Genomic DNA, 69,657 nt, shown 5'->3' with positions numbered 1-69,657 from the left:
CTACGATCGGCTGCCTTCATAAACAAACCTCTACACAAGCGTTCTATCGATAGTACGAAAACCGAGTGACTGTCACTAAGCAAACGTCTATTTTAAGCTGATGGAAAGACGTAGACTTCGCTTTGTTGAAAGAAATATTTCCATATGCCATCCATTCAATACTCTGCTGCATCAACTGAAGGTACTTCTTCGGTTTTGACGTCATTTTACATCTTAAGACTTTTACAACTAATTCGTAATCTATTAAGGGTTTAACGGTTAAAGTATGGAATTGCCGATTTGTACTGAGAAATTGAAATTCGTTTTTTTTTTTCATTTAATATATTTATTTAATCAAAATATCTAGGTACCATTATTATCTCCATTGCTGCCATCTAATAGAAATGTCATTATTGCCTTTACGATAGAACTCTGGTGATCTAGATTCTACAAACTGTGTGAAAGCATGTTGTACTGCCTCCTGGGAAGAAAACTTTTTATCACGTAGAAAATTGTCCAAATCACGAAAAAAAATGGTAGTCCGTTGGAGAAAGGTCTGGCGAATACGGAGGGTGACGAATGGTTTCTAATTGTACTTAGTTCCTGTAGAGTTAAAACGGTTTCTTGTGCTGTATGAGGTCTCGCGTTATCATGGAGCAATAGTGGTGAAGATCAATTCATGAGTCGGAGCTGTTTCACTGCAAGTTTTGCTATCATTGTTCGGAGTTCGGCACAGTAGACATCTGCCGTTACCATTACCTTTTTATTGGTGGCCTTTGCTTTAGGACACTGTTGCGGCGTTTAACTTGGGGTCAGCCAATGCATTTTTCGCCTACGGATATCGTAAAGAATCCACTTTTCAGCACATGTCACAATTCGATACACTATTCCTTCATTTCTGTATCGAATCAACAAGGCAACACAAGTTTCAACACGCGTTTCTTTCTGCAGATCAGTCAAATCATGAGGCACACATTTTTTATATTTTTTTGTTTTATTGATTTGACGTAAATGAGTCAATATTGTTAGTAAGGTAACGTTCAACCATGCTGCTAATTCCTGAGTAGTTTGGCTCGGATCGGTTCCCACCATTTCTTTCAAGTCATTGTTAATCACATGCGAGGGCGGTGATCCACGTGGTTTGTTCTTCAAATCAAAATTTCCATCACAAAAGCGTTTAACCCAAAATCGCACGGTGCGTTCATTAGCAGTCCCCTCTCCAAACGCAACATTGATATTGCGAGCTGTTTCTGCAGCGTTAGTTTCGCGTCGGAACTCGAATTCAAAAATCACTCAAGTTTTCAAAATATCTACATAAAATATCTTTATTGTCTAAGCTGAATAAAAAAAAACAACTGAAAGTCGATAAACGAATGTTGAACCTTTTTTAAAAGAAGAACCTCATAGGTGGCATTTGAAAAAAGTTTCATTCAAAAATCTCAAACCATGAAGGTTCTATGTTAAATTGGAAGTACCTATTACAATAAAACTGCAATTTCATACTTTAACCCCTATTATATTTATAAATGTCGATGTGTGATTAAGAGTGATGCGTGAAGTTTGGTAGCCATCGAATCAAATCACGTCATCATCAGTCACATCAAAGAAAGGCCAGAAAAGCGGGCTGGGTACGAATAGTTGTTTACAGAAATAATATTTTCTGCAAGTCGTAGACATAAAAGTAATAAAAGTTTTCGGGATCACGGACCACTGACCACTGTCAGTACTGATTTAACAGAATAAACCGTAAAAGCAGTTTTAGTTATGTTTATAGATATCTAAACTCTACCTACCAAAACCTGCATTGTCTTTGTTACCTTTTTTTTTTTTTTTTTTCGGGTAGAGGGCCGAACCTCCTACGAGGTCCCCGCGCAAAAGGGGCGCGCGGGGTATGTGAGACTCAACGATCTGCATGGTGTTGTGAGCAGACCGCGGGCCCAAGGATTTTAGAGCCCACCCACTAAACGACTCCCCTGCACTCTTACACCCGACGTCCGATCCCCTCCGAGGTCAGAACCCGGATGAGGTAGGGGGGCTACCGCGGTCAACACTACAACCAGACGGCGCGGCTCACCCCAAGGACGCCCAGCCGACGGAGCCTTCGAGGCGAATCGAAGGCTCTGAAACGTCGGCCGTCTCGGTACGGCAGCCCGTCGGGCCGCCCAGACGGTGCCGCTGGTGTCCCGGAATACCCCGCTGGACCAGAACCAGCCTGCCGGGTCGGGACGCGATACACCGTCGACCGGTCGCTCTAATCACTCCACGGCAGCGCGCTAGAGTGCTGGTAGCGCGCCGCGCGGCCTCACCCCCTCAGGTCGCCCCTTGACCTTCACCGGGGGGAGGCCGCCACCTACAGGGGCCGGGACGTACGGGCGTATTCCCGCCTCCGGCCCCCGGCTCGACGGCGACGGATCGGTGCGGAAAGGGAAGAGCTCTCCCTCTCTCGCTCCGCCGCCTCCTTCTGCGATATGGTGGACTCGCAGAAGTCGAGCATCGCCTTCCAGGACGCGTCGCTGCCGAGCATCGTAGCCACGACGCGCGGCAGCGAGAGGTCCTCTCCAATGACCGCGACGAGGGCGGCGCGTTGCTCGTCGAATCCAGAGCAACGCGCCAGCGTGTGTTCCGCTGTATCTTCCTCATCGCGGTCCGCGCAGTGGTGGCACTGCGCCGTCGGTTCCCTTCCGGCTATCTTGTGCAAGTACCGGCCGAAACAACCATGGCCGGTAAGCATCTGCGTTAGCCGGAAGGTGAGGCATCCGCGGTCGCGGCCCACCCAGTCCGCGAGAACCGGGCGGACTGCCTCGACGGTTCGGAGGCCGGCCGACGGGTCCGCCAAGCGGCGAGACCACGCCTCCAGCACGGACCGCCGAGATTGGAGCCTCCGCGCTCGAACTACTCCTTCGCCGGGGCGCCCTTCCCCCCTAGAGCGGAGGTCGCTACGCCACCGGTAATCGGCAGCGAGCGCCTCCGCCTCCAGGTCCCAGGGTGGCGTCCCGGCGAGCAAGCACGCCGCCTCGAATGAGACGGTGCGGTATCCTCGGATCGCCCTGACCGCAATCGCGCGCTGCGGACGTCGCAGCGCCGCGACGTTCTTGCGGGTCAGGGCGTGGCACCATACGGGAGCCCCGTATAGTGCCATCGACCGCACCACCCCCATGTAGAGGCGGCGCGCCACCTGATCGGGACCCCCGACGTTTGGAAGCAGCCGGCTCAAAGAGCCGGCCGTCGCCATCAGTCGAGGGCCCAACTTCTCAAAGTGAGCGCGGAAGTTCCACCGACCGTCCAGTTCGAGGCCGAGGTACCGAAGACCGGTCACCCCGACCCCGACGCGGACGCCTCCGATCACGAGGTGGGCACCCAGTGGTGGCGCTCATCCCGGCCCGTGAAATAACAGGGCCTGGGTTTTGTCGAGCGCCACCTCGAGCCCCAACCGTCGGATCCTAGTGACGACGTGTGCCACGCCTGCGCACGCCAGACGGGCAGACTCCCGGTAGTCCCTCCCCGGAGCCACGACCAACGTGTCGTCGGCGTAACAAATTACGCTCAGCCCGGGGAGGGGATTGTCTTTGTTACCTAACCGACCCTCTTTTTTTTCCTACCTAAGCTGATAACCTAGGGGGCTATGCCAGCGTAACTGGACTAGTAGGTGTGCTCACGGGAATCTAGCCTGATGACGTTGCTAACACTAGCACCGATTCTCAGTAAATCCTCCAACTTAAGCACACAATTTAGTTGCCGTTGTGTTTTCCAGTAAATTTGTATTTTCTATCACTGTGTTCGAAGACATACTACCACACGGCATACCTGATCGTGTCGTTAAAACAACTACAAATGGACCATAATATTTATCTTTCCATCTGAATCTCGAGCGCCCAGTAGACCTATAAAAACATACTTTTATAAAAACAGATTTTCAGTATGCGGTACACCTAAAATAGCTATTCTCCTTTCCTACATTACATGTACCTATTCATTTCCCGCGAAACAATTAACTCGGGGTATGACAATGGGATTGTTTCACGGTCGAAAAACTTTTACATGTAAAATAAAGGCGCTAGCTGAGAGCATCCGCTTAGAATGTTCTCGTTTTATCCCTCGCACAGAAAATATTCAAAGCTGTTTAAAGTTTCCAGTGCTGTTTGAAATAAAATCTTTGTTTGATTTTTAGTTAGAGATTTTATTTTGAAAGGGCTAAGCCAGAATATAAAATATTTGATATTAATTAGCAATACAATATAAACAGTATGTTGTCGATCACAATTTATGTTCAGTAAGGTTCTAAATTATAATTACATCATTCAAGGCCTATAAATTAAATTTTTACCACCTGATTAATATAAAATAAAGTACATTTTTAAACAACCTTCTATTTTAAAATAAGCCATTTTGCGAAAGATATTTTGATTTCAATGGGAATTGCGATTGAATGCCCACGAATCGAGGCAGACCAAGCTGATTTTCATAATCTCCGAGGTATTCAGCAACATTTATAAATCTGAATTTTTATAAATTATTTATAATTATTGAAGGCAGCCTCGCTCCATTACAACTACCTGAAATTTTGTGTAATTAAATTATACGGTATGCGTATATTTGCAGTGGTGTGAGAGAATTCTTCTGTATACGGTAGTGCCTACAAAACTGTTTGTTCATTGTTTCGGTCGAATATCTAAGAACACATAAAATACGAATATACTAGGAAACTTATTTTAATTTTATAATTAGTCGTAATCGCGAAATCTTATCACCAATTGAAGTGCGTGATGATTTGTTCGTGAATTATTGTAATTTTGGCTTTTAATAATAATAGGTTTATTACGCAATCTCTTTAGCCCAATCGAAGGGAACACAAGACAAGTTTTGACCCCCTCGCCAGTCGAGTGATTTAAATTAGGTCGACAGCCGCTCGAGCCAGAAAGTTAACGGTTTTGTTATGTATGATTTATGTTGGGCTAAACAACTTATAACACTATCGGGTCCTTTGATTAAGTCGTTTGACTTTTGGGAATTAGATAAATTAAATCTTGTTTTGTGAACTTAATTGTTGGAAATATCAGCCCAGAAACGAGAATAGTTCTTGTTAGGGCCAACATGTTTTTAACAAAGCAAGACTCATTAAGGAAGTTCAGCCGAAAAGGATAAGTATTATGACAGTTGAATGTTTGATTATTTTGGCTAATATAATAACGAGAAATGTAAATGGATAAAAAAAGAACACTGAAACGTTTAAGATTATTGCTTATTATTTTTATACATGATCAGAAATACGTATTATACAAGAGGTAAGCAGAGTTTAACGATATAGTTCAGAGTGAAGAGCTGACTTTCGAATAAACAGTTTACAATACATTACTAGGCGGAAACACTCGGGAAGTCGCACTACATCACACCTTAATGTATTTAAGAGTGTTTAATCTAAAAATAAATAATTTCCATTCAACTCGACAAGTTGTTTTTATTCAATCAATCTACTCGGATGATATCACAAGTTTACTGAACCCTATAGACAGCCTAAAGTGAAAAATGTCACTCATCGTGAAACACAAGGTCAAATATTCGATTGGTATAACTTTTACAGCTGTTCCACGCCTCATACCGGAACTCTTGACCCGCAAGTTCAGACTCACATCAAGTTCAACCTGGGCGGGTGAAATTTATTTTTCAAGCCGCTTTTAGCTTGGTATGTGTATATCTTTATTTCTATGTAGCGGAGTCTTCGAACGTGATTGTCACTTAAAAGCATTGGGTGAATTGAAATTTCGCAGTTTACGCCACACTTTTACGAGAAACTGATTTTTTAGATATTTTTTTTAATTAAGAAGTGGCAATTTTTTTTAAATATTCTAATAAAAAAAATTCAATACTAGATGTTATATGAAATCAATCAATTCAAATTTTTAACATACTGAAAAATTTGAATATAACCAAAAGATTCGTTTATCGTACCATCAAACGATACAATGAAGACTCTAGTGTAGATGACAGGTCAAGAAGTGGTCGCCCTCGGTCTGTTAGGACTCCAGCAGTGATAAAAGCTGTGAAGGCGCGAATTCAAAGAAATCCCAAACGTAAGCAGAAACTGTTGGCCCTTCAGATGGGGTTAAGCAGAACCACGGTGAAAAGGGTGTTAAATGAAGACTTAGGGCTTCGGGAATATCGAAGAAAAACAGGACATCGTTTGAATGCTCGTCTAATGGACCTGAGACTGAAGAGATGCCGCGCTTTGTTGAAGCGGTACGCGGGAAAAAAATATCGGGAAATTCTTTTTTCGGATGAAAAAATTTTTACCGTAGAAGAGAGCTACAACAAACAAAATGATAAGGTGTACGCACACAGTAGTGAAGAAGCGAGCAACCGTATTCCGCGTGTCCAACGAGGTCATTTTCCATCCTCGCTCATGGTATTGTGGTTTTAGTTAGCGTAGGGTGTTAAAACTGAATGATAGTTCCCAAAGGTTTATACAGTTTATTTGTTATTTTAACACAATAATAGTCAACACCACAAGAAGGAGTATAAGCACACGAGAAAGCAATAAAGCTGAAGTTACAAGGAAATTATAGCTAATCGGAAGCAGCGTTCATTAGAGACATATACGTCGCGCGTGTCCGTAGTGGCGAGCCAACTGATCGAACTGCACGGCCGGCAGCGGAGCCGCTCCATCGGGCCGCGGGCGCCAAGGATGCGTAGCCACCACTATATATATATAAAATTTAACTGCTTGTCCGGAAATAATATTATTTAATTTAACATAAAATATATTTTAGACTAAATACAATAACACTATACAATAAAATAAACTTAAAGCTACACAAAATATATACACGCCACAGTATGGTTGGGAGTTTCTTATTGGGGCTTAACAGAGGTACATTTTTGTGAGAAAGGTGTAAAAACGAATGCAGTTGTGTATCAAAATACAGTCCTGACGAACCTTGTGCAACCTGTTTCTCATACCATGTTCAATAACAGGCACTGGGTATTCCAACAAGATTCGGCGCCAGCTCATAGAGCGAAGAGCACACAAGACTGGCTGGCGGCGCGTGAAATCGACTTCATCCGGCACGAAGACTGGCCCTCCTCCAGTCCAGATTTGAATCCGTTAGATTACAAAGTATGGCAACACTTGGAGGAAAAGGCGTGCTCAAAGCCTCATCCCAATTTGGAGTCACTCAAGACATCCTTGATTAAGGCAGCCGCCGATATTGACATGGACCTCGTTCGTGCTGCGATAGACGACTGGCCGCGCAGATTGAAGGCCTGTATTCAAAATAACGGAGGTCATTTTGAACAAACTTTAGTGTCATAAGAATCTATATTTTGTTAAGTTCATTTTGGTATATGAATGGTTACATAATGAATAAACTTGTTTCAATTATTTTACATTAAACATGTGACAGAATTTATGACCTGACTAGGTATTTTTTACCGTTTTAAGGACACGTTGAATGCTTCTAATAAAATATATTTTCCTTCACAAATTTTGTATAGAATATTTAATAAGCACTGCGTGTAATGAAGACAAAGCCGTTTCAAACTTGATTCGAGTAATTAAGACATTTGACTGCAAAAAAAGCTCAAATAAATCACTTTAAATTTTATTAAAAGCTACCGAAAACGGACATCTGGTTCGTTATTAAAACAAGAGTTAATTATTCCTGAATTAAAGGTAAAAAAACAAGTCGGACGACAACGAGCTTCCCTTTAAATAATTCAAAATGTTTCCTCTGTAAGCTTTGCTCGTATTTTGATCTTTTTACTTTGATCTTGACAATAATGTTTTATTTGGTCCATCACAATTCTGTGCCTGTTTCGTCCATAAGAAATTGTTATTAGCCAATAATTTGTATCGGTCTTTAACACTGTTTAGATGATGGACGTGCTTCTATTACGCTTAACACGTAGTATGTAACACGTAGGCTACAAACTCTCCGTGTTTTAATATCAGTGCAACTAATATTAGAAGTTAACCCACATGATTTTAACTACGTATCTTCGCTCGTGCTTACAGAACCGGAAAACCGGCCTATCCATAGTCTCACCCATAGAGAACAGATGGCCTTGTAAATATTATTTCTGCGCGTATTTTTTTTGCCTACGAAGCAGTATAAAAGTAAATTCCAACCTCATTATCTCCATACTAACTATGATAAGCTTAGGACACTTTTGCGCTGACTGTCTCATATAGCCAAAAGATTTTAAAGGTCTCCTGTAAAAGACAATATAGTTTCGGGTAACAATCTCGAATAGAGTTCATTTCTTAAACTTAGGTGTAAACTCTTGGTGTGACAATTTTATTTCCGCTATTTTCGACTTTCACATTTTATTTTCACTTTCACTACCACCAATAATTGTTATTATACTAAAAAAAAAACACCAAGTATTTAATTTTATTAACACATTTATTTAATTTTGTACATATTTTCCGGTTATATGATTTCTTTTAAATCCATAGGAAGAGTTTTAATGTACATTATGTACAAAATTTGGCAACAACCTTGAGCGTTTCTACTTTATAATATATTATTCACATTTATTCCGATGTAAATTGACTTACAATTAATTTCATACAATATTTATTGTTGGCTAACTTTTAAATATTATACATATTTTATTGGCTTCAAAGTCAGTAACCAAACTTGTAACCAAAGAGACAAAGGACAATAGCATCGTCTAGTAAAGCGTTGGCTTTGACATTTTAAGGTATTGTAGATTTAAATCTTTTTAATTTTCACGAAATCCTCAGAGCAGTAAATTGCATTATAATCATATAAAAGGTCTCACATAGCGTTAAATATAATATTTGTTTTAAGAACACATACTTAATATCTGATGCCAATAAAACTAAATTAAATTATAACTCCGACCTTTTGGCTTTATAATTAACGACTAATCGAAACTACTCAAACACCATAATTGACTTTACAAAACATTGGCACAAATATAATTGCGTTAACTTGTCACCTTAAATTATCAATCCTATTCAGTAAATATTGGTATAATTATCTCTTACAACAACAAATTTACAACTTTTACGACATAAATTGGATTTAATAGGTACATACTAAACTTGTTATATTGAAAAATAAGAGGAATTAAAATTGGATTTAATAGGTACATTAATACTTGTTCTATTGAAAAATAAGATGAAATATCGAATACAAAAAAAATATCCAACAACTAATAAATGTCAAATACACTTCTTCAATGAAAAAAAAACATTTACAGGTAGGTACTGCAAATTCGTTGCTATAGTAATATGCCTTAAAAGCTATTTCGTCTAAATAGGTGGTTTGAGAGGTGTGTTGCCGACGTGTAGGTTGTTCAACTGTGGGAGCAAGATGGCCGCCGTAGCTATAGTTGTGACTAGAACAAATACTGCCAGCAGGGCTCGATCTGCTACCACTGCCACCTGTATTTTAATATTTATTAGACAACGTTATTCTTTTTTTGTTGTTGCCAAAGACTTGATATTACAATCTACGTTATGCTGATGTCTATGAAGGATAGTAACTGTTCAACATCTTTTTTTCATTGCTTAGGTGGGTGGACGAGCTCACAATCCACCTGGTGTGACGTGGTTACTGGAGTCCATAGACATCTACAACGTAAATGCGCCACTCACCTTGAAATATAAGTTCTAAGGTCTCAATATAGTTACAACGGCTGCCCCACCCTTAAAACCGAAACGCATCACTGCTTCACTGCAGAAATAGGCAGGGCGGTGGTACCGACCCGTGCGGACTCACAAGAGGTCCTACCACCAGTAATTACGCAAATTATAATTTTGCGGGTTTCATTTTTATTACACGATGTTATTCCTTCACCGTAGAAGTCAATCGTGAACATTTGTTGAGTACGTATTTCATTAGAAAAATAGGTACCCGCCTGGAATTCGAATACTGATGCATCGCTCAACACGAATGCACCGGACGACTTATCCTTTAGGAACCAGTGAAAGATGCTTGTCTGTCGTCGCCTGTAAATAAATGAGAAATACCTGTTTCCATTCTAAATTGGCTCGCTCGAGTCTTTCATTGGCGGCGACTCGTTGTTCATGTCTTGCTGCGGCCTCTCGCAGCGTGCAACCGCAGCAAACGCACCGGGCGCAGGAGGCGACACAGACCGGCTCACTGCTTGTTGTGCTAGCCCCCCCAACGGTGCTAGCTGCCCCAGCTTGTTGATATAATAGCAAAACAATTGTTTTACTCAAACAAATACATCGCGCTGACGATCTCGCTGAAGATGAGCGTAACCTTCCAAGAATCTTTATGTTTGTCGATCAATCGGCTTTTTTAGTTTCGACGCTTTAAGAATTTATTTAGTTCCACACTGATAAGATAACATTTTCACGACCGCATTTTCATTCTCCATTTTATTGTAAACACATTCAGAGAGATCACACCATATTGATCATTATTTTTAATTTTGTTGCTTCGACGGGCGTCCGAGTTTATGGTCCAAACCCACCACCCTCCTTGAGACATGAGTTCTAAGTTCGACTTCAAACTGGAACGAAATACTGCTTCACGGCTGAAATCGGCAGGATCGTGTTACGTACCCGTGCGGACTTACAAGACGTCCTACCACCGGTATATACGGAAATAAAAATTTTGGCGTCCTTGATTTGTATAACACGCTGTTATCCCTACAGCAGCGCAATGTAGACAACTGATATTAATTGTGAGATATAATTGAGATTTTTCATCATTCATGCCGTGTGTTTATCTGGGGTATATCTGTGTGTCTATCTTCATTTGGGGTATTTAAAAGCTTACCTAGATGATTTTGATTGTGGCGCACAAATCTGGGCGAGGCTGGAGTCAGTGGTACTCCATCGCAACGAACTTCTGCCTTCAACCGCGAACCTGTGCGAGGGTTCACTGGCACACTGCTCTGTGCCCTGCTTTCACCCTAAAAAATGAAATAATATACAATTGACCAAAACTGCGACCAAATCCTACGACTTTTTTTTATATTTTTTTATTTTTCGGCAGACGGGCATATGGCCCACCTGATGGTGAGTGGTTACCGTCGCCTATGGACTTCGGCAATGCCAGGGGCAGAGCCAAGCCGCTGCCTACCAAACTGCGACTAATGGTCTTACGACACTGTGATACAGCAATTTATGATACTCGTCGTACCAATATAAAAAAAGTTGAAAAGAACTCTAGCGATACAGGAATAATGTCTTTTTACTGCAGCTAAAAAAATAGAGTAGTTTGAAATTACATATATGTTTTATCAATTTCACAAAAGATTTTTGTTACAATAAAATTGTTAAAAATTATTTTAGTCACCATTTCAGGTTAGTTAAATCGGTAGAGTGAAAATTAATTTAATTAAAAATCCTACTGATAATTGAAGACCAATATTGTTAAATAAATACAAAACGATTTTTTTAACACGAAAGTCAAATGAAAGGAAACGTATTTGTATTCATAAAAAAGATTATTTTTACTCTGGAAGCACTTTCTAACATTTTAGTAATAAATCATTCTCACTGCGAACTCTTATAACATCGTATTTCGTTGTACCACAGAATTATTCCCTAAATGTGTTACGAGTGACATATGTCGCACTGTCACACATATGAAAATCCTTATGAAAACACAAATTTACATGTTGTCTTGATTGACGACCGTACTAAAGTTATGACAACGATAAGATTAGCTTAATTTAATATATTAACTTTATTTTATAATTAATTAAATATAGTAGTTACAATATACATATGTATACATGTGTATATTCCATAAATAAAAAAATATATAATAGTATTATTATATTATATTTATATGAAATATATAAAAATGAATTGCTGTTCGTTAGTCTCGCTAAAACTCGAGAATGGCTGGATCGATTTGGCAAATTTTGGTCTTGAATTATTTGTAGAAGTCCAGAGAAGGTTTAAAAGTTAGATAAATATGAAAATGCTCGGAATTAAATAAAAATAACAATTTTGTTTTTCCTTTGATGTGTCCCCCGTCGGACGGATTCCTTTTGTTTGTTTTAAGTTTATTTTATACAAAATTTTAGGTCTTTTATTTATCTATTGAGGCACTACGAAGTCTGCCGGGTCAGCTAGTATGAAATAAAAGTTTAGTTAATCGCAAATAAACATTTCAATGACGTTATTATTACAATAGTGGCTGGGCGACCTAAGAATGAATTTGCTCTCCGTACTTCACCTCACTTTTGGACTTCAAGAGCCGTTTTTTTTTTTTTTTTTTTTTTTTTTCCTACCTATGCTGATAGCCTTGAGAGGCTATTTCAGCTTCGCCCTAACGTTAGTAGGTGAGCTCGCGGGGCTCAACCGGAGAGTTGCTAACACTGACCCTAGCAAGAGCAGTGCTTCGCAGAATCTACCACCGGATCGGAAACGCGACCCACTGAGAAGATCCGGCGAGAAACTCAGTGGGCTGTGTCTATGGGTTAGTTCACTCGTCGAACCCTTCGTCGCAAGCGACGGGTTCGACGAGGACGGTGACCGGTGCTTGTGGTGCCTAAAAGCACCGTTAATGGATCAGGAGGATCCGTAATGACGTGCTTTGGGCGACGTCGACGGTTTACCATTCGGTCTACTGGGTCGGGTATGTAATTTCCAGCGGCTACGATGAGAGGGTTCTCATGTCGTGCCGCCTTCTCAAAATGGCGCAGCGATGCCGACTGTAGATACTTACTAAGGGAGTCGAGCTCCAGGTCGTCGTGGAGATCCACATTCCTAAGGAACCAAGGCGCTCCGACGGCTATCCTGCAGAATCGTGATTGAATAACCTGAAGGGATTTCAAGTTGGTGCGGGCTGCGTGAGCGAACACTACGCTTGCATACGTCATGACGGGGCGTATACAAGTTTTGTAGAGAGTTACCTTATTACGGAGGGACAGTTTGCTTCGACTACAAAGCATTGGATAGAGTCGTCCTAGAATAAACGCGGCGCGGTCGCGTACCGTTTTTATATGGGGACGGAATGTCATCCCTCTGTCGAGGGTGACGCCTAGATATTTGACCTTCGAGACCCACGGAATGGGCTGGCCAAAGAGAGTGATGGGACTAACGGCTGAGGTGTTTGCGCGCCTACTACGGAGTGGGATGCTCGAAGTGATGTTCGGAGGGCGACCCCTTTTGAAGAGCACCGCTGCGCTTTTCGTGGGGTTGATGTCTATTCGCCACTTCCGGAACCACTGTCCCAGGGTGGCTACTGCGATCTGGAGTCGCCGATGAAGCAGCGACATCTTCCTACACGAGTAGTAGATAGCCGTGTCATCGGCGAAGAGCGCTAGATGGGTCTCCGGAGACCGGGGTATATCATTGATATACAAACTAAATAATAACGGGGAGAGCGCGGAGCCTTGCGGGACTCCGGCGGTCAGTTGACGGGGACGAGAACGAGTTCCCTCTATTCGATATCGAAACGAACGGTTCGACAAGAAGTCTCGTATGATGAGCACGAGTCTGTCTGGCACTCCCATGTTGTACAGTTTATAAATTAAACCGTTGTGCCAGACTTTGTCGAACGCCTTCGCGATGTCGAAGAAGAGGGCGCCGGTCGGGATTTGTTTACGCCTATTTAGTCCTATCAGAATGTGCTCCGTGAGGCGGTGCACTTGTTGTACGCACGAGTGTTTTGAGCGGAATCCGAACTGTTCGTCAATGAGAATTTTGTTCGCGGTAACAAAATCCCAGAGGCGTTTCCTAAGGAGCCGTTCGTAAATTTTTCCTATCGTCGAGAGGAGACTAATCGGACGGTAACTAGAAGTTTCGTTTGTCGGTTTGCCCGGCTTATGTATACCGATAACGTCCGCTTCTTTCCACACCGCGGGAAAGATGCAGTGCGTCATAGCGGCATTTAAAATTGTAGCCAACATTGCTATCAGTTGGACTGGCAAAAATTTTAGCGCGCGGTTGTGGATGCCGTCGGAGCCGGGTGCCTTCCTAGGTTGTAGGTTGTGGATCGCGTCTCTAACTTCGTCAGTGGTAATGGGGGGTAACGCGTCCGAGGGCGGCAGGGAAGCTCTGCGCTCGACCTCCCTGTCGACTAACTCGGTGTGTTCGGGGTCCGCGTGTTGAGTGCTGGTGGTGCACTGCTCTTGCAGTGCATCGGCCAGCAGCTCAGCCTTGTCATCGTCATCGAATGCCGGTGGTTGGCCTGAAGGGCGTACGAGGGGAGGCATAGTAGCGGTAGTTTCGGATTTGAGAGTCCTAGCTAGTCGCCAGTATGCTTGGTGGGAGGGCGCGAGTTGTTCTAAATAACTATGCCAATTATCGTTACGCGCGTCGCTTAAGCGGGAGTGGACTTCGCGTTGTAGACGACGCATCCGAATCCGGTTTGAATGCGTGGGAAGACGATCGTAGGCCCGGATTGCCGCGTTCCTAACTCTTAAGAGATTCCTAAGATCGGGGGACAGTCTGATGCGGTGGAAGCTGTCCTCCACATCGACTTCTTTAGAAGATCTAATAATCGCGGAAGATATGTGATCGGTAATGATGTTTATGGATTCGACGGTGTCCTCGGGGGATAGATTCGAATCCGGGCCGTAAGGGAGGATTGGCGGAGCGGTGTCGGCTAGGCACGTGCCCAGCTTATTCCAATCCACCATGGTCCTCGTAACAGTGACTGGGTTGTGGGGGCGACCGAGCTGCATAACGACAGGTCGGTGGTCTGAGTCGAGCTCTGACATTGCTTCGATGGAACGCAAGCGCAGAGTTACGTTCCTAAGCAATGCCAGGTCTATAGTGCTCGGACGGAGCGCGATGTTATACGGATAACATGTTGGAGTTGGGGGACCGACTATTTCAAAGGTGAGGTCGTCTATAAACGCGTCGAGACGCCTACCGTTAACGTTAGTACGATGGCAGTTCCACCTAGTGTGGTGGCAATTTAAATCGCCTGCCAGGATGACGGAGTCTCCCATGCCGAACAGTGACTCGATGTCACTGCTCAGAAGGGGCTTGTCCGGGGGGAGATAAACGGATGCGATGACGATCGGCTGGTGTCCCGTCAGCGAGATACGGCACACTGACGCCTCGATATGTGAGAGCGAGGGAGTATCGAGAGGGACAACGTGCAGGGCCCGCCTATAGTAAATGGCAGTCCCGCCTTTGGAGGCGGTGAGTCTGTCATTCCTAACCGTGACGTAATTCGCGACTTTCGGGTCGCGACGCGAGGGCTTCAGACAGGTTTCCTGCACTAGTAGAATATCTACAAGATTATCGCGGAGGAATTCGAAAATTTGATCGCGTTGCCGCGCGAGTCCGTTAGCATTGTAGAATGCTAACGTAAGGGAATACGGTTTTTCTCTACCTTTTTGCGCCATTGATTACCGGTAAAGATTTTTATAAAGTGCGGGACACGGACTCGTATACGTCCATGTGATCGAACGCGGCCGCGAGTCTCTGTTCGGGGGTTACCGACCTACGTATCGCGTCTGCGAACGATCGCAGACGGTCGAAGTTAACAGCGGTGACGAAGTCGCGCACGAGCGCGAAGTCGTTGACGGCAGAGGGTTGCGGGGGGCGGAACGCGGGCGCGGGGCGAGGTGCGAGCAGGGGCTGGGGCGCGGGGCGTGTCGCGAGCGGGGGCGGGGGTGCGGTTTGCGTTCCCGCCTTCGTATACGGCAGCGGCTTTTTCCACGCTGAAACCGTGGGAACTGCAGCCGGCACGAAGGCAGGTTTCGGCACTGAGGGTGCCGAAGTCTTTGGGCCGACGGTTCGCGGAGCTGGGAGGGTTGAACGCTTGCGCGGAGCCCTAGGACATCCACGGTAGTTCGCGGGGTGCCCTTGCTTAAGGCATAGGACACAGCTTGGAGGTTCGGTCGCGGTTTCCCTAACACGCGAGCAATCTAGTGTGGCGTGGTCGCCGAGGCACTTTACGCAGCGGGGGCGCGCGTGGCAATTACGAGCCGAGTGGCCGTAAAGCTGACATCGGTAGCACTGCCCGGGAGTGCCACGCTTATGGGGGGCTTCGATCGAGATCCCGGATAGGCCGCAAATTGTCGTGAGACATGCGATCTTCTTTTTGGCCTCCGGGGTGGGTTCTAACGCCACGAGTATCATATTATAGGGCTGTTTGCCCCGCCCGCTGTGCATCCGGTGCACACTAACTAGCGGGAGGGACTGAGCGGTCAGATCCTCCTTAATGTACTCGATATCTAGCTCTTTTGGGACTCCGCGTATTACTACGCGGAGCTCGCGGTCCTCCTGAAGAGCATAGGTGTGGAAACCTATGTTCTCCTTTCGGAGGTATGCTGAGAGGGCCCTATGGTCGCCCGGCGTTGCGACCTTAATCTGAATCCCATGCGCGACGTTACGCGCATGGGTGTAGTTAATTTTATTTGCCTGAAGGGCCTGGGACACGCGATTCCACGCTGTCTTCTCTTGAAGTATCAGCGGGGGCGGGGCAGCTACTTTGGGAGCGGGCGCGGGCTTGGGACGCGGCGGCGGGGTTACGCGGCGAGCGGAGTCCGACTCCGGTGTCACGACTACCTGCGGGCGGGAGGCGGTCGCGGATTTAGTTTGCTTCGTCGTGGAGCTCCGGGACTCCACGGCGCGAGTACGCTTTTTTCCGCGCGTTACGGTTTGGAACCCATCCGAAGTTCCAGGCTGAGGGCTTGACGCGGATTCGAAATCCATCTCCGATTCGGTATCGGAGCCTGAACTCGAAACGATCGAGGTCGCGACGGAAGAAGCGCGCGATGACGTAAACGACGCGGGCGCGGGGGTGGGGGTAGCGTTAGGCGCTACGTGAGCCGCATCGTGGGAACGTGCGCTCGAACTTGACGCGGCGGCGGGGGGCGCGCGGCGTGCCTCCGAGGCACGTTTGAGATACGCGGCGACGGACGCGGGGGGGAGGGATTGCCACGGGCGGCCCTAAACTCTAGGTACTCGGCCCTAATTGACGGGTACCTATCCCGGAGGAACCCGACAATATCACTAGCGTCTTCTTTCTCCATTCTTCGGTCTTCTTGCCCGGGGGGGGCGGCCCCGGGACTTTTGTTGAACTCGCCGAAAGGCGAGGCCCCGGATAGGATTTGTAACCCCCCTGTGCTGCAGGACAGCAAGGAGCAGGGGGGGGGAATGCCTATGCCGTGAAAACGGCAATCGGCGGGGAAAAGGAAAGGAACCCGCTCGGGCTGTATAGTGCTACAGCAGGCAGAATCGCGAGCGGGGGTCTAGTCTTGAAAAAGACTGTTGTTTTTGGGAAGGGTTAGGAAATCGCTAGCCTGTGAGTGCCACAGGAAGCTGAACGTAGCGATTGGTTTTGCCTTGAAAAAGGCAGTTGGTAAGGGTGGGTTCGCGGTTACAAAACTTTAGCGCACAAAAATGGACCTCGATACGCAGATCGCAAGCGACCAACGGATCGGCACGTCCGCACTACTGAATTGTACGCACGATGTATTCACGGTCACTACACTGTCGAGCACAACTGTGAGTTCAGAGACGCAGCTCGCAAGCGGGCCACGGATCGGAAAGCACGTCCGCGCACGACCGAGTCGTGAGCGAGAATGTTTTGCTGCAAGAGCCGTGAAATCTTTTTCAAAACCATTGAAACGGCAGTATGTTTCCACTCGATTGAAACAAGAAAAAACTTCCTTCATCGCACGCTCATCTTCCAATTCCAGATGACCGAGTCAGCGCAAGAAAGAACACATCATCCCATTTTTATTCGGCTCTAACAAAAGCTCCCAAAGGACGCAATTACTTTCATCAAATTACTGAAAGTAAGATTAACGATGTACGTTCACAATCTATACTCGAGAGCAATGAATGCGGGTCACCTAAAGGAAACTATAAATCTTGGAAATTAAGAATGCTAGCTTCATAAAATAAACGGTGTTTAATAGACAATTTAAATACCCCTTAAATAAAAGTAATAAATTTTATATTATAAGTCATTACATTTTATTTATAAAAAATTTTACTGGTTTTTTACTGGTGGTAGGACCTCTTGTGAGTCCGCGCGGGTAGGTACCACCACCCTGCCTATTTCTGCCGTGAATCAGTAATGCGTTTCGGTTCGAAGGGTGGGGCAGCCGTTGTAACTATACTGAGATCTTGGAACTTATATCTCAAGGTGGGTGGCGCATTTACGTTGTAGATGTCCATGGGCTCCAGTAACCACTTTACACCAGGTGGGCAGTGAGCTCGTCCACCCATCTAAGCAATAAAAAAAAAAAAAATTACACAAAAAAAAAAGCTGATCTTGCCTCAAAACAAAATTGGAAACATGACATTTTTGTACAGCGATTTGATTTTCTTGAATTTTAATACTTTTTATTGCCTCCCCGTGCTTCCATTACTGCGTTTACGCGGCTTGGAATGCTGTACACCAAGTTTCTTATACGATTTTGATAAATTTTCTCCCATTCCTCTGTGAGAGCAATTTTGAGCTAACGAAGCGTGATTGGGGGAGGGATTCTTAGTTTCCGAGATTTATAGGTTTTTTTTAAGTGACCCGTATTCATTGTTCTCGAGTGTAGTAATATCACGCGTTAGGTTTAGTCTTGAAGTTTGAGATTAGGATCTCAATTTTAATGTCAAATACGATTTCGATATTAAGAATTATAAAATTTAAAGAGCACCTAAAAATAGGCTTAACAGACGAATGAGAAGTACTTTCAGCATATCATAAGCACATCAATGAGAATGTGAGTTTTTAAATTCAGTATTTTTTTTATTCGGTAAGGTCGTTACAAAAAACCGTCCCTATAATATTCATTATCCAACATCGTAATTTTGAACATCCAGTCAATCTTAGGACTTAAGATTTAACCTTTGAATGTTCGAAAAAGTGTCAACTTAACATTCAAACTCGCACGAAAGAAATATAAATAAGCTCATAAGCCGCAGATTTCTCAAAGTTTAGTACGTAATATTTATCGATTCACGACGAACTTTTAATGGTTACAGCAGATTACCAAATCCAATTCGAAAAGTTGACACATCTTTTTTTTTACTTTGAGAACGTAACTTATGTAAGTTTATTTTATTTAAATTTGTGATTTTCGATTCAACGATTTGATTTACTAAAATTGTTCCGTACATAAAAGTTCATAATATATTTCAGAACAGCAACATAAAAATACGTTCCCAATGAACATTTTGTCGAATCTAGAGCCAAATTACATGAGACGTAAAATCACAAAATTTCGCACTGCACTGGTACGCGATTTTGTGACGTAATAGTTCAGTGAAAAGATTGACATTGCGTGAGACGTTTTTTTTTTTTTTTTTTTTTATTGCCTTTGTAGGCAGACGGGCATACGGCCCACCTGATGGTGAGTGGTTACCGTCGCCCATGGACTTCAGCAATGCCAGGGGCAGAGCCAAGCCGCTGCCTACCGCTAATTGTTGATACCAATGTTTCATGAATAGAAGTCACAATGTTCTCGAACGGAGTTAGTTACCTTTGCGTCAATGTCGAAGTTGATGAACAGAAGGCGCGCGAGTCGATGTAGCACGACGTCACGCACCACCGCCGGCACAGGCTGCCCTCTCACTCCTCTACGAGAAATATCTTACGTTCAAAATATTACTCATAGTACGTAAAGCACTTTTTAATACGCTTTTATTAGCTTTTTTTTTTGTTGTTGCTTAGATGGGTGGACGATCTCACAGCCCACCTGGTGTTAAATAGTTACTGGAGCCCATAAACATCTACAACGTAAATGCGCCACCCACCTTGAGATATAAGTTCTAAAACATCAGTATAGTTACAACGGCTGCCCCATCCTTCAAACCGAAACGCATTACTGCTTCACGGCAGAAATAGGCAGGGTGGTGGTACCTACCCGTGCGGACTCTCAAGAGGTCCTACCCTCAGTAAAGTAGCTTCAGACGTATATGTATGTTAGTATGTAACGGAATCTTTGAACATGATTTTGACCCCCTCCAAAACGTCGGATTAACTCGAAATTTGGTATACTTATTAAGGACCAATAACAGTTCAATAGAAAAAAAAATAAAAAAATTGATATTCAACTAAAAAATGAAAAATAAACAATAGTTTAAAAAAACTATCAAAATACGCTTTTATAGAAAATACAACTAAACATAGAAAATAAATTTGAATTAAAAATAGTGTAAGGAAAAATGATTTCATTGCAAAAGCGTGGGATGCATGGTATCAGTAGTTATAAAAATTTTATGAACAGATATGAGTAGAAGGGTTATTTTGATTTTATCCTGAAAAACACCCCACGCTTTTTTACGATAAAATCATTTTTCCTCACACTATTTTTAATTCAAATTTATTTTCTATTTTTTAGTTATATTTTCTATAAAAGCGTATTTTGTTAGTTTTTTTTAAACTATTATTTATGAAGTCCCGTATTCGTATAGCCTTGTACTATTGTTGATAACAAGTTTTAATTAAGACGATACGGGTGGACAACCACAGCCTCACTGGTGGTAGGACCTCTTGTGAGTCCGCGCGGGTGGGTACCACCACCCTGCCTATTTCTGCCGTGAAGCAGTAATGCGTTTCGATTTGAAGGGTGGGGCAGCCGTTGTAACTATACTTGAGACCCTTAGAACTTAGATCTCAAGGTGGGTGGCGCATTTACGTTGTGTATGAGCTCCAGTAGTCACTTAACGCCAGGTGGGCTGTGAGCCCGTCCATCCAAACAAGTAATAAAAAAAAAGCTTTCTCGAACTACTTAAAACTCCGTAACATAATTAGATAAAAACCTTCTAAATTGTAAATCAGCGTGGTGACTGTGTGGATATATGTTTTTTTTTTCATTTAAATACATACTATAAATGAAAACATTATTAAAGGCTGTTCAGAAATAAACCAGTTAAAGGTATTTAAAATTCACGAAGACAACTCAAAGCGCTACAGTGAACAATGACGTCAATATACAAATCCGCTACGAGAATTGTATACCGAAAATAGCGCTCCACGATATAAACGGAAACTTTAACGATTTCATTTTTCAAATCCTCATATTAGATTTAGTAATACATTACATATGTACTTACGTATGTATTAATCAATCAATAAGCTTATTACTTTTTTTTGTACTGTGTATGTGAATTTTTGTCCCGACTAGGTAGTTTGGTATAGCCGGTCAGTTCCTTGGCATAGGTACATTGGGTCTGGACACACCAATAGCTCCTCAATCGAAGATAGATACGGAACTAGCCCAGCAATATATCTTAGGTCCCGATGCACGAATTGAATTTACTTCTACTTTAAAAACAATATCATCTTCAAATCACTATGTTTCGATTTTTAAAATCATTCAATATTGTTACGCCGGTAAGAGTAATCCATCTATCGCCGAATAGTTGAACGAATATCCATCTATCTAGCAGCATCTAGAACGCTCGAGAAGTATGACGTCATCTATTGTCAGATAGCGGAAGCACAATACTAGACTTTTGTGAAATATTCTCGACGATTCTAGGGATTTCGTCCCGACTATAAAAGCGTTGCAGAGATGGCACGCAGTCAGAGAGTCAGATACTCGTCGAACTCGACAAAGAGGTCGACGTGCAACCTAACCCATGCATCAGCCCGCTGAGTTTCTCGCCGGATCGTCTCAGCGGGTCGCGATTCCGATCCGGTAGTAGATTCATTCGCGAAACAATTGCTCTTGAGTTGTTAGGTCTCCTTCGGAGGCGCTCGGGCAGTTGTTAGCAAATCCCACCCCTCTTGGCTGAGCCTTTGCTCGCCCACCTGTCCTGGTGAAACTGGAAAGGCCTTCGGGCCACCAGTAAACTTTCAATCATAAAAAAAAAAAAAAACGCAGTCAGATAGTATTCGGAACTACTCGAAGCGAAACAGCGAACGAATCACCTGAAGCGAATTGAGAATTTTAAGGTGCTTGTGAAGTGTTCTAAGTGTTGAATACAGTGTTTACTTGTAATTCGGTAGAATTTTATTTATTCCGAACCCCAGCGCGTAACAATATATTTATTAGATATGGCTGTGATTATTACCTATCTGCTGAAATGTTTGTCTTACATTTTCTAGACTGAGTAGTTTCCTTAAACCAACGTGTTTTATCACCATTTTTGTCTTGCATCGTAAAACATCATATCGAATAACAACCATAATTTTAACCAAGGTTTTAAGTATAATTCTCTTAACCAGATCTGTAGCAATATAACAAAAGGAAAATTGAGGAAATTGACTGTTTCAACCCTTGTTTGTTAACTTGTAGCCAGTAATTAATTCTATTCAGTATAAATGAAGGACGAAATTGATATTAGCGAAATATAAATTTCGAGATGAATTTCAATCGGAGCATGCCTTTATTAAAATGAAAACATGATAATGTAATTATTAAAAAATTTCAGCGTTTTCATACATTTCAAGTGGTTTTGTTATTTATTTATTTTCGGCAGACGGACTCATTTAATTTAAGTGATTATTCCCGGAGTTCGTAGATATGACAACCTGGACACCTCATATTTATTCGAAGTTTTGTATAATATTGTATTTCAATTGTCTCATTCGTCAAACCAAAACGTAGTTGGGGCGATAGCTTAGAATAATGGCACCTTGTATTTGGTTTACCAGCTCTACCACCAGTATTCTAAAAGTCATTCTATGCCCCCCTGTAGATATCTAAGGGATCTTAAATTTTCACAAATCAGTTTAAGCTAATCCTCACCGACCTCTAAAATAAAATACCGGGTCGTACCAATTGCGAGATTTTAAAAACATGCAAACCACGCTCTTGACACGAATAAAATCATATGTCACGAGAGACAAAAATGAATTGGTGAATTTGAATTAACTAGTGGTCGCCCGGTAGTCGAAATTCGATTATAATTAATTAAATACTTCTATAATCACAGATTTCGCCAAGACTACACTATAGACAATTAATATTAAAGATAAACAATAATAACCTATTCTCAATTTTACCACAGACTATTTACAATAGCAAAAGTTTGACAAAAGAGCATATGGCCGTTTTCCAATTACAGCACAAGAGCGCATTATGCGGCATAATACTCAACTTAGCTTCAGCATAATTCGGCATTGTGCGTCACTAAGTCCCATTATGCTCTGTAATTAACCATTGCTTAATGGTAGTTTTCCAATTACAGAGCATAATGCGACTCAGTAACGCACAATGCCGAATTATGCTGAAGCTTAGTTGAGCATCATGCCGCATAATGCGCTCTTGTGCTGTAATTGGAAAACGGCATATATGTGCGAGTGTGTCAAATACATGGTGGTGTGTATAATTTTTTTTTATGGTTTAATGTATTAGTAATGCATAATTTTTCAAAAATATTAGTATTCTGCACTCCTCCTCTATATTCTCTATAAGTGTGGGAATTTTTATACCCCTCCGTCCGCGCAATTTTCGTAAAAAGGGATACAAAGTTTTAGCTTCGCGTATTAATATATAGATAAAAATAATTACTTTATTATTGTACACTGTCCGGAAGAGGGTAGAAAGTTTTTGAGCATTTGTCTAATTCCGTGGCACGCTATATAGCCCAAATCTTTGACGGATACTGACATATTATGTGTCAGTCGTTTCATCATAGTTAGAGTGACGAAGGATAATCATTCAATAAGGTGTCCACGAAAAAAATATAACAATATTTCTTTTGTGCGCGAATCAAAACGTTAAGCGTGGTAAAAGAAAGAAATAAAACATATTTGTGTGTAGTTTAACTGGTGCTATTTAAAAACCACCGATTGAATGATTGATATGTCCTCATATGCGAAACCTTTGGCAACTTAGCTTTTTTTTCGCTTTTTGACTATTATTTTTAAATGCAGTCGAGTTTTGTATTTCATTTGAAACAAATGAAGACGCCTTATGCTGCTTTTCATATTATTAAAATAAAAATCACTTTGTCGAATTAAAAATATTTATATCGTTTGGTTCAAATATCGATATACGAATTACGTATTAGCGGCCTGAATAATTAATGAGTCATAAATATTCGTGACGTAGAAATTGGACACAGCAATTAACGTTAATTTAATGTTTCCAATCAGCAGAAATCTGAATTTTATAATGTTGCAGTAGGATATGCGAATAGTTTGTTCGAATTTAACATTTGTTATATACCTTTTTATATAATTTGAAAAACCGAATCAACAGTCGTTTTGGAGAATAATGTGCACAAATGAAAAATAATCTTTACGACTTATTAGTATTAGATTCGTTTCTGGAAATGAACAGAAAATAAGATTTTCCTATATATTATTAGGACGATTTATTTCAGGTAGTTGAATTTACTAAAAGTAGTAAGCGACACCTACCGATCCCTATGAAAACAAACGCCCAATCGAGTACTAGGTCATCCGTCCTGGTTAAGCGGCAAAGCCTCCGGGCCAACCGCAATCTTTTCATCCAAAAAAAGAAGTACTCAGGTCATTCTTTGCTCAGTCAGACGGTAAGGCTGTCAAAGCCTACATTCCTCTGCTTCTTTCCACGCCAATTTTATTATTTTCCGTTTTGCCGTTATTCTTGTTTTGAATATCAACTACTATTTGTCTGACCGCAAATTTACTAGAAATCACTAAATTATTGTTGAAATCAAGCTATTTTAGTGTATATTATTATTCGCGAATCGTATACATAATCAAATATACTAGAGGTCCCGCAAATTCGACTATAATTAATTGGAATTGTAAGTTTGTACACTATTATGATTGTATTTTATACTTCTATAATCACAAATTTCGCCAAGACTACAGTATAAAAAATATTAACAAAGACAAACAATATATAATCTCAATTTGACAACAGACGTCAAGAACAAAAGTTTGACAATAAATAGTATGCATGCGTGTGTGCGTCAAATACATGGTATGTAGTGTGTGTAATGTTTTCTTTATTGATTTAATGTATCTTTTATGCATTATTTAAAACAAATATTAGCATTGTGCACTTCTTCTCTATATTCTCTATAAGTGTGGAAAATTTCATATTCCTCCGTCCGCGCAATTTTTGTAAAAAGGGATACAAAGTTTTTGCTTCACGTATTAATATATTAGATTTAATCACTAACAACTCTGATCACGAAAGCCGAACGTCGTCAACTCACTACATAGTATAAAACAAAGTCGCTTTCTCTGTCCCTATATCTGTCTGCCCCTATGTATGCTTAAATCTTTAAAACTACGCAACGGATTTTGATGCGGTTTTTTTAATAGATAGAGTGATTGAAGAGGAAGGTTTATATGTATAATAACATCCATTAAACAGTGGAGAAATCAATAATAAATTACAGTTTCCGAAGCGAAGCGAGGGCGGGTCGCTAGTAGACAATAAAAGAAAACCATACAGTTTTTATTATATTTTGAAGTAATCGTAGGTTGCATCGTTTTTTTGTAGTTATTTTCAAATTTCTATTCGGTAAAATTTTATGATTTTCCCTGTATGCGAAACACAACTAAAATTGAACTAACGCGGGAAATTCTTTGCCTCGAGAAATTACGAGTGGCGACTGCTTAATGTGTTCGCGCTTAATTTTGGGGTTCCATGAAAACATACACAGAACGACAAATTGTTATTTTGATAACAAAGCGCTATTTTTGGGATACTCTATGCTAGCAGCTAACTAATAATTGCCTTCATACAAGATCCTTGATCTATAGATAAACACCACAATGAAATACTGGCCTGTAAGATATGTTGAGGGTGACCACGGATAGTGAAGCTGAAAATGAAACTAGGCACGTGCTGACTCCGTAGTACAAACCTGCAACATAAATTTATGTTTTTCTTTTGTTTGGTAAATTGCAAATTCAAGAGTGTGACAGCCATAAATAAAATTAATTGCATTAAAATGTAAAAGTAACACATCCTTAAGCTAATAACAAGATTCTACAGCTAGACTGACTAAAAAAAGTGTTGAAATAAAAAAGTTCTACCACAGCGTTTTAATTTTAAAGAGATTGTAATTTTTAACAAATCGCTTAGACCCTACAGCACTCTCCTACTGGTTCGCGAGAAACATTGTAGCTTTAAATATTTAAATCGAAATAAATTTACTAAACATTTTCTATTACATCTCGGCGTTATATTTTGTATTTTTCTAATTGCAAAATAATAACATAATCTTACTTATAAGCGGAGTCTTTTCAGTTGGCGGTAATGTATCTCTAATTGTCATCAGGAAGACGGTCATGGATAATAATGCGCTTATCCCCAATGTCACTTTTTCTCCGGATTCCGACGGCACGTAGAAAACAAGGAGTGCTTCAAAATTAATGAGCTTTTAATTGCTTTGATCATACTTACAATTCACACATAGGTACTAGCTCGTAATTATTATAGAGAGTATTATTACTCCAAAGCTTGATGTTTCTATGGGCATTACCCGATAATATAATTTAATAAGGGAACGCCGTTGAGCAAGGTGATAGTAATAAGTATTAGACGTATTTTTTTTTTTTATTGCTTAGATGCGTGGACGAGCTCACAGCCCCCTGATGTTAAGTGGTTACTGGAGCCCATAGACACCTACAACGTAAATGCGCCACCCACCTTGAGACATAAGTTCTAAGGTCTCAGGTATAGTTACAACGGCTGCCCCACCCTTCAAACCGAAACGCATTACTGCTTCACGGCCGAAATAGGCGGGGCGGTGGTACCTACCCGTGCGAACTAACAAGAGGTCCTACCACCAGTAAAAAAAAAAAAAAAAACTACTTTACGTATAAACCTTTTTTTTAATTATCATAAAACTATTTCCGACCTGTGACGTTAACTATCGACACTTCGGAAATGATATAAATGCATACACAAATAAAAAATTAAATGAAAAAAAATATATACAAATAAAAAAGCGAGTTTTAACTTTAAAAGTAGTTTTAAATATTACCTACAAAGTGAGCTAACAAATTGTTAAAAAAAACCATTAGAGTTAACCATTTCGTATAAATGGCACTTAAATTTTCGAAAACATTGGTAATGTACACAAAAGCTGTCAGCTGCTTAAACTAAACTCGATAACGGTGGATCGCTTGTTTCCACCGAGCCCTTGAAAGGTTAGGCCTTTAAACGCTAACAGGGTCTCGTTAAATTTCGAAAGAAAGATTGTTTAACTTGTAATTTTATCGAGATGAAAATTTACGAAAATCACGTTCCTTTCTTGTCTATTGTTTGTATAGCCGTTATTAAAAGCGGTTCCCCGAATTAGACGTGAGAATTCAATGGTAAAGGACGGTTGATGGCTTGGAACCAGACGATTTTTTGTTTTTCAAAACACCTTTTTAATTCTCATTCGGTTTTCATGTAAAGGCCCTTATCTCTTCCCCGAAGTTTGATAGTTGATTTTGATTAATATCAGCTACTGAATAATCATTTTCTTTAATATAATCTCCAAAACGTACATATTCATAAAAAAATCCAATTCAAAGCCGGTCTCATAAAAAAACACAAAGACAACTTGATGTCTCTTCAGATTAAGAAATTCCTCACATATTCCAACGCACATATTGTGAGCAAAGTATATTTACTTAATACTGTCATTGTACTTGAACAAATGGATAAAGATTTCTTCTTTTTGTTCACACCCGAAACTGAATAGTAACTAGATCATCTCTTTTCTGGATTATTGTCACCAAAGGAGGATGTAATCATAGGAACCATTCCATAGAATTAAATGGATATTGTAAAATAAATAATACCAGGATATCCTAAGGAATATTACATTTTTGTTATGTAAGCCATAGGCAATAGATTAGAGTACAGTAAAATGAGTTTGATTGTACATAACAGTAAAAAAAAACAACTTTAAATACAAAAATAGACTCGTAGAGACCGAGTCTTTGTCGACTGGTACAGAAGGCCTTAAGCATTAAGTGCACCACTGTAATTTTGTGCATAAAGTTACATAAATAAATATAAAGTACAATAGTACGGATCTTAGCGCTAAGAGTAATCATTTTTCAAAGAACCATCAGATCGACAAGCTTCATTTAAGGACAGGTATGAAATAACGTAATAAGTGTTTGAAAAAAAAGTTGATTACTTACCAATTCCGTTGATGAGTAAACATGGGAGAATAAGGTTGAACACGTAGAACATCGGTCTCCTACGTAACTTAATTACATACGTTATATCAGGGTAGGGTTCAACGCAGCAAGAGTAGTACTGATCATGTCTGATAGCCTCGAAACTGACCAAATCAAATTCACCGTTGGTTTGATAGTTGGTAGTATCACCCTCGTCGAATTGCTTTTTTAAATCCAACTAGGAATGAAAAAAAAAACACTGTTGTTATTCTGGGTTACCCCATTCGAAAACCATGTGATAAAACATTATATCAGGGTAGGGTTCAACGCAGCAAGAGTAGTACTGATCATGTCTGATAGCCTCGAAGCTCACCAAATCAAATTCACCGTTGGTTTGATAGTTGGTAGTATCACCTTCGTCGAATTGCTTTTTTAAATCCAACTAGGAATGAAAAAAAAAACACTGTTGTTATTCTGAGTGACCACCAATTTGCATAAAATGAAGTTTATTTAAATTTCCTTGTTCAGGATCAGCTTTATAGAGCTGTATAAATTTCTAGATTCGACACAAAAACAAAAGTCTTTATAACAATTAATTAAAATATCAGCATCTTTAAAATTATGTTTGTGCACATACTCGTAGTTGTGTTGTACAACGTTGCGCAGAAGAAATCAAACAGGGCTTAGTCCACAAGAGTAGGTAGGTACCGCCACCATGTCTGTTTCTGCCGCGCAGTCATGCAGTCCGGGTTGAATGACCAGGCAGAGACAGTTATACAGACGTTATACAATGCAATTGAGTATTCGACCTCATGTCGACATCTCGGGGTGGGTTGAGTTTACGTTGTGATGTCTATAAGCTTTGCTAAGCGCTTTACACCAGGTGGGTCATGAACTCGTTCATCCACCTAACCAATAAAATAAAAATCAAAATGTGAAAACTTAAACGAATTCGTAGCTTTGCTTAGTGCCTTAGAGAAAACTCATACAGTTTCTAGCTGTTTATAGCATTAATTAAATTTGCACAACAAAAAAAAACATTTCTCAAAAAAAAATACACATTTCCAAGAGCATCTGTGAGGCCTTTGAGGAAAAACATGTAACGGACGCGCTGCAAAGGGGTTTTTAACGTGACATTTAAATATGTGCATTTAAAACGGAAAAACGAAACGCACAAGTAAGCTTTAACTCTCTTAAAGCTTTTTGTTCACACAAGCGTCTATCCTCCGCCTGCACCTAGCTTTACCTTAATAACAAAATTAAATGATAGTCATTAAAGCAACTTTACATTATAAGAGAAATGGGCTGTTTTCGCGAAATCGCCACTTTAGCCCTGGGCGAAGATATAAATAACAACATCGAATTAAAATTTTATGCTAAATTGGATACTGCTTCGATTAAACTACTTTTACGTTTGAACATAAAAAAAATACATTTATTTTTTAAGCATTTTTATACCTGTACAATATTATTTTCTCATTTGTAAACAAATTGCTCAAAATGTCATATTTGAGTTTTACTTGCTACTAGAGACCCACCCTCGCTTCGCTTCGGAACATTAAATTTTATTATTGATAGCTGAGTCCCGCGATGTTACCTGCGATTATTGTCAATTATCGGCGAAGCTAGTTTTAAAAACGTAGCCTAAGTTACTCCTTATAATATCATCAGCTACCTATCAGTGAAAGTCCCTTCAAAATCGGTCTAGCCGTTCCAGAGATTAGCCGGAACAAACAGACAGACAGACAAAAATTGTAAAAAATGTTATTTTGGTGTATGTACCGTATATAACTATATAGGTATATTCATATGCATGTACTAGGCTGCACTAAAAGTATCGGGAATGGAATATTTCCACTGTTCCTGACATATTAAAATCTTTTTAATTGAAAACTCCTTGGTTTCAAAATCGAATACCATTTATTTATTTAAAAAAAGATTCTCGGTCTTGTCACGAGGTTTTGTCAAACTTGTTTAGTCGTTGAGAAAATGGAATTGACTCGAGAAAATTCAAGAGCGATGATTTATTATGACTTTCGAAGTGGTTTAACACAAAAACAGTGTGTTGACCGGATGATTTCTGCATTTGGTGATGAAGCCCCATCCAATACCACAATTTATCGCTGGTTTGCTGAGTTTCAACGTGGACGTGTCAAGCTGAGTGATGATCCCCGTCAAGGTCGTCCAAAAACTGCAGTCACCCAAGAAAACGTTGATGCTGTGCGTAAGCTGATTGAGGAAGATCGACATGTGACATACCGCGAAATTCAGGAAACTTTAGACATTGACATGAGTCAAATACATATAATCTTGCATGAACAATTAGGTGTAAAAAAGTTGTTTTCCCGATGGATACCGCATTCGCTCTATGAAGAGCAAAAAGCGGCTCGCGTTACTTGGTGCGTCAGAACTCTCGAAAGATTCCACGCAGGATCCTCAAATGCTGTATACAACATTGTATCAGGTGACGAATCCTGGATATACGCGTACGAACCCGAAACAAAAAACCAGTCACGAGTTTGGGTGTTCGAAAATGAGTTAAAGCCAATAAAAATTGTTCGTTCACGGAGTGTTGCAAAAAAAATGGTGGCCACGTTTGTCTCCAAAACCGGCCATGTTACGACTATTCCTCTTGAGGGACAAAGAACGGTTAATGCAGAATGGTATGCTAGCATTTGTTTGCCACAGGTCGTTTCTGAACTCCGTAAAGAGAACTGCAACCGCCGCATCATCCTCCATCACGACAATGCGAGTTCTCACACCGCGCACAGAACAAAAGAATTTTTAGAGCAAGAAAACATAGAATTATTAGACCATCCGCCGTACAGCCCCGACCTAAGCCCAATGATTTCTATACTTTCCCTAAAATAAAGAATAAATTGCGTGGACAGAGATTTTCATCACCTGAAGAAGCTGTGGACGCCTACAAAACGGCCATTTTGGAGACCCCAACTTCCGAATGGAATGGTTGCTTCAATGATTGGTTCCATCGTATGGAAAAATGTGTCAAATTTCGCGGAGAATACTTCGAAAAGCAATAAATACATTTTTAAATAGTAATGTTGTGTCACTTCGTTAATTCCCGAAATTTTCAGTGCCGCCCTCGTAGTAAAAAGAGGCTATTTCCATATTACAAACAGACATTCCAATTTTATTTATATTTATAGATGAAACAGGTCACTGACCTCGTCAAGAACTTGAGTATATTATATAGCATGTGAAAATCATTAAATATATATGTGACCGTGGATCTCAAGTACATTTGAATCATGTTGTCGGTGGCCTTGAAACATTATTATATACTTATAATGATTTCAGCTGTAAGCCAGCCCTATTTAAACACACATGTTTGTCGTTTTTTATTCGTGTTCCATTAGTAATACAGTGTCATAGATGGCTATATGTGTGTAGTTTTAGCAAATAGTTATTATTGATATTTAGTTGGAATACAATAGGGGAAAAAATGGAAGAAAAAAGAAAGAGAAAACTATCGAAGTTGGCCGATGACGAAACCCACGCATCGTCAACATCAACCCCAATAATATGTCTATGTTGTTGTCGTCGTGGCCTAAAGGATAAGACGTCCGGTGAATTCGTATCTACGATGCACCGGTGTTCGAATCCCGCAAGCGGGTACAAATTTTTGTAATGAAATACGTACTTCACTGTTGTTCACGATTGACTTCCACGGTGAAGGAATAACATCGTGTAATAAAAATCAAACTCGCAAAATTATAATTTACGTAATTACTGGTGGTAGGTAGGACCTTTTGTGAGTCCGCACGGGTAGGTACTACCACCCCGCCTATTTCTGCTGTGAAGCAGTAGTCCTTAGAAACTATATCTCAAAGTGGGTGGCACATTTACGTTGTAGATATTTATGGGCTCCAGTAACCATTTAACACCAGGTGCGCTGTGAGCTCGTCCATCCAAGCAATAAAAAAAATGTATAACTATATATTTATCTTAGCTCATTCACCAACCCACTGGGTATAGAGATTCTGTCCGGGCAGAGAGGTTTTCTCCGAGGCCCATTCCGTGCAACGCCTGTAGAATCCAAAACAAACCCTTTATTTTTACTAAATAGTTGCACTTCGTGTTCTTAATATCTCATGAAACTCGATGTAAAACGTGGCCGGATTTCACAAGTAATTTATTTAATACTAGCTGACTCGGCAGACTTCGTAGTGCCTCAATCGATAAATAAAAGACACATCAAGGGGACACATCAAAGGAAAAACAAAATTGTTATTTTTATTTGATTCCGAGCATTTTCATATTTATCTACCTTTTAAACCTTCTCTGGACTTCTACAAATAATTCAAGACCAAAATTAGCCAAATCGGTCCAGTCGTTCTCGAGTTTTAGCGAGACTAACGAACAGCAATTCATTTTTATATATAGAGATTGTTGATGATAATGGTGTTCCCGCAAATAACAGAACTAATAACCTTTACAACCTCGTTTCGAGAGCATGAAATTAAATTACATGGAAACGTATTTGTACAATGTAGTTTGAGTGGAACATAACTAATTTGCGATATGCAAAAAACTCTTCATTCAACAGAGGTATCATTACCGGTAATGGCCCAAATGATGGCAAGAAAAATATTATTGTTTTGAAGAAATACTTTACTTTTACCACATTGCGTTCAAAACAATTGAGAAAACCTTTTGCAATTAAATGTGCTAAATTACCCAGTCTATACATATGTAATATTACGATATACAGCACTGGTAATAGGTGATACTAAGGCTGTATTGAGACTAAGAAATAAGCAGTCATTTATTCTACAAGAAATATACTCAGCCCTCAGTTATTTCAGCTTCATAATTCTTTGAGCCATATCGTTTACCTAACTAGGTTCTTGGAATCTCTATTATTGATTCAGTTTTGTATTGATGACGTGATGGCTTATAAAGGTTTAAAACGCCCACAAGATATGGGAGAAGAGTAAGCTCTGAGTTTCCCTGCCCGATCGAATTCAGACACACACAAAAACATGTCGTCGTGCACGCTTGTAAGGGTAAGGGCTACACGATGAAATAGTAAAAACTTTCACTTGAATGCCACGAGTTATTTCCTTGTAGAAAACTTACAACAAAACCATTCATTTGTTAACCAGACTGAACTGACCATTAGGTAAATAAAATCTCGTCACAGCGAGCCACAAACATTATGTAACTACAACTATAACTATATTTTTTTGTCTAGGAATGTTTTACATTACGGTCTCTTTTCATATTCAAATTCAGGAATGTCTTAACCTAAAATTTCAGCTAAGTACGACATATTTTCGCAATAAATCAGTAACATAATGTGAGTCGACTATTATCAAAGCCGGCAATGTGACTTTTGGACAATTATTGGTAAATCAGAAAAACGAATTATTGACTTTGTATTCCATTGGCAGTCACAAAACTCTTCTGAACGACATCTTAGATAAATAACAGGTTAAGTATTAACCTTTATTTAATGCAGGTTTTGAACCGTATTCTTTGAAGGAGACGATTATATTCAAATCAATCTGTATCGCCATATCAATAACATTTTTTTGTCCAAATACACAGATTGCCACCTTTGATAATAGACGACTCATGTATAAGTCATAATTCTCAAATTTATTGACTCAGAATTGATTACTACTAACCGACAGTGCCTCTCTTTGTAACCATTATCTTTCTTCCTCCCTCCTCCCTCATCGTTTTCTTGGTGAAACAATTAGAACGATTTAATACATTTACTTAAATTTCATTATTGAGATAATTAATCGCTTGAATTGATCAGTTTCACTTAACTAAAAATATTAATGAAACAGAATACCGTCGAGTAAATTATCCTTATTATTATTTCCTTAAATTACATTTTCTATTGTGTCTTGATCTCTAATTAAGTGTGTTAATTTGTAATCCTGGCTTTGTTTTAAAATTTTCCCGACCATTCGGAATAAAGTATTTATGAATTATGTTTTATTTATTTTCTTGGCGTAAATATAAATGTTTTAAATTGACATGATATTCAATATTTGGGATTAGATAACACCAGATCAGACAGACGTAGCAATAACGTATTTTATTAAGCAGGGTAGAGAAACAAGGCCATCTTTATCTTCTATGATCTTAGACTTATGCCTTAGCCTGCGGACAGCATTCGTGCCTGAATGAAATAAGATTGATGACTGAGAGACTTATTGCCATTTCTGCATCTTTGTCACATACAGATTGAAAACAAAGGCAAAACCGGTTCACGACATAATTAAAAACTGTACAAATATTAAGGAAACAAGTGGGTAGTAGCAACGCAAAATTAGTACCGACTTTTCATTAAAAACGAGCGAGCTTCGTTGCGTCCTATATTATTTCTACAAGAATCGTTTCTTGAAAATACGAATGATTTCAAAATGTACCAAAACAAAAATTCCTAAAGGCTTTCCTCCGTTACGCAAGAATTCTTTTAAACAGAAACGTGCCTTGTTAAAACCAAGTGTCGTGAAAAACTAACCGTTTGTTTTGTTCCCGTTTACAGTTTCATTCGGTTTCGTGTTTTATATTCCGACTTCCATTAAAGTAATGAATGGAGCGTTTTGTTTATTACAAAGTATGTGTTTATTGCGGCGTTATCGTTCAAGCCTTGAAACGTTTATGTGGTTTTGTTTTATGATGTAAAACATCTATTTCAATTTTATGATTTTGATTTAAATATGAAGGTAATTTATTGCAGTTAAGGTATTAAGAAGCTGTAACCATCATGCAACCGAATGCAACTCAGTAGTATATTTCGCATGCTAACTAATTTAGTTCTGCATTTTTTTAAATATGTGTAATGTTTTTCTTTATCTATACATATAAATAAAATTAGAGTATCTGTTTGTAATATTGAAATAATCGCTTTTTACTACACGAATATGAATATACCTATATATACGGTACATACACCAAAATAACATTTTTTACAATTTTTGTAATCTGACGAAGCATGTTGCGGATAATATGTACTTTTTATAATAAATAAATTAATTATGAAAATTTATTTTTGTCTGTCTGTCTGTCTGTTTGTTCCGGCTAATCTCTGGAACGGATGGACCGATTTTGATGAGACTTTCACTGATAGCTAGCTGATGATATAAGGAGTAACTTAGGCTTCTTTTTTAGACTAGCTTCGCCGGCTGCCCCGTAGTATTCGTGATATAGCACAAATATTATTATAAATATACCAGAAAGTAGTACATAAAGAAATTACCTACATGTATATATAATTCAAGCCTTCGCAGCTACTAACACTGAAAATACCCACAGATAAAAAGTAAATTTATTGATTGAAACTTTTTACACAGTGATAACAGTCTTGAAATTAAATTGAAATTATTACCTGAAATCCGTCGTAGGTCCAAGATGCCCATTTCATAGTACAGAGCTGGACATCGAAAGGGAACTGCTCCACATTGATATCGCATACAGACACATAAATCCCATGACTCAGCCAGGTCACTTCGCCAGTGTACTTAACTATGACGTTCGTGTTAATAACTGCTGAACGATAGTTTGGATCCGCGCTGAAACAATACAAATATATTTAGTCCTATGAAGTAATAACGAGATGAATAAAACCTAACCAGTTCCATAGACCCAATTGATTTACGGTTGGAAACGAATCCCACCAACCAACCAACCTCAGACGGCTATACGAAGAAAGACAGCGACAGAGGAATAGGAGAGGAGTTCGAGATGTCGAATTAATTTTAATTCACAAAAAAGAAAACGCTGTTTCTTACATAATTAATATTTGTTCGAGTTCGTGACATAAATTTTTGAACACCTACTTTTTGGCACTCCGACGTTATTTGTTTATGAGTGAGTTGGTTTACTTCACATTATTAATCATATTCGCAGACAGCTCTGCCGAAATTTACTACATTTTGTGACAAATGAACGTTTTGTGATAATAATTATTGTATTCTAAACATGACCCATTTTTACAAAAAAAAAAGAACAGATTTCCATTTTACTAAAATCGTTTCAAGCTAAAAAATCTTTTAGGAAACCGAAAATTATTTTTTATTTCAACTGGAAATTACTTTTCTTCTCTAAAATATCAAACTTTTTTTGCCTAACATTTCGTAATGGAAACATTTTTTTGGCCAAAAAAAAGAATTGAAAAAAAACTGTAGATGTTTCCGTCAATTTAAGATCTTCCGTCGCGACGCTTCTAAATGTTTGGTTAATAGCAGTGTTATTTTGTAGCTATAATGAAAATTTCCGCTTTGACTTTATAGTTATCACCATTTATTTTAAAGCTTACAAAAATTAAAGTGTAAGAAAATGATGACGTAAATTCCAGTGTCTATGTCACCATCTAACGAGAATGCTATTACGAGAAACGAATTTACCTATCTCAGTTCGTAACTTAATTACAAAAAACTGTTTTAAACATTAAAGTTATTTAAAAACAAATGACACAATATTAAATTTATATCTAATTTTTTTATGTTACTTCGATTGGGCCATGTTATAATTACCTTTTTTGACAAATTTTTGAACAGTCCGTCAAGCTAAATTCTAGTATTCATTCAAATTAGCTTTTCTTTGCTCATAATGGATAAATGACTGGAAAGCTCACTTAGTGTTAAGTGGTTAGTGGGGCCATTGGTTTAAAAACTGTTCCAAGCCAGCGCACGTCAGTAGCACAAACCTTTTTTTCATTCTTAATCAATGCTAGCCTAAAGGGCTATTCCAACTACGCATGGACAGGTATGTGGGCTCACGGGGCTTAACTTGAGAGAACTTACTAATACTAGCTATAGCAAGAGCAATTCCGCTGAATCTACCACATACATCACAATCGCGATCCACTGAGAAGATCCGGCGAGAAACTCAGTGGGTTGTGTCTATAGGGTACATACCCTCGCGGGCTTACAATACGTCTGGCTCCCAGTTAGGTTTTCATAAAAAATCAATCCAGTCAAACAAGATTACTTTCCGGTGGATTCAAACTTTTGCGGAACATTCCACATATTGAAATTGTCCAATATATTTTCAGTACGCTACGCTACACAGGTGCGAAAATTCCAAAGGATTTTATTGGTTTTTTTTTTTTTCGAATCACAAATGCGAATTAACAAAAATGTTTTTTATTGCATTAATGGGTGAAGATGGATCACGTAGTGTTAAGTGGATCCGGAGCCCATTGAAATCACGCGAATACCACAACCTACCTTGTAACATGAGGTATATGTTGAGTAATTAAGCATTTTTTTTGCGGTTTAAATTTTTATTGTGCACATAAATCAAGTACATCATATTCATTAGATAAATTAGTATCTACCCGCGGGATTTAAAAGTCGGCATTGTCGCATCGCTCGGTATGAAGCGTCTTCTCGTTTCGGCCACGTCATCTCTGAATTAACTATATAGTTCTAATAAATTAGTACATATTGGTTGTTATTAGTATTCTGAGTTTATTCTTAAACCAAAATAAAAAAATAAAAATAAATAATAAATATAAATTTTACAAATCGTTAAGTTTGATTCAGGCAGTGAAATATTTAAAATTCTTTGACGTCTATCAACTTCAATATGAGCTATATATTTTTCCTAAAGGTACTTTTACGAAATGCTAACCATTTCAATGATTTACTGAAACTTTTAATTTCTAGTAGTCTATGGTTATTTTCAAATGTGTTACATTGAATGCAATCTAGAAAACATAGTACAATCTATTTCGAACTAATCTTTTAGTGGTGTCGTCCTAGAAATCCCTAGCACTATGGCTTATCTCCTTTTTTTTACACGGTCCAAATAATACACCATGTATTTGTTTCAACGGTCAGAAGACCGATCATGAAAGGATTCTAATCTACTAAAAATCAGAATACACTGTACACTTTTTGAGCCATTTCGATCTATAATAACTGCTCCCGATTTGATAGTGTTGTAGTGTTCTCTAATTACCTTTTTTAAACCCTTCTACTAATTCCTAAGGACCGTTAATTTTAGGCTAACTGTTATAGGTGCTGTGGTCGTATAATTGCAAGCCAAATCAAATCAATGAGAATGCACTTTGTCAAACATTACAGAGCTTACTTGCCGCGCACTAATAGAAAGTTTTAGTCATCATTTACAGGAACGAAATTGAGCACATTTCGATGAAGTAATTTTTGAAAAATAATTTCCCTTTATGTATTATGATTGATTATTACCACATGATAAAAAAATCATACTGTACATAGTTTTGTTTTTATTTTTTAGTTCAAAACACCCTGTATAATAGCATCTTTAATTACTTATCAGACGTATAGGCCAGCGAGCTCGCTGCGCACCTGGTACTAAATTGGTACCGGAGCCCATACCTACTCTAAGTTGTTACAAAACAATGAACGACAAGAATAACTCTTAGTTACGCCGTTAAAATATTCAGGATATGACGGTTCCAGCAAAAACACTTTTACGTTGATGGATTGATTACGTAAAATAACTGTGTATATTGGAATCTACAAAAGTCTCAATATCCATTTCACTCATCTCAAACATGTTTTAGAAATTCAAATATTATCTCTCTGCATAAAACGTATCGGCGTTGCTGAGCGAAAATACATACGAATAAGGAATTGCGCCAGTGAAAGTGACTACGATGTATTACTGAAAATAAAAAAATACAGTGCTATTGCGGTTTTCCTTTTTTTTTTTTTTTATTGCCCTTGTAGGCAGACGAGCATACGGTCCACCTGATGGTGAGTGGTTACCGTCGCCCATGGACTTCAGCAATACCAGGGGCAGAGCCAAGCCGCTGCCTACCGCTTAATACTCTCCACAAGCCTCGTTTGAAGAAGGACATGTCATAGCGCTCGGGAAACACCGTGGAGGGGAGCTCATTCCATAGCCGGATGGTACGTGGCATACTTACTTGTTATACAAAATAATGTCTGGTCTCCAGACCCTCTCGTATGGTATTCGAATGACGCTGATACCGTCGAAGTCACTAGTGTTCCACCGCAAATGAAAATCCGTCCATATTTGCGTAATCCAGCAGTTTGTTGTTAACAGCTGATCTTTCTCCTCCTGGCGAACGAATATCTCAACTATAATATTAATAATAAACATAATTAAAAGTATTTCTAGGCATTAGTCGCGTTTTTTTATTATTATATAATATTACTAGCGACCCGCCCTCGCTTCGCTTCGGAAACATTAAAATACACATGAAACAAAAAAATAAAAATAAAAAATAAAATAAAAAATGTAGCCTATGTTCATCAGGGACGATGTCGGCTTCTAATGGAAAAAGAATTTTTCAAATCGGTCCAGTAGTTTCGGAGCCTATTCGAAACAAACAAACAAACAAATCTTTCCTCTTTATAATATTATTATTATATTATAGTATAGATTATTTCCAATGATTCATGTCGATGCACGGACATCGACGATCGCGCGGCGCGGGCGCCGGAAGGAGGACAGCGGCGCGGGGTAGCGGATTGACACCGGCTTCGTCACTTCATGCAGCAACGCCGCCCGCGACACTTACTTGTTTTTTATCTTGTTTTACTCTTTTTATAAACTTACCAAATAATACAGTCCACTCTTTTATTTTATATATCACCGGTCTACCCCAGAGCAGTTCGAAACAATTCAAATACTTTGCAACTGTAGATTAGACTTCAGACTCTTCGTCGAGAGTAAACAGTAAACGTAGTTCTTATTATAATTATAATCATTTAAAAAGTCGAACCAACAACGGAAATTTTCACAGTCATAAGACCTTGCCATCATATTAAATACGGTGTGCTGATAAGGTAATACCCTCTCTAGTATTCTTATAGTTTGAAATAGGCAATTTATTAGACATGCCTTATCAGAAAGTGTACTACAACTTGAATATTTTATCTATTGAAATCAAAATACAAACAGAATCAAACTAATACAATTTTTTCTTTTAGTCGTATTTCATGCATTTCCACTGCACTACATTCAATTATATTTCAGAATCATCCTATTATTTAAGCCTTTGTCATCATCATCATCAACCTACAAGCATCAAGACATTAGCCTCCCCCAAACTTTGCCATAATATCTAGTCTCGCGCTGCCTTCATTCAGCAGTTCCCCGCAACTTTCAATTTGTCGGCGGTTCAGTCTGTGGGTGCCAAGCCCACGCGGCTTCATTAGTCGGAAAAGAATCCGTATCTAATATTAAGAAGAACGGTGCTTTTCAAGCAAAAACGTATAGTATTGACCAATGAATTCTACGATGAAGGAGTAACATTGTGTTTTATAAATCAATACTGATGTGACGTAAATAATGGCGGTAAGCTTTTGTGAGCCCGCATGATGCTGTGAGAAGGACAATGATAAAATACACAAAGACTAAGCATCCGGTTTTGAAATTAAAAATTGGCAAGAACAAAAGAACGTCTAAAAATACAAAGAAATTTGTTAATCGTTCGAAATGAATGAAATCATTCTATTAGGCGGTAGGTTTATTTAAATTACAAAGAACGGATACTATTACCACTGATGACGTCATATCGTTAGTATGCCGGCGTGTGACAGAGACAGTGCGATGCTTCATCTTTTTTTCAGTCACGAAGCGTATTATTAAACTTGGTTGATGGAAATTAGGTTTGATACCCAAGTTTAATTTACTTAGAGCTTACAAAGGTTTTTGTACTGACGATCTCATTATTTGTTCGCCATGTGAGGATCTTTTGAACCCAAGTGAATAAGATTGCTTTATTGTAGTCTCACTTAGATTAAGTTTGGAAAATCTAATTTTATGAAACGATTAGAAAAGGGGTTCTACCCGAATCGTCAGGACCAATCAGGTTATAGGCATCTTTGTTCTGCTAAAGTTTTGTGACACTAAATTATACATATAAATGCCATAGCTAAATTAATTAAGAATGTTTGACGAGTTCGCTCCATGTTTAATGTGTTGTTGCAACTGGATTGTTTATCAAAATATTGTTCCCAATAAGCGAAGATGACAATTTGTACTGCCTACTACTACCCAAGCAGCACGTGAAGTTTTCTTTTACTGCCATTGTAGACAGACAGGCAGAGGCGGATTATCCGTAAGGCAAACTAGGCACGTGCCTAGGGGCGTGTAGTTATAAGGGGCGCGCGAGAATTTTTAAATAAATAAAGAAAATAACATATCGACGATTAAGTACTAAATGCTGATCTATAATCTATACCTTATATAAGATATATAAAAAGGAATTGCAGTTCGTTAGTCTCGCTAAAACTCGAGAACGGTTGGACCGATTTAGCTAATTTTGGTCTTGAATTATTTGTGGAAGTCCAGAGAAGGTTTAAAAGGTAGATAAATATGAAAATGCTCGGAATTAAATAAAAATAACAATTTTGTTTTTCCTCTAATGTGTCCTCCGTCGGACGGATTCCTTTTGTTTGTTTGAAGTTTATTTTATACAAAAGTTTAGGTCTTTTATTTATCGATTGAGGCACTACGAAGTCTACCGGGTCAGCTAGTCTATAATAGATTATATTGCACAAGCATCGACATACTCGTATTATGCAATATTACGGATTTGTATGTATTTCATTCGCGCATTAGCGTAAGTGCAACGGTCCCGGTCTACTAAAGTCTAGGGTTTGCTGATACAACGTCATCGTAATTGCAAAAACAAGTAGTTAAAATTTATAGTATTATGATGGCCATTCATGGCCGGTACAGAGGCGCCGATAAAGTGATTGCCTAGGGCGCTCTGGACCTTTAATCCGCCACTGCAGACAGGCATACGGTCCACCTGTAGCAACAACTTCAGCAACAGACGGACACAGCCGAGCCGCTGTCTAACGATGAGGACTACGTGACTATGTATGTGTGTATTGCACAATTCTGTTTTTTTACAAATTAACCCGAGCTCAATGACGTGTCAACTCATAAATCACGAACTGGGTAATATAGTATAACTAGCTGTACCCGTCTGCTTCGCTGGGCATTTAAAATTAACATTGTTATTTCTCACCGCCATAAAAATTCTCATCATTAACGCCCCCGCAACTGGTGTAGGGAGTCCAACACTCATATAAATATTAGCCTATCCATTAAGTACATGTATTTTCTACATGGATACCAAGTTTCAAGTCAATCGGATGCATGGTTCAGTAGTTATAACGGAACATTCGTAAAAACCACTGTAGATTTACATATTAGTATGGATATAAATATATTACTTACTAAATACTTCATGATACAATATAAAATATTGAATCCAAATTCCAAAACAAAAAAATATTTCATTATAATTTTCGCTTTTTTTATCAGAACATTACTTGGCATTTCTTTTTGATATAAAAGAGATCGGTCTTTTTTATTAATTATTTTGATGAGCGATTCATTACGTTATTAGTAAATTAGAGAGTAAATTGCATTCAATTCTCAATTTATTTTATTAGTTTTATTAGAAATAAATTGTGATCAGTGACAAATATCAAATGGATTAATCAGTGGACTGAAATGAAGCGCGGTACATTTCTATTATTTGGAAGCTTTAATCGCATACAATAGCACCTACTATCCATACAGCCCATTCAGAGTTCGTGAATGAGTTGACTAAAAAATAATATCGAGCTGAGAGCATATGAATGCATTTCACTTCCACATATCCATTGTGCTAGTTATAATGAGGTATTCTTTCATTTTATAATTTTTCCATTCATTTTTTAAATCCCTTAACCCGTATTTGTCTATTCATGAACGTTAGGTTTGACGCGTAGGCGTTCTTCATGGAAATGAAGATTAAAGTTATTTGTAGACGCAAACTGAGCAGGTGACACTAATTACATTCAATACCTTAAATCTTCTTTATACTGCTGTACAATACAACATTACATCCTCATTTTTATAATAATAATAATAATAATTACATTTATTTACTCCATAATACAAATAACTTTTCAATTAATATTACATAAGAGTTCTAATTCTAAACAATATTACAATATACTGACACAATGGAGATAAAAAGGCCGCGGCTCAGCTTTGTGATAGCTTTTCATAATATCTCGTGCATTTAGAAAAACTGTAGTGTTAAGGCTGTAGTAATAATAAAATTTGCTTTGGCTTTCCTAGCCTAAGCTTTCGATTTTAATCGTAAATTAAAATGCTATGGGAGTTTTTAGTATGAGCATTTTACACATAATTATAATTATAGCTTCCACTAACCTTCTAACAACAGGTTGGTAGATAACTCTTTTAGCAATCTACAATAATTAAAATAAAATCGATACGGGCGGTTGCTTCGCGACAGAAATAAGGAAGTGAAAACCGATCTACACCGACTCTCAACAAGCTCTATAAGCCGCTAACTAATTACACGATGTCAAATTCAAAAAGAAACAAACAATGTGCTAGTAACTTAAGATACTTCTTTTAAAACTAAAATTCATAATTAATAACGGACCGCTTATTCAGTAAAATTTAACACAGACCTAAATTAAAACACAAAAAAAAGCTAAATTGAGCTTTAAAAACTGCTTAAATTGCCATCGCGATAAAACGATTTTTTTAAGAGACAAACATCTTGGAATTAAAATGATTTCGACATCCCACAGAACGACCGGTCGAAGACGGTGTGACGGGGGGGCGCTCGCCAAAATAATTACTTTACAAATTGAATAAGTCCCTCACCTTAACTGTCTTGTACAATCGAATGTTCTGTTCGTATACCGAGTGATACGGGTCGACTTTTTAAAGAAATAAGTATACGCGGTATTGATGCTTAGAAGACAACGGTTAGTATTACATTTTTCCTTGGTCAACGAATCTGAAGGGTTTTTGTTGTTGTTGTTGTTGTTGTTTTATTTTGTCAGAGCAGATTTGCCACTTTATTTTATATTTAGAATGATTATCTCAGCTTGAACCAGTTTAAATATTATAAGTATTTCTAACATTTCTTTTAAACCCAATTCATTTTATATTTCGTTCCAGCTTTTCTTTCTGCATATATTCGGTTTTAATTTACTTATTTCGTAACATATTTTCTTCATAACTTATCTCCAAATTGTACTTTAGCAATTCCAAAAGTCATACATATTAGCGATTCTCAATATGATGAACATTTAAAAGCTGGCTAAAATATTAGTTAATTGTATTATTAATGAATTATGTAATCTGTATCACAGATAACTGGAGGGATAGCGCGAAATGTTTAGGTATACAGCATGGGTAAGAAAGAACGGAACATATGAATAGACTGTGGAACGTAGCATTAAGGTGCGAATGAGAGAAAACGATAAAAAAGGGAGAAAATCATAAAAAGGAAAAAACAAGATGGCGAGGACGATTGCATGAGCGAAGTGTAAAAAAGTTGTCAGTTAATTTTTAGTTATAATAATAGGGTAGATTTTAAAAGGGACCATGATACTGCAATCGTGAATCAGTTTTATTTTATGCGCCACGATCCTAATTCTACAGGTAGATGGGTAAAGTATAAAGTGAAGCTCTCTCAAAGGAAATTTCACTGAAATGTGCTCGTAACCTTGCACTGAATGCATACATAATTGTTTTTTGAGTTCAGGGGCAGCTGGCTAATCGGCTTTTCTGTTTCGTCTAGTTTAGAAGAATCAATTTTTGTTTAATAAAATAACAAACAAATAAAATAAAAAAATAGTATTTTTATTGCGTATAGACTACGGCATAGACCATGTTATAGACCACGGCCACCTAGGTTTTTTTTATGGAGGAAGGAATACTCGTAGCCCAGAGGCCTTCATCAGGACAGGGCGAGCAAAGGCTCAGCCAGGAGGAGTGGGATTTGCTAACAGCTACCCGAGCGTTCGAAAGAGACCTAACAGCTCAAGTACAGCTGCTTCGCGAATGCATCTACTACCGGATCGGAATCGCGATCAGTTGAGAAGATCCGGTGAGAAGCTCAGGGGACGACCACCTAGTGTTAATTGAATACAAGGATCTTTATACGACAAATGAACGCCGCCAGCACCCTGAGAAACAAGATGATCGCAATTGTATTGAACATACATTCTATATATTAATTAGATGGGTGGACGAGCTCACGGCTCACCTGATATCAGGTGATTACCGGAACCCATAGACATCTACAACATAAGTCCGCTACCTACGCTGAGATATGAGTTCTAAGTCTCAGTTTTAATACCACAACGGTGTCCTATCCTTGAAACCAGAACACAACTGCTTCACGACAGAAATAGGCCGATACCTACCTAAATACCTACCTAAGCATATGTAAGCCCCAATAATAATACTCATGGCGTGTTCAAATATATTCGCATTAAATAGTAACAGAAAGTATTGGGTCTCATGATATACCTACATCGCTCCAAATAACATAAGTTTATTTTTGATGCGGTAAGAATTCTTAGCAAAAATTCAAAGAACATTCTTATTGAAAAAACCAACGTATTGTATGAAGGGTAAATGGAAATAGTTACGTAGTCGTAGAATCGTGATTTAATCCCAAATGCTACGTACCTGTGAAATCAAATAAAGTGTTCGAATCGAGAAGGAAATTTCCACCCTCCTCTGCCTACTAACATTTATTCAAACGCCATAATATATACGTAAGCTTTCACTTGTTACCGTGATGTGAAATATCATTCCTCTTTGCTCAAGTTGTTTAGAGTGTGGACTGTATTTTTGTGTGCTAGCTTCAATAAAAACTAGATTCAGAGCGAAGGATTTTTATTTCTTGATTTACAACACGTGCACGACCCGAATTTTTGTGCAACTGCAACTATCTTTGTTGCCATACTTATTTGTGTGTTCCCACATTTAAAAACAATCATATAACATTTTATGTTTAGGATTGCCCTAAATACAAGTCACTTGAAACACACAGTGACTTTGCTGGTTTAAATGTAATTTATAAGATTTTTGTATTGCTTACCTGATTCGCCGCTAGCGATCGATAGAGCGATATACTTTAATTTACATGGAAACTTAACATTACTAATATTGGTGATATTAAATTTGTCATGAATTTCTCTCGAAACTTTTCGTAAAACTTTCCCTGTTTATTTACTACTTTATTAAAACGTTACCCACAGAAATTTAATCGTGAGTCTTGCTATAGTGTTTGTATAAGAACTAACTCTGAACCGCCTTTTTCTCACATAATTAGTCCAAGCCTATGGGCTGTTTTAATTTTACTTTCGTGGCCTAAGGAGTTTTATATTCAACGTTCGAGAAAATAGTAACAATATAGTAGGACCAACATGAAAATTTTGTACTACACGATTTAACTTTTTAATTTAATTAGTGCCAGCAACGGGTATTTTAAGTCATAATGTTTAAAGCACATTAGTTAACATTAACTTTAGATATAATAATATTAAATACAAGAGAATGGGAGAGAAAAATTAGCAGTGCCGACCCCACCTAGTGGGATAAGGTGGAGAAAAAGAAGAAGAAGAGGTTAACATTAACTTTAGTGATGTTTTATTTCCTCAGAAGATAATATGTCGAACTAACACATACCACATCGATGATATGATGAAGTGAAACTCCAAATGTCACAAGGAGAGGATGCGAAGAGTTCTCCACGGGCCGAACTGATGCATCATACTTTTGCATGAGGTGACGAACTAATCTGTACTCCTCATCGCAACATAAGGAATCTGCAAAAAAAGTATTATAATTAGTTCCGAAGTCATTAGACCAGGGTAGAAGCCTTTAAAAATAATGAAAAGGGAAAGAAAATAATAGTAGGATGAAACCCATTAGAAAAGGAAGACAATATTATAAAAATGGAAGGAAAAATAATTTACAGGCGATCTGAGGTCGGGAAGGGGATGGGGGGGCCCCCCCCCATTAAGGGTAAAAAACGGTTTTTCTCGATTTCCGGCAAAACTAAAAGTCCTATGGAAAAAAGTCAAATGGCAAAGTTGTAGGTAATAAAAAGATCTAAAACTTTTGTATTTACACTTTTTTCACATAACCTCAAAATTTATGTAAAAAAAAAAAAACAAGTTTTTGGTTTTTTATTTTTATCTTTTTCAAAAATAATTCTTTTTTCACGAAATTTGCTAAAAACTTACCTTTTTGTGTCCCAAATACGCTGTAATTTATTTGATTAGAAATATTTATTTTTTCACCTTATTTTGAATTAATATCGAAAAAGGACCCTAATTTTCAATCGAAAATTCACCCGTCAAAATATCAGCTTTTTTCAAAAAGTTGGTATGTTTTCTGCTCATTGAAATCTCTACTTTCCGATGGTGAAAAAAAAATATATGTTACTATAGTAAATCTTCTCAGAAAATGCAAAAAATCGAAAAAAACTCGAATTCAAATATATTTTTTTAATTATTATATACAATTTTTTATTTTAAAATTTACCATTTAATTACTTTTGGTTTTTTTAATTTTTTACTTTAATTTTGAGGCTATGTGAAAAAAGTGTAAATACAAAAGTTTTAGATCTTTTTATTACCTACAACTACTACTATTAACATCGTTTCAATATTTGTTATTATGATTAAAATTGTATGTTTTTGTAATAAATAAATAAATAAATAAAACTTTGCCATTTGACTTTTTTCCATTGGACTTTTAGTTTTGCCGGAAATCGAGAAAAACCGTTTTTTACCCTAAACCTACCCCCCCCAACCCCTTCCCGACCTCAGATCGCCCGTAAATTATTTTTCCTTTCATTTTTATAATATTCCCCTCCTTTTGTAATGGGTTTTATCCTACTATTATTTTTTTTGGTTTTAAAAATTATCGACACTGGTCTACATAACAAAATCAGTTTTTTTTTTTTTTTTTTTTTTTTTTATGATTGAAGGATTACTGGTGGCCCGGAGGCCTTTCCAGTTTCACCAGGACAGGTGGGCGAGCAAAGGCTCAGCCAGGAGGGGTGGGATTTGCTAACAGCTGCCCGAGCGCCTCCGAAGGAGACCTAACAACTCAAGAGTAGCTGCTTCGCGAATGAATCTACTACCGGATCGGAATCGCGACCCGCTGAGAAGATCCGGCGAGAAACTCAGCGAGCTGATTCATGGGTTAGGTTGCACGGCGAACTCTTTGTCGAGTTCGACGAGTACGGTTACCGAGGTCCCTAAGCCTGCTCCTAGAGCTGAAGGCGTCTAGTGCAAAGGTTATTGGATCTGATGGATCCGTAAGGACATGTCTAGGGCGTCGACAGTGACTGGCTCCTGCATGATCAGGATTCGGGGAGTAGTCAGCGGCGGCTACGATAAGGCGATTATCATGACGCATAGCCTTATCGAAGTACCGTTCCGACGCTGACTTCATGTATTTCTGTATAGATTCGAGGCCCAGGTCGTCGTGTAGGTCAACGTTCCTCACGAACCACGGAGCTCCGACGGCTAACCTGCAAAAGCGGGATTGTAGAGATTGAAGGGTGTCTATGTGTGTGCGGGCCGCGTGAGCGAACACCACACTCGCGTAAGTCATGACGGGCCTTATGCAAGTTTTGTAAAGTGTCACCTTGTTCCGAAGGGACATTTTACTCCGCTTACAGATCATGGGGTAGAGTCTACCGAGAATAAACGCGGCACGGTCACGGACTGATTTTATATGCGGGCGGAATGTCATCGATGCATCCAAGGTAACGCCCAGGTACTTGACCTTCCTGGCCCAGGGTATGGATTGACTAAAGAGAGTAATCGGGGGTGTGAGATTCCTCCTCCTAATACGGGAGGAAATCCGTGTGGAGCTTCCCCTCTGAAATAGCACCGCAGTACTTTTCGCTGGGTTGATGTCTATGCGCCATTTTCGGAACCACTGTCCTAGGGCTAGGGCTGCACTCTGAAGCTTCTTCGCGATTAGGGACTTGTTTCTACTGGAATAGTAAACAGTCGTGTCGTCGGCGAATAAAGCTAAATGGGTCGGCGGCGACCGGGGAATATCGTTAACGAATAAGCTAAATAGGAGGGGTGAAAGGACAGAGCCTTGCGGAACTCCAGCTGCGAGAGGTCGTGGGGAGGAGCGGGTTCCCTCGACTCGATATCGAAAAGAGCGGTTCGACAAGAAGTCCCGTATGATGAGCACGAGACTATCCGGCACACCCATGTTGAATAGTTTGAAAATCAAACCGTTGTGCCAGACTTTGTCGAACGCTTTTGCGACGTCGAAGAAGAGAGCTCCCGTGTATAACGGTTTTGGTCGATTAAGCCCCACAAGAATGTGCTCCGTGAGGCGGTGCACCTGTTGAACGCATGAGTGATTTGTACGGAATCCGAATTGTTCATCGATGAGAATGCCCTTGGATGAGACGAAGTCTCTGAGGCGTTTGTAGAGCAGACGCTCATACAGTTTGCCTAGAGACATGAGGAGGCTAATCGGGCGGTAGCTCGTCGGATGATTTTTTGGTTTACCGGGTTTATGTATGCCGATAACGTCCGCTTCTTTCCACACCGCGGGAAAGATACAGTTCGCCATAGCGGCATTGAAAATAGATGCCAACATCACGATGAGTTGGACGGGTAGAAGTTTAATAACGCGGTTGGATATACCGTCGGAACCGGGAGCCTTGCGAGGACGTAGGTCTTTGATCAAGTCTTTAACTTCCATCGGGGTGACGGGTGGTAACGCATCCGAGGGTGGCAAGGAGACTCTGCGTTCTACCTCACTGTCTACTAATTCTACATGAACAGGGTCCACGGATTGAGTGCTGGGCGTGCACTGGGTTTGCAATGTATCGGCCAGCAACTCTGCTTTTTCGTCATCATCAAACGCCGCGAGTCGGCCTGAGGGGCCTACGAGGGGGGGCATAGTTACTACCGTATCAGATTTGAGAGTACGAGCTAAGCGGTAGTAAGACCTTTGGGAGGGCGCGAGTCCTTCTAAGAAATCAGACCATCTGGCATCTCGGACTTCGGCGATGCGAGACTTTACGTCGCGTTGTAGGGCACGCATTCGAATACGATTTTCCGCGGTAGGATACCTGTCGTAGGCGCGTATCGAGGCGTTCTTAGCTCTAAGGAGTTCCCTAATATCATCGGACAATTTGAAGCGGTGAAGGAAGTCCTCCGCTACAACTTGTTTCGATGATCTATCTAATGTTGAGGTGATGTGTGACGTTAAGATGTCTATGGCTTCAGCGGTATCCTGAGGAGACGGGGTAGAGTCCGGGTTAAACGGGAGCGATGGTGGATCAGATTCAGCCAGGCTGATGCCCAACGTGTGCCAATCCACCACAGTCCTCGTGACGGGAACGGAGTCGGGAGCGCGACCGAGCTTCATAACGACGGGACGGTGGTCTGAATCTAACTCTGAAACTACTTCGATCGAGTGTAAGCTCAGAGTTACGTTTTTTAATAACGCTATGTCGAGTATATCCGGGCGATGCGCGATATTTAGCGGGTAGTGAGTCGGTGTTAGCGGAGCGACGATATCGAAGGCGAGATCATCGACTAACGCGTCAAGCCGCCTGCCATTCGGGGTTGTAGTGTGTGAGTTCCACCTGATGTGTTTGCAATTTAGGTCGCCCGCCAGAATGACAGAGCTCCCCATGCCGAGCAGCGCCTCGATATCACTGCTTAGAACGATCTTATCCGGTGGAAGATAAACGGACGCGATAACAATCGGCGCGTGTCCCGTCAGTGAGATTCGGCACACTGATGCTTCGATATTAGCGAGCGCGGGAGGATCGAGCGGGACGCAATGCAGGGCTCTTCTATAGTAAATGACGGTACCACCACCACGAGCAGAGAGCCTGTCGTTCCTGACCATGTTATATGTAGTTCGCGATTTTAGGGTCACGGCGCGCGGGCTTAAGTAGGGTCTCCTGCACTAAAAAGATATCAATTTGATGGTCACGCAAAAAGTCAGAAACCTGATCACGTTGATTTGCGAGACCGTAAGCGTTAAAAAATCCTATCGTTACGGATAGGGGCTTTATTCTACTTATATACGCCATTGATTACCGGCGGAGTGAGGGGAGGACGTACGTATTTAATGACGCGTATACGTCGGCGTATTCTTGCACAACGGCGATAAAGTGTTGTGCAGTGGAGGCAGCGCGAATGGCGTCGCCCAAAGCGTTAACGCGCTCAAAGTTGATCGACTGAAAGAAGTCGATCGCTAAAGCGAGATTGTCGGACGCGGTCGGAGGGCAAGTCGCGGGAGAGGGACGAGTTGCGGGGGCGGGACGAATCGCGGAGGAGGGAGTTGTAACCGTGTTCGTGTACGGCAGCGGTTTCGCCCAAGCCGAGACACTGGGCACCGGCGCCGGAACGAACGCTGGCTTAGCCTGCGACACAGAGGGTGCTGAGGCTTTGATGTCTGGGCCGGAAGCTCGGAGGCGGTTTTGGCGGGCGACGCGGTGATTTATTTTTGGGGCTCGGGGGCATCCGCGGTAATTTGCGGGGTGACCCTGTGTGCGACACAGGACGCAGCTAGGCGGTTCCGTCGCGGTTTTTTGATCGCGAGTGCATAGGGCCGTGGCGTGATCTCCTAAACACTTGACGCATCGGGGGCGCGCGTGACAGTTACGGGAAGAATGCCCGTATAATTGGCAGTTTAGGACACTGGCTAGGTGTGCCTTTCTTGTGTGGGGTTTCGACGGCGATTCCGGAAAGGCTACAGACCGTTCGGATGTTGAATATTTGCTTACCCTCGGGGGTAGGCTGGAGGGCGACGAGAACCATGTTATATGGCTCCCTTCCGCGACCTGTGTGCATGCGGTGTACGGAGTTAACCGGTAGGCCTTGTTCGAGAAGGTCGGCCTTGACTAGCTCGGCATCCAACTCTTTAGGGATGCCACGTATGACGGCACGGAGTTCGCGCTCCTCCTGGAGCGTATACGTGTGGAAACTTATACGCTCCTTACGGAGGTAAGAAGAGAGGGCCCTATGGTCGTCGGGTGTTCGAACCTTAATTTGAATGCCGTTCGCGAGGTTACGGGCATTCGTGAAGTTGATATTTTTGGCCTTAAGGGCCAGGGAAACTCGATCCCAAGCTGCCTTCTCTTGGAGGATTACCGGGGGAGGGGTCTGGGTTTTGTTTTGTGCCACCGGACGCGGCGACGGAGTGGCACGGGCTGGAGGCGCAACGGGAGTCTGAGGGCGGGGGCGCGACGCGTTCGCGGCTTTGCTAATTTTAGCGGCCGCGGGAGCTCGAGACTCCGCGGCACGCTTCTTACCCTTTTGTACCAGGGTGAATCCATCCGTCGATGAGGCGGGAGCGAGGTCGACCTCCATCTCCGAGTCAGAGTCGGAGGACGAGGAGGCGGGCGCAGGTGACCTACGAGCAGGTGTTTTGGAGGGCACGATGGAGGCTGCGGTGCTCGATGCAGAAGCTTTGCACGCAGGTACAGGCGACGCAGGAGCAGCGAGCACGGCGGAGTCCTCGAGAGGGCTCGCAGTGTGATTAGCCTTGAAGGCCAGAAACTCTGAGGCGAGCTGTGGGTGGCGAAGTTGGAGGAATTCCGCGAATACAGCGTCCATGATCGCTGAGTGCCCAGGTGGGGCGGCCCCGGGTCTTGAAACCGGGCGATCGAGTGGTCGATGAGCACGTCCGCACGTGACGGGTGCCTCTATCGGAATGGGAGTTATTTATTTTAGTCATACCGCTATAATAAATAAAAACATTACAGATACGATGTTCCTTCTTTTCACTAAGCATGAAGAAACGAATTAACTTATTTTTTTTTTACAAAAGTGAATCTATCGATCGATGTAAGATAAATATATCTTATTTGCTTGCATATTCATTTTTAAAAAAAACATATTGAATTAATTAAGTTTTCATCCCACCAAAGGACCGCAAACAAATATGAAAACAAGTAATCGTTTTAAAATAACATTTTGAATACTACATTTTTCTGCCTCTGCAATACAAAAAAAAAAAAAGCGGGAACCACAATACAAATGAAAGCACTCCACAACAATGAATAAACAAGAACGCGACTTCCATTATAAATCGCCGGTTGCGAAATACATCGAAATATAATATAGAAAGCACAGGAACTCCGCACACACCATGAAAGCCGAGATTAACTGCCAATTTTCGCACAAAGGACAAATTGATAGATATCTGCAAGTATGTACATCTGAACGGAAGCCAATTTATTTCTGAAGGCCTAACGTATTTGTTGTACTGTGTCAATAACGGTCCGTGCGTGGATGTAAGAAGGACAGGAGTAAGGGTCCAATGGAATCCTATTGGAAACTTTGTGACGAGCTCAGGAAATGCTGCCTAATCAAAATATCTAATTTAGTTTGGTTCAAATTGATAATTCTTTTGGATTCTCTTTTTATTTTATGTACCTCTTTTATGATTTAAAATGACTGTGCTATTGTTTCCTAACTCACAGGTGCCAATGAGCAGATAGATTAAACACAATTTTAAACGTGTCACTAAGAATATTATTATAATCTATATATATAAAAGAAAGTCGTGTTAGTTACACTATTTATAACTCAAGAACGGCTGAACTGATTTGGCTGAAAATTAGTGAGGAGGTAGCTTAGAACCAGGAGAAGGACATAGGATACTTTTTATCACGTTCCCATTGGACGTGACATAAAACGTGGCATAACAAAACGCAACTGATATGGAATAAAAAAACGCAACTGACAGCTAAACATAATATATTCTATGGTTAATTATAGTAGAATTTTGAAGTTGACCGGTTGATGTGTTTGAAAAAAACCGTGTGGCGGAACAAAGTTCGCTGGGTCCACTATTAATTCATAAGTGTGAGGAAAAATGCTGTCATATTTTTGTAATTACCACAAAATACAATCGGTTGACATACAAAATTCCATCAAAGATTCGTTAAGCAGCTCGTTTGTATTGGTATAAATTTCATGTCAGCGAATCATAGCGATAGTCCGTTCAGCTTTAATCATAAAATAGGAGTATCCGGTTGGGTTTTCTCAAACTCCCGCCACGCTCTCCTTTCATCTGTCCATGATCTCAGTACTTGTCTATAGTTTCTCCATCTCTTTTCTCATACAACTACCTTTAAGAAAACTCTTTGAATCTTTTCTCAACTTTTATTTTTATTGCTTAGATATGTGGACGAGTTCACAGCCCACCTGGTGTTAGGTGGTTACTGGAGCCCATTAACATCTACGACGTAAATGCGCCACCCACCTTGAGATATAAGTTCTAAACTGGCAAGTATAGTTACAACGGCTACCCCACCCTTCAAACTGAAACGCATTACTGCTTCACGGCAGAAATAGGCGGGGTGGTGGTAGCTACGCGCGGACTCACAAGAGATCCTATCACCAGTGAGATAAGAGTGAGATAACTAATAAGAGAGTACTAGCGACCCGCCCTCGTTTCGCCAACAACCTAGATACCGAGTGCAGCGCCATATGCTTGGCTGATTTTTGAATCTAAACCACCCAGGGCGCCACCCAAACGCATACAAAAAAATCACTCAAATCGGTCTAGCCGTTTAGGAGGAGTTCAGTTACATACACACGTACAGTAGAATTATAAATATAAAGTTGTTACAAACCCGCTCTGGTGAATATTACGCGGCTGTTTCACTACTGCAATCTTATGTTTTGTATGTGGGCATTCACTTAATCAGTATCCATTTTTAGTATTGTAAAAATTTTGCTAATTCACATTTCAGCCGAAGACGATTGCTTTTTGGTAGAAACAGGCAAAACGATGTCGCCAATCTATGTGAGCTCAATCTGCTATAATTAATTTTTTTAAGATAGGAATTTGAAAGAGGTTGGTAGTTTTTTTATTGCTTAGGTGGGTGGACGAGCTCACCAGTTACCGGAACCCATAGACATCTACAACATAAATTCTGCTACTCACGCTGAGATGTGAGTTCTAAGTTTCAGTTTTAATAGCACAAAGGTGTCCTGTCCTTGAAACCGAAACACAAGTGTTTTACGGCAGAAATAGGCAGTTTCCTCAGCATACGTAAGCCCCAACAGTAATACTTACGGTGTGTTCAAATATATTCGCATCAAATAGTTTTTTTTTTTTTTACTTCCTTTTTTTTACTTCCGCCCTTTTCTGGGGATACTGGGCGGGGTATATCAGAGTCGAACTGACTAAAACCTCCAGTCGCTCAACAACCAACGTCCAAACCTCGCATGACACAGAACTCATGACAAGGCAAAGGGGGGAGAGTGAAGCGTTTAGTGCGGAGCACATCTCTCCCATCACCCTCCCCCTCGGGACGCCGGACTGGCGGTCGTCGGCGCCACGACCACCAGCCCTCTCGGTCGGCAGACTGTCCGAAGCCCGCCTAGATGACGCCGGTTAGAGTGGGTTACCCTACGGGATACCCCGCTGGGCCAGAACCAGCGTGGGTCGAGGATAGCCAGCCTTCCATCACCCGGATGCTCTTGCGTAAAACGCGTGCAGAGCAGCTTGCACGTCGTCTTCTTAGGCCCCCCTCACCGGTCCCCAGACCGACATGTGAGGGGGACCCGAAACACTTAGAGGGCCAGGGCTTGGGCGAGATCCGCCTCCCTGGCCCCCGCTCGACGGCGGCGGGATTGTGCGTCTCTCACGCGCCCCGCCGCCTCCTTCTGCGAGATGGTGCACTCGCAGAAGTCGAGCATCGCCTTCCACGACTCGTCGTCGCCGAGCATCGATGCCACAATACTCGGCAACGACAAGTCGGTTCCTATTTTTGCGACGAGGACACGGTGCCACCCCTCCCATGCGGGGCAGGCGACGAGCGTATGCTTTGCCGTGTCCAGGTCGCAACCACAATGGTGGCACTCTGCCGTCGGCTCAGCTGTGATCCGGTACAGGAACTCACCAAAACAACCATGCCCAGTGAGCACCTGCGTGAGCCGGAAAGTGAGGCGTCCTCTGTCACGATTCACCCAATCCACAAGGACCGGGCGAATCACCTCGACGGTCCTACGACCAGCCGAAGGATCAGCCAGCCGTCTGGACCATGACTCCAGCCGCATCAAATAGTAGCATAAAATATTGTGTCGTAGTGGTATAAACTCAAAGAAATAACTAATGCCAGAAAAGCTTATATATATTTTATCTTCTAGCTTACTGCTTTTGTTACTAGCATGAAAAGATTAAATGTTCATAGAACATTTGAAAGTTATAATCAAAAAAGAACATAAAAACAAACACCATATCAGTATAGGTAATCAATTTGCTAACCAACGCTAATATGTTTTCCGTGTTCATACAATGACAGGGAAATTTATTAGGAAAGGTACACAAAAAATCACTTTCGGATAATAAGAATCCTTTCACACATTAATAAAGAACAACGTTAGCAAAGGACGACATATAAATATGAAAGAAGATCGGTCTTAAAAAGTTTTTGGAACGAAGCTCCTTATGGGACGATGCGGAGGGGTGCCCTTACCGGGAAAAAACGTCCGTAACGTAAGATTTTTATTAGTAATGCATACAATGTACGACTTAACTTTGTAATAAGGTACAAAAAATAACATATTTTTTTATCATTCATTGACCACGATCTCAGAGCGTTCGTTTGCGCAATACACTACTAACTCTTATGCAAACAACCATGAATGAAGTGTACCACAAAAGTTCCCACATTACCGAATGACCGTGGGTTGTTGCGAAACCTCCAGTTTTATTTTCTTTATACCTCGAATAGAACTTAAAATTAATATTTTTATAATAAGGAACTTCGTTCCTATCCGGTGTCCTACGACACCACACATCTTTTTTATTTTATTTATTGATTTAGCCCCGTTTTGAGTACATGAATGGATTTTTATAGTATTTTGCAGACTTGAGTTTGTAATGGAACAAGTGAATGACATAGTACCGATTGCAGCCGAAATTATAACCACTTCCTTCGATTTTTGCGGAACATAAGCATAGTTATAGCTTTAGCTTATATAGTTTATTCTCGCGTTTTTATTATTTATTTTCGCTATATGATCTACCAAATTTCAAATAATTGACAGATTTAATCAATAATAATTCTTGAAATAATAACATTACTCATATGGAAGGCTTAGCGTATTAGATGGTTTAAGTACATCGTGTTATATTATTTTGAGTATGTATCACTAACATGTAATCAACTTTTAAATCTTCACTATTTCAAAGTGTCATTTAATTTAATTTAATTCAATAGTATTTCAGACTTTAAATAGACAGAACAAAACGAAACGAATCCAAAGACTTTTCCATTTTTACATTAAAGTTGTCTTATATATCCGTAAGCTGGAAGTTTACGGCTTCGTTGTTTGAAATGTCAGCCGCAGATAACAAATCGCCTTGACCCGCGGTCGCCAACGTCAGCTAGGACAACCGATCCACGAGCTGTCATTGCTTTATAATTATTTAACTCGCCTGCCATAACTTCATCCAAGTTTCAATTCAATCTCGAACTGCTGATTCCTTCCATTTGCCCGAACGCCAAACTGTGTAAATAGGTGGAAATCGATGGAATCAAACAAACTTCATAAGAATTTATTCTTTTAGAATATATCGGCACTATCGTTAATGTACCTATGCATAATACCTATTTGTTAAAAGTACTTGCGTGTCACCGTGTCACAGTGGATCTTTAACAATTGCACGTTTTCCGATCACGTGCCAACAATGGAACAAGATTACAATTTAATTGAATAAAGAACGCCTAAACGATCACGAACAAGCAAACATGGAAACAAACATGTTCATATGTATGTTAGATGTACACATGTATGTTAATTGTAATTAAAACTTACACGACTTAAAGCTCAAAAGTACTTCGTCATATAAGTCAAAAGGCAATTATTTGAATTACGAATTATTAATGCACTTTCCTTTTCTTTTAATAACGGTAACTGGTTACACAATTTAATTATTTTTTTTTAAAAATACAAAATATGATAGGACTTGGAAGGAAGGACTTGTCCTTAATGAAAAATAACTTCTTCATAAAATTGATTACAAAGGTCCTTAAAAGAGAACGACCTATTTACAAAGTAAATTATTGGAACAAGGAAATGTTATCAAGAGTTAATTGCTAGAACGTAGACACTACTACATTGACACCTGTCTGGAAACCAAGCCCTCTCACAATGTTTGCACTGATTATTATACAAATATAGATTAGATGAGATATTTGTTTCAGCTGTCATGGAAGTTATGATAGCTCCCGAGACAATATCGTTTTAATCAATCTTAATATTATTATAAATTAATATTTTATTATTAATCATATAAATTATTCATTTGGGTACAATCTAAATAAAAAACCTCATAGATCGCTTCATTATTTACATCATATCATAGTTTTACTTTATAGTAGACGAATCAGAAATTTAAGCTGAGCCAATGGTAAATTCTCATTATTTTGTTTAAATCATTGTATCAAAACATACAAAATATTTAAAAAACAAAACAAAACTCTTAAATAGTCGAAGGACGTTTTGCGTCTTCAAAAAATATATCATTTATTAAAAGCTTTACAGAAACAAATAAGCAAGGGGTTTGTATACGCGAAAACTTTTTATTTCAGTGATTGAATTCAAAAAATCAAACAAGCAAGCTTATAAAAGTTAGAGCCGCTCATAAAGTTAGCTTCTAGCGAAACTTTTGGTGAACTCATTTGAAATTCCCTTATTTAGCTGCCTGTTCTACTGTCAAAGACGAAAGCAACTAAATATTGAATGAGATACGTTCCATCATAAACTACAACCTATAAAAGTGGAGCTGATAATTTTTTTAATAAATACTTATAGTATACACGTATGATAAAATATATTGTGACCTATAAAATATGACTGTGGATTTGTGTTTTTTTTTTATCAATAGATAAATGGACTCATTGTTGACCTTATGCTAAGTGCTACCGGAGCCCATAGATATCACAATGTTAATGCAATGGGTGGCTACACCCATCTGAAGACTAAATCTCATTTGAATTGCGTAACGGCTGTCTCACCCAGCAAATTGAAACCCAAGACTACGGCAGAACTTACTTCGATATATAGATTAGTGATGTGGATTTATAATATGCCCTACCACCGGTAACGAAGTAAGTACTTATTATTCGGCATCTAGGCGGGCTCCGGATAGCCTACCGACCGAGAGGGCTGGTGGTCCTGGCGCTGACGACCACCGGTCGGGCGTCCCGAGGGGAAGGATAATGGGAGAGATGTGCTCCGCACTAAACGCTTCACTTTCCCTCCTTTGCCTTTTCATGAGTTCTGTCTCATGCGGGGCTTGGCAGTTGGTTGTCGAGCGACAGGAGGTTTTAGTCGGTTCGACTCCGACATGTTTCCCCCCCGTTTCCAGTGGAGGGGGGAAGTCCGGCGATTTTCTCCTGACCAAAAAAAAAACCCACCGGTAACGCAGTTTCTCAAGCTGCGTGGAGCAAGCACGTTGTGATGATACAGCCTCCAGTCAAATTTTAATATCGAAGTAATCTCGACTTCAACGGAATAATTACTAATAAAAATTGCCGACTATTTAATTAAATTACTGACTAATTAAAACGAAAACTAAAATGTTTAATAGTTGTTGGTTTTTGTTAGAATTTCTTTTAGTAGTAGTTAGTTTTTAGATGTTTACCTTAAAATATGATAATTGATAAAATATAAAACATATAAAAAAAACTCAAAAATGCTTTAACATAAAAAAAAAACTACAGACTGAACTGAGAAACTCCGCTTCCGATCGATTGAAAATATTTTAAATAGAGTAATTTTAATAACGCAAACTACATACTTACTTATAAACTCTTAATAACACATAAAAAAACGTAATATTTTTTTTAGTTATATATAACGTGGGCTTAAATACATAGTTTAAGTCGTCGTGGCCTAAAGGATAAGACCTCCGGTGCATTCGTTGTTGCGATGCACCGGTGTTCGAATCTCGCAGGCGGGTACCAATTTTTCGAATGAAATACGTACTTAACAAATGTTCACGATTGACTTCCACGGTGAAGGAATAACATCGTGTAATAAAAATCAAACCCGCAAAATTATAATTTGCGTAATCACTGGTGGTAGGACCTATTGTGAGTCCGCACGGGTAGGTACCACCGCCCTGCCTATTTCTGCCGTGAAGCAGTAATGCGTTTCGGTTTGAAGGGTGGGGTAGCCGTTGTAACTATACTGAGACCTTAGAACTTATATCTCGAGGTGGGTGGCGCATTTACGTTGTAGATGTCTATGGGCTCCAGTAACCACTTAACACCAGGTGGGCTGTGAGCTCGTCCACCCATCTAAGCAATAAAAAAAAAAAAAAGTTTATTAGCATAGTTTAATAGTTATCATTTTTCGAATGTATAATTTTTTATTGCCTCTGCAGACAGACAAAGATACTTGCGATAAATTTATATGAAACATCAATACAGATCTGTTCTAACCCTTGAAATATCTATTCATTCAAATATGTAAACAGCTTTGATAACACGAACGAAAGCTATTTATCTTAACATCGAATCTGCATAGTAGGCGTACCAAGTATCAATATTGAAATTCGATTTAGTTTTCGGTTCGTCAAATCTAATTGATTTACGATCGCAAGCTAGTACCGACAGTGAGTGTGTTATGTTTCGTGAAACATATCGCCATTTCGGATCATCGTCACCGTCTTATCCTGACATATGATTAAACAGTACATTTATTTTATTTATTCAAATATGAATGAATTTCGAACCTAAAGATTGAAGATTAGCTATAATAGAACGATCGTGAATAGTGGTTTTATATTTATGTATTAATTTTCAGTTACATTTCAGTAAATACGATTAAACTATTATAACCTTTTTATTAAAAGACACGATTTACTTTACTCTAAATATTTTTCTAAATTACAAAGAACTATAGCAATGGAAATTTATTACTGGTGGTAGGACCTCTTGTGAGTCCACGCGGGTAGGTACCACAACCCTGCCTATTATTGCCGTGAAGCAGTAATGCGTTTCGGTTTGAAGTGTGGGGCAGCCGTTGTAACTATACTGAGACCTTAGAAATCATATCTCAAGGTGGGTGGCGCATTTACGTTGTAGATGTCTATAGGCTCCAGTAACCACTTAACGCCAGGTGGGCTGTGAGCTCACCCACCCATCTAAGCAATAAAAAAAAACCAACCGGGTCTATATAGGTATAATAATTTGTAGGTTAATAACATTTTCCAAACATTATTTCACCTCTTCAACTGATTTCTTTACTGCAGTCCAAGTACGTCTGCCGGTGAAAAAACTGTTTTCTTTTGAGTGATGTTACTTTTTCTCACACTGTGCCAGATCGTGACTGGTAACTAGCATATTTTCCTTGTCTCATGTTTTGAACGAAGAAGAAATATTTTTTGACACATCACTGAAGACATTACAAGGCATTATTAAAATTAAATTTACTGTTTAAGCCGTAATGTAGTTCTGATTAGTCTACAGCTCGAGAAAACCGAATATTAGGAGACATCTCAAGCCATTAATCTGTTACGTGACTTATATATGACGGAGTAGGGACGTCCGTAATGTTTGTAAAAAGTGTGACGTCAGCCTTGCGACGTCACGGTCATTAATTTGTTGACGAATGACTCATGTTTGGGTTTCCGAAACAAAACTTCACGAGAACTTCGTATATTGCACGAGAAGCATAACAACGTTACAGAGATATCCGTACAGTACAACGGCTCGGACACGAATCAATCAGTGCTAGACAGCACGGCCGTATTTATGGGGCTTCGTACCCGTGAGCGTGTTGACACGTTTTAAACACGTGAGCGTGTTTACACGTTTTTCAAACACGTGAGCGGGTTTACACGTTTTTCAAACACGTTTTAAAGTATTGAAATTACAATAAATGGAAGTGTTTAACATCAATTTCTTATCACAGAGTAATTAGTGTTGATGATCAGTAGGTAAATAGTCATATTTGCGCCGACACGGCCATACTGACAGGCGGTGCGCGCTCTGCACCAGCCGCCCATGTATGGTGTATCACCAGAGAGTTCTTGGAGTCCATCTAAAACAATGGAATGTCTGTTTCTGAGATTGGTATCTGTGTACCTTTTTATGTTACTTTGAAAGTAACTTATTTTGTGTAGTTTTATATTGTGACGTACACTGTGGTACTTATGTAGTGGACGTACACTGTGGTACTTATGTAGTGGACGTACACCGTGGTACTTATGTAGTGGACGTACACCGTGGTACTTATGTAGTGGGCGTACACTGTGGTACTTATGTAGTGAGCGTACACTGTGGTACTTATGTAGTGAGCGTACACTGTGGTACTTATGTAGTGGGCGTACACTGTGGTACTCATGTGGTGGCATACACTGTGGTACTCATGTGGTGGCGTACACTGTGGTACTCATGTGGTGGCGTACACTGTGGTACTCATGTGGTGGCGTACACTGTGGTACTCATGTGGTAGCGTACACTGTGGTACTCATGTGGTGGCGTACACTGTGGTACTCATGTGGTGGCGTACACTGTGGTACTCATGTGGTGGCGTACACTGTGGTACTCATGTGGTAGCGTACACTGTGGTACTCATGTGGTGGCGTACACTGTGGTACTCATGTGGTGGCGTACACTGTGGTACTCATGTGGTGGCGTACACTGTGGTACTCATGTGGTGGCGTAATTTTATTAATCAAAAATAAAAACTTATCCTTTTGCCGATTGTTGATTTTGTTGTTCGACCATCCTGGTTTGTGAAGTAGATGGTAGAGGTTCATCGGCTGATGCTGGTGGGTAGTCTTCTTCCGCCGATACGGTTATCTGGTCTCCAGGTTGTTGCTCAGCGGAGGCGGCAAAGATCCCACTTGGGCGGTGCGCGCTCTGCACCAGCCTCGTTGATTCTCGTAGGTTTTCTTTGATTCCCATTGATCTGCAGGAATAAAAAGTTTCTCTGAGTAGCGCATCTGTTATACTTGCGTTACTTGTAACTATGTAAGTTTGAGACTATTAATGCGATTATATTGTAGGGTTCTCGGAGGTTTTCGTAGATTTCTCGGAGGTTCTCGTAGATTTCTCGGAGGTTCTCGTAGATTTATTGAAGGTGGGATAAGAATGTGTAAGGTGTTCGTTGTGTAAGGATATCATGGTCTTCAGATGAATTTTGTGGTGAAATTTTAGTAATCAAAAATAAAAACTTATCTTTTGTATTCATTGATCAGTTGATTGTTGATTCCGTCGCTCGACCATGCTGGTTTGTGAAGCAGACTGTACAGGCTTATCTGCTGAAGCTGGAGGGTAGTCATTATCCGCCGATACGGTTATCTGGTCACCAGGTTGTTGCTGAGCGGAGGCGGCGTGTGATCCCACTTCTGATGACGGAGAAGGGACCGCCGTGATGTTTTTAAAAAGTGTGACGTCAGCATTACTGACGTCGCGGTCATTACTTTCTTGACGAATGACTCATGTTTGGGTTTCCGAAACAAAACTTCACGAGAACTTCGTATATTGCACGAGAAGCATAACAACGTTACAGAGATATCCGTACAGTACAACGGCTCGGACACGAATCAATCAGTGCTAGACAGCACGGCCGTATTTATGGGGCTTCGTACCCGTGAGCGTGTTGACACGTTTTAAACACGTGAGCGTGTTTACACGTTTTTCAAACACGTGAGCGGGTTTACACGTTTTTCAAACACGTTTTAAAGTATTGAAATTACAATAAATGGAAGTGTTTAACATCAATTTCTTATCACAGAGTAATTAGTGTTGATGATCAGTAGGTAAATAGTCATATTTGCGCCGACATATACGTCCTGATCGTGTAACTAAAAACCGTTCGTTAAGAAAAGATTCCAATTACACGTTAACTTTCTTACGAGCGCCAATTTAGGTGCTTATTTATATAGTGTGTATTTTTATGGAGACAATGGAGTAAGATCTAATTATTACTGTAATTCCAAAGATAAAACCCCCCAACAAATAAGTCTCAATCTCTATATATAACAATGAATTGCTGTTCGTTAGTCTCACTAAAACTCGAGAACGGCTGGACCGATTTGGCTAATTTTGCTCTTGAATTATTTGTGGAAGTCTAGAGAAGGTTTAAAAGGTAGATAAATATGAAAATGCTTGGAATTAAATAAAAAGATCAATTTTCCGGACATTATCCCTTTGTTTGTTTTAAGTTTATTTTATACAAAAGCTTAGGTCTTTTATTTATCGATTGAGGCACTACGAAGTCTGCCGGGTCAGCTAGTTGTAAATACAAATACGTTACTGTTCATACTTAGGGTATGCTTTGAGACAATACCGTCGAGTACCAGTAATTGCCCAAATTAGCATCTGCTCGAATTTAATTAGAACTACGAGGTGCTATGCAAAATACATAAAAATTCCAACAGCTTCTAAGATTTAATCTCCAGCATAATTGAATGATTCGACAAAAATACGCGGAGGGTCGTTCGTAACATGGCACAAATTCTTTAAATAGATACAATTAAAATGGAATCTTCCTTGAGAACAAAAGAATACAACATGAAAAGGCAGATAGACTCAAAATGAAAACAAACCACATCCTTTCTTCGTCACAGATAAACTCAGAAGATGATGTTGGAAACCCAACAAATTGGTATAAAACCTTTTTTATTGTTGTCGTTGTGGTTTTTGACATTACATTTGAATTTTGAACTTTGGAATGTTGTAGTTTTGTCATTCTTTTTTTTCCGTGCTATTGTACGCGATTTATAAAGTTTCTAAAATATAAAATTTTATACGTGCAATCCTCGCGAGTTTATTTAACAAGTTCCTTGCCAATCCTAATCATACAGTCCATTACAGATGATATGAAACCGTGTAAGTTCATATCAGTATCAGCCTAAATCAATTTTTATACTACATATTTCAACTCAAACGAATAAATTACAAGCATAAAAAGTTTACCAAACTAAACGTAATATTCGTTTCCTGTGAAGGACATCACTCTCCATAGAACTGGTCGGACTGTGACATCACAAATAATGGCTGATAGACGTGACAAGGGTCTCAGAAACTTCGAAGTGATCATGTTTGTTTTGAAATTGTTAAATATATAATGGTAATACATAATGTTAATACATAGTGGTTATACATTATGACACTTTGTTCTTTCGACTTACTTAAATACACAGTATTTTGAAACATATGGTGACAATAATTCACAAGAGTATATTAGTTGTTCCTACTTGTTGAACTCGATTTTTTTCGGTCGTGGACTAATATGGATTGCACGCTTCATGTCTTAAATCGAGACGATATCTTCATTAACATATAACAACTATGTCTTAATTGAAATGTAATTGCACTTACTTGGCTGATTGCTCCTGAGATGTGATAAACACTTCTCAGAGTAGCCACCACAGTTCGTTGCATATTGAAATTTTCAAGCCAATGAAACAATAACTTGGGGAGTCAAGTTTCTTGTTTTATTTTTTAAAAATCGTTGCTCTAATTCACATACGTGTAAAGTGTAATCAATGGAATTAAAATTCACTAAACCATTATTTATAAATAACATACCTATCATGTTACGTACAACAAGAACATAATAAAAACCCAAAAACTACCCTATACAAATCAACGTTAATGTCTAAAGTTTTTTTGAAACATAGAGCTTCGAATTTATGGAGGGGGATTTTAATGAATACGTACTCGTAGATTATTCTCAGTAAGCTTAATAAATTGGTTTCATTTAATGAATTACAGACGTGGGGTTTCCGCTAATCTGTATTAATTTAAAGTGTAGGTAGGTAAGGTGTTAGAGAAGCGTCATTTACGGATGAAGCATAATTGCAAAGTATAAGATCTTTGGATAGGCTTTTTACTGGTGGTAAGACCTCTTGTGAGTCCACGCGGGTAGATACCACCACCCTGCCTATTTCTGTCGTGAAGCAGTAATGCGTTTCGGTTTGAAGGGTTGGGCAGCCGTTGTAACTATACTGAGACCTTAGAACTTATCTCAAGGTGGGTGGCGCATTTACGTTGTAGATGTCTATGGGCTCCAGTAACCGCTTAACACCAGGTGGGCTGTGTGCTCGTCCACCCATCTAAGCAATAAATAAAAAAATGTTTTCTGATAATTTTCTTCATGATTAATTTTCTCTTTGTTTTTAGTCCATTCTTGACTCCTAGTTTGAATATGTTTGCAGTGTTTCGAACACTGTACAGTTTGAAGGTCACGGGTGACTCTGTGGTTTCGTCAACTTCTTGCAATCAACGGCGCGAGCACGTAATTTAAAAAAAAACCTTTAAAAAAAATTACGGATAGAAATATATGGATAGAATACTGGCGTTTTAATTTTTATCAATAATTTTATAAAATATAAGACCCAAAAATTGTGTGTAGCAATTTCTCACACCCTGAACTACAATGCTTGACTTTATTCTAAATAAAATTAGAGAATTATACTGAACTATGGACTTAAAAGGAACAATTATAAAGTTTTGTTTAATTAATTTGTTAATGACATGAAATGCTTACAGTATTATGATGATATGATTAATAGATTGTAATGCATATAATACTTGTTTTTTGGATTATTGGAGGCGTATTAACTTAAAACAGTGAAATACGATAAGGATACTTGAAGATGATTGAAGTTATCGTCGCTGTAAAATAACAATCGTATTGAATAAAAGGTGTGGTTGCACACAGATAACTGATTGAAAATGTTTTTTCCACGAACTATGATAGCTGAACAACTTTTCTTCAGAATGCCAATCAAATGCTTTAAGATAGTTTAGTTTCAGTGTTTAATATTTAATATTGACATCTAATAAAATTTATTTAAAAAATTTATGTTATATATAAATAAAATAAATTTAACAGCGGGATGGAAGAGAATAACAATTTTAAAAGCTTAATATTTATTTATAATACATATTTATAGTCATACTGTATCTAAAACTGTAATGCAGTATAATGTGTGATCATTCAAACTATGAATCAATAACAGTGAAAAATGTTAACACTAAAAGTTACTTAAATGTGATAAACAGAAAAAAAATTGTTTTGGAACACGTACAAGACAATAAATAATAAGTATGTGTATCTAGACTAAGACCGAAATATCTTTAATCTTTATTAATCCTGATTAAAGGTATTGACTCCGACAAAAAATAGACTCCGGACCTATAGAATATTTACTAGAATAGTCAAAATCACTACTAACTAGACCAACGTAGAGATATAAGCTTCCTTATAAGTTACAAACAATATATGCATTTTCAAGTCTCGATTTGGGAAAATAAAGCGGAAAAACATCTGCTTCTTTTTCGAAATAACCAATAATAAGCTTTCAAACTTACCTCTGATACACAATATCACCAAAATAACAGCTAGCTTCAGTAGGGACATTGTAACGCACGGTTTATTACCGAACTTTAGTGTCACTACTTTACTTCGGTACCAGCATAAACAAATAATATCAGCTCATACCCTAACATCTTTTTAGATAGTGAAAACAATAGCGACCACTGTATTCACGTGTTTTGGTAATAAACTTTTACTACTACGTTCGTAAATGTGGCTTAACGAACCAAGCAGAAGTTGCGTGTCCGCGGCGACATCTTGCGGCAGCGGCCGCGGCTGCGAGCGTAGTACTGAAGCACAGTCGTAGGCGAGTGGCTACAGCGCTACGAAATAGCTTGCTACGCGCCTGCGAGCGTGAGAAAGCAGAAAAGCGCTTCTAGATTTTTTTTTTGTGTTGTTGTAAATCCTTTAAACTTCATTCTGAAAACACGAATTTTACGAAATAATTTTGATTTACATTTTAAATCGCAAATGTTTCAATTCTGATTTTTTTTCACGAAACATGATGTTCTCTTTCGTGTTTTTCATATTGTGTATTTCATTTCAGTTTTGTGGATCATAAAATGAATCAACAATATTTGGAATTGTTCAGTTATTTGATTTTTTTTTTCAATTTTCGCGAGTAGTTTCGAGATATAACTAAAACTGTTTAAATCTTGCTTTGTTTTTCCAACGTTTCAAAACTTTACAGTTTTCCGGATCACGAATTACTCACACTTAAAACTACTTTTAGTTATTATGGTTAAATGATTTTAGAACTGGATTAAAAAAGAATTACGAAGAAATATTTTCAACATTTCAAGGCTGCTTTGCAGTACAAGCTCTTATAAAATAAATGTGCTGAACTTACGTACCAGCAATTAGGGTGATCGTGTGGCTGAAGTAGGAAATCGTTCCACTTAAAGATTTGTCGGCCACTGCACTCGTGTGCGGCTGTTAACCACTGGGCTGATACCGGTAATTGTAACCTGGAACTAGTAAATGTCTTATCCCAAGAATTTTTCGCGCATTTTAGAAAATAAATGTAATCAGAGATACATACAGTGTAATTGAGAGAAATTGCTGGCTACTACCTTTTGCACACGAATTCACTCATCTTAGTATAGGCAGATATTTTTTTTTTCTGGATGAGTGGCCCTCTATGCCCTTTTCAATACTGATGACTGCATGTTTGCCAAATTTCATGGTGATTGGGTATGAAAACTTTCAGTGATTGGGTGAAACGTTTTTAAGTAAATAAACTGACATACGCATTTATAATATCAAATATGGATTAGTCCGGCTACTCATTAGGAACACAAGTTATTACTTAATATAAATTTGCTTAATAATTGTATTGTAGACGGGCACAACAGAAACTACTAATTTTTATAATTTTTCGTAATTACCAACAATAATAGGCCGTGTTATAAGCCCACCCGAAGAAGTCCTTTTCTTTTTTTTTAACGCTGGGTAATCCATTTTCGGATACCCGGTCGAGGGGGGTAAGAGATCGGGTTATGTCGGACTCCGGCGCCTCCAGAGAAGAACAGGAAGAACAAGAAGACAGGGGTCCTCCTCTTCTCCCAATTCCTGCCGGGAGACTACGCCTTGAGAAAGGCGCGCGAGGCACTGCACAGCGTTAGCCACGCAAGAGTTACCCCGCAAAACCGACTACCGACTAAACCCCATCGAGCCCCACCACTCCGACTCCACGAAACCCACGGTACCGCACAGTGCGCGCCGAAGGCTCGCCGTCGCCGGTACCCATCCTGATAATAGGACGGCACTCCATCCCCGGGAAAATCCCGCAGGGCGTCGTCTCGGAGACACACCGTGAGCGGTGCACAGGAGCCACCTTGCGCCGCCTCGCCACCGGACCGACAGCCGAGTACTGGGCACCCCCGCAACCGGCACCCGACACCCGAAGAAGTCCTGCGTTCCGTTTTAAAGGATATAATATCTAGTGGTGCCGTGGGTTCCATCAACCGTTTAACATTAGGTGGATTGGAACATCGTAAAATTGTCTATCCAAAAGATATAGAACCTATATAAGTTGATCTACGCCTTTTTCACATGCTTCCCCCATCCGAATAGCAGCTAATCGACTTATAGCACGATATCTACATCATACTGCTGTGCCAAAATCACAGTTAATTTGCCCTAATGGCTATCTATTCTGTCGTCTATTCTGTTTAACATTAACCAAACGTTTGAACCAAACGATGGTACAGGAAATTTCATGAGACGAAGCTGAAAACCGATAAGCATGAAGTTTACAAAATTTTGCTTTAATTTTATAGCAAATTGGGAAACTTCAATTGAAGAGATTTTACAAAGTTTTTAATAAGCTTTCACGGTGTTCTTGTCCTATCTTAGCGCTTTATTCAAATATCAGGTTTGGCCCTTGGCTTCGTCCACTTGATCATTTTATATAATTATTAGACTCCCATTCAAACTATATATTTAGGAGATTTTTGATTTTTAGATTTTCAGGTGGGCTTAAGGATCACTAGGTCCATAGTGGCTTAGTGGCATTTGGTTTTTGGTGAAAGTGGATCATCATATGAGGTGTCCGCGCCTAAAAGGCGCGCGTG

The 69,657-nt window shown here is 39.6% G+C and overlaps 1 protein-coding gene across 1 annotated transcript; it reads right to left on the bottom strand.

Annotated features, from left to right (window-relative positions):
- Positions 1-9,067: 9,067 nt before the first annotated feature.
- nAChRa5 (nicotinic acetylcholine receptor subunit alpha 5) lies at positions 9,068-67,353 on the bottom strand. The gene is made up of 11 exons (XM_028185594.2): positions 67,078-67,353; positions 46,395-46,534; positions 38,824-38,978; positions 35,293-35,476; positions 27,945-28,161; positions 26,029-26,163; positions 25,585-25,663; positions 19,384-19,480; positions 10,755-10,890; positions 9,977-10,152; positions 9,068-9,388 (listed from the first exon to the last, which is right to left on the bottom strand). The coding sequence occupies exons 1-11, from the start codon at positions 67,124-67,126 to the stop codon at positions 9,257-9,259; spliced, it is 1,500 nt and encodes a 499-aa protein (XP_028041395.2). The 5' UTR covers positions 67,127-67,353; the 3' UTR covers positions 9,068-9,256.
- Between the last annotated feature and the right edge of the window lie 2,304 nt (positions 67,354-69,657).

Source organism: Bombyx mandarina, chromosome 05 (genome assembly GCF_030267445.1).
Source record: "Bombyx mandarina strain Sakado chromosome 05, ASM3026744v2".
NCBI classification, from domain to species: Eukaryota; Metazoa; Arthropoda; class Insecta; order Lepidoptera; family Bombycidae; genus Bombyx; species Bombyx mandarina.
This window is presented reverse-complemented; position numbering and strand designations above follow the sequence as displayed.

Bases quoted from the DNA above. Each gene is read 5' to 3' on its own strand.
- nAChRa5 (XM_028185594.2), bottom strand. From the start codon at position 67,126: ATGTCCCTACTGAAGCTAGCTGTTATTTTGGTGATATTGTGTATCAGA. The intron at 46,535-67,077 runs GTAAGTTTGAAA...CTTTTTTTGCAG, and splicing joins GGTGATATTGTGTATCAGAG to ATTCCTTATGTTGCGATGAG. The intron at 10,153-10,754 runs GTAAGCTTTTAA...TATATCAACAAG, and splicing joins CCACAATCAAAATCATCTAG to CTGGGGCAGCTAGCACCGTT.